The sequence below is a fragment of the Clarias gariepinus genome, chromosome 24, assembly GCF_024256425.1.
Source record: "Clarias gariepinus isolate MV-2021 ecotype Netherlands chromosome 24, CGAR_prim_01v2, whole genome shotgun sequence".
Classification (NCBI taxonomy): Eukaryota; Metazoa; Chordata; class Actinopteri; order Siluriformes; family Clariidae; genus Clarias; species Clarias gariepinus.
The window spans coordinates 18,561,364-18,633,452 of record NC_071123.1 but is presented as its reverse complement, the minus strand read 5'-3'; the positions used below and the strand labels follow the sequence as shown (position 1 = coordinate 18,633,452).

General features: G+C 38.1%; 3 protein-coding genes across 5 annotated transcripts; 1 reads left to right on the top strand and 2 right to left on the bottom strand.

Moving 5' to 3' along the window:
• Positions 1 to 27,537: 27,537 nt before the first annotated feature.
• On the bottom strand, positions 27,538 to 47,291 carry si:ch211-284e13.4 (insulin receptor substrate 1-B). Its single transcript, XM_053485711.1, has 3 exons — positions 46,927 to 47,291; positions 40,583 to 43,807; positions 27,538 to 27,598 (listed from the first exon to the last, which is right to left on the bottom strand). Exons 1-3 carry the CDS (start codon positions 47,276 to 47,278, stop codon positions 27,591 to 27,593), a joined length of 3,585 nt encoding a protein of 1,194 aa, XP_053341686.1. The 5' UTR covers positions 47,279 to 47,291; the 3' UTR covers positions 27,538 to 27,590.
• A 4,888-nt stretch (positions 47,292 to 52,179) lies between these two features.
• On the top strand, positions 52,180 to 57,858 carry si:ch211-284e13.5 (uncharacterized protein LOC793850 homolog). 2 transcript variants are annotated; one of them, XM_053485441.1, is made up of 3 exons: positions 52,180 to 52,911; positions 55,426 to 55,743; positions 56,151 to 57,858. In XM_053485441.1, exons 1-3 carry the CDS (start codon positions 52,473 to 52,475, stop codon positions 56,741 to 56,743), a joined length of 1,350 nt encoding a protein of 449 aa, XP_053341416.1. In that variant the 5' UTR covers positions 52,180 to 52,472; the 3' UTR covers positions 56,744 to 57,858. The 2 variants fall into 2 exon arrangements, with proteins under 2 accessions (XP_053341416.1, XP_053341415.1); XM_053485440.1 differs by having other exon boundaries at positions 56,148 to 57,858.
• A 420-nt stretch (positions 57,859 to 58,278) lies between these two features.
• On the bottom strand, positions 58,279 to 71,836 carry LOC128512252 (uncharacterized). 2 transcript variants are annotated; one of them, XM_053485443.1, is made up of 11 exons: positions 71,809 to 71,836; positions 71,535 to 71,587; positions 68,290 to 68,373; positions 67,636 to 67,707; positions 67,212 to 67,277; positions 63,654 to 63,713; positions 61,977 to 63,480; positions 61,480 to 61,532; positions 61,258 to 61,341; positions 60,227 to 60,292; positions 58,279 to 59,449 (listed from the first exon to the last, which is right to left on the bottom strand). In XM_053485443.1, the coding sequence occupies exons 1-7, from the start codon at positions 71,819 to 71,821 to the stop codon at positions 63,067 to 63,069; spliced, it is 762 nt and encodes a 253-aa protein (XP_053341418.1). In that variant the 5' UTR covers positions 71,822 to 71,836; the 3' UTR covers positions 58,279 to 59,449; positions 60,227 to 60,292; positions 61,258 to 61,341; positions 61,480 to 61,532; positions 61,977 to 63,066. The 2 variants fall into 2 exon arrangements, with proteins under 2 accessions (XP_053341418.1, XP_053341419.1); XM_053485444.1 differs by lacking the exons at positions 61,480 to 61,532; positions 61,977 to 63,480; positions 63,654 to 63,713; ... (2 more) ...; positions 68,290 to 68,373; positions 71,809 to 71,836 and adding exons at positions 68,512 to 68,564; positions 68,958 to 70,269; positions 70,532 to 70,591 and having other exon boundaries at positions 71,535 to 71,638.
• Between the last annotated feature and the right edge of the window lie 253 nt (positions 71,837 to 72,089).

The following is a 72,089-nucleotide window of genomic DNA, read 5'->3' as shown; positions in this document are numbered from 1 at the left end:
TAAGTTATAGGACAGAGTTCTATTAGAAGCACACCTAACAGGATTACCAAAATGTGAAAAAAAAAAAAAAAATTTTGAAAAAATATTGTTGTCATCCTGTATTCAGGGTCACGGCGGGCCTGGAGTCTATACCAGGAGACTTAGGGCACAAGGCGGGATACACACTGAACAGGGTGCCAATCCATCACAGGGCAAACACACTTATTTACACACTATGGGCAATTTTGAAACACCAGTTAGTCTAATCTGCATGTCTTTGGACTGTTGGAGGAAACTGGAGCACCAGGAGGAAACCCACCAAGTATGGAGAGAACATGAAAACTCCATGCACACAGACCTTAGGTGGGAATCAAACATGGGCCCTGGAGGTGCAAGGCGACAGTACTAACTACTACACTACCATGCTGCCATAGAATGTCTCATATACTTTAAATTAATAGATTAAAAAAAAAAAATTTTATATTCTAAAAAAATATAAAGTACCATTTTCCCTGTGTAGTGTCACTTTGTGTGTATGTATATGTATATAATCATGTTATGTATAACTTGTCACTTTGTTTATGTGCAATGTGTTAATAATGTCAGTGTTGATGTCCTGTGACAATCAATAACACATTTTAGTGAAAAAAAGTATTTCGAATATGATATGAACATAATAAAAATCTTCTAAACATATACATACATATTTTAAGAATAGCCATTATGATAAAATATTAAATATTAAACAGGCTTTAAACAGATCTTATGCAGTCTTGTTTTAGAAAAATAAATTATCTTACCTGGTTTCTTTATCTTTAATTTCTTAATCTTACTCATTATCTACAGAAAGAGACCAGGAAGGAAAATCACTTCAGTTATTGTCATCAAAGTCATTTCGACTAAAGTCAAGAAAAACGTTAGTTTACCTAAATGTAGGTAGATTCTGTAACCCACTGATCCCTCTGGTAATGTAAATCGGATGTAATTGGTAAAGATTTTTGTACATTAAAAGGGTTTCAACATAACGCGATAAAGGGCTGAGCAAAAATCACAAATCACTTTCGCTTTGATAAGCCCCGCCCTCCGGGTGACGCATCGCGTTGCTATGACGCCACTTCCGTCAACAGGATAACGTTCTGTCTCTTATTTCAACATTAAAACAGTGTGTATAAAACACATAACTACTGTGAGAGACGTGCAATTCATATTTAAATAATAAAAAAAAAACTTTCATTTAAATAATTTAAATTATTATTTACTTTAAATTAAATTATTGCAAATCTTTAAATAAAATGGGACTATAGATAATGCCTTAAAATTGCATTTATTTTAAACTAATTCCAATAATAAATGTTTCCAAATCAATTTGGTATAAAAATGCCAGTAAAAAAAAGAAAAGAAAAGGCTATTAGACTGGGTTGGCATTATGAAAAAAAAATAATAATAAATTAAGAAAATTTAATTTAATGAAAATATGATACAAATAAATAAAGGTAAAGAAATATCAGTATTTACTGCTGAATCTGCCAATTCACTTTATTCCATATCTGACATAAACCTCTAAAACAGGCACTATTACTTCTTTTTCACCTGTATCACTGATTTCTGTATTTTTTTTTTAAATGTCACTATAATTTATAACTGAAGACGTGAAGACAAAGTTTTTAAATCAGAATTTACAAAACTATAGGTTACTATCTTGTGACATGTTGACATACAGATTAACCTTTACAGCACTACAATATTTCTGACACTTTGCTATGGCATTATAAGATATTTAAAAAATTAACTATTATGTTTGTTGTTGTTGTTGTTGTTCCCTGAAGCAGCAGATAAATCATGGGAATAAAAAAAATCAAAAAGTTAAAAATGATAATTTTCAACTTTGTGAAAGGAAAAGGGGTTGTGAAGGGTGGTGATTTTTACTTGCCAACTTGTATTAATTTATTTATTATTCAGTGTTTAATAATGCTGTTGCATTTAGCTCAGTGTAGAATGACATTGGCCTGACTGGTATAAATTTGCATATATTTAATGTTTTTTTACTGTTATATACAATTGCATAAAACTAAGCTAACTAAGTTTCATTAACAAGTTGTCCCCACAGAGCTGCTTACTCCCAATACTGTTATTTCTTACTTTCACTATTAAACATAGCTCTAGTTTTTATTGTTGATTTTTTTTTACTATGCAACTTCACCAAGTGAAGATAAGTGATTTCTTTCACGATTCACGATTTATTTCCCAACTACATTACTTCCACAAAGTCCAGCACTATCCTTCTATGTTTTTGTAATGTTTTGAAGAGTAACATAAGGGTTCTTAAACCAGTTCCAGTAATTTCAAATCTCCTTATTTTTTTTTTCTTAGCTTGAAGCAGCACAATAACTAGCCCCTTCTAAAATGGTGATTTTTTTTTTCTTTTTTGCCAGACAGTCAATAATAATCTACCTTATCATAATGCAACTCAATGGTGCCATCTAGTGATTAAACTCAAGTATATAGTAAGCTTATTCTCTTTATTCTTATCATCATCCCAAGCTGGAAGCTTCATCAGCTGTGACACTGGTGTCTGTTATTGACCTTTGACCTCTGATGCATGGACACATACAGTATGTTCCAAGAAATACACAAAGTACACCCTGCTAATGTGTCTCCACATTCACACATTTTTTTATAGTGATGTATAAAAAAACAGCTCTTTACTCAGACAAAAAAAAAAAATTAAGATGTTTGATGTTTATTTATAACTTTTATTGATTTTGTTAATGAGGAATGAAATACATTTTATTCTACTGAATACACTCTACCTGCTTACGGATTACTTAAGAAAGTAAAAATCTGGTGCAATGATGTTATAATAAAACTAATCAACTTCTAGGTGGTGTACGCAATTTATTGCCTTCCTGAAACTAATCAGCATCCTATAAATGTCAAAGTGTTTTTCATCCCATGGCATTTTAACTACTGATAACTTTCTTTCTGTCTCTCTCCCTCTCTCTTCCCCCCTCTCTTTTAAAGTTAATAAGTTGATAAGATGTTTGGAAAACATAATTTGACCACACTTAAAAAATTCAACAGCACAAATGAATAAACACCAATGAAACACAACCATTTAAGTAATTCACTACTGTTAAGAATATTGTTGAAAGTAAGTAAGGCTCAATGGTTAAGTTGTTTAGTGCATCAATATTAAGAAATAAACCACATGAGAATCATTATATGTTAATGCGTCCAAAGTAAATAGAACATTGTTGAATGTCTATGCTATATGTAGAAATCAGACTATACAATATACATTTACCAACACTAATGTACATTAGATGCAGCATAAAGCTGATGGAGGAGCCACTCCTTTATTAAATAACCTTCATTTCTTTCATCCAGTCGTTTCTTCTTTATTTCAAATGTATCTCCTCTGGCCTTCTTCATTTTTCTAAGCCAAAATAAATGAATTCAATAAATTAGAAATGAACAGAATGAATATATTAAAAAATATATATTAAAAATAATTTATTAGTGTCACATGAGTGCATCAGTGCTGCATTCCAATTCAATTAAATTTTATTTGTATAGCGCTTTTAACAATTGTCATTGTCGCAAAGCAGCTTTACACAATCAAAAGAATTATATAGAATTTATTAATAATGTGCTAATTCTTTTAGACAATGACATGTAAGGCTAAGGTTAGGCAAGGACATTGGTATGAAAGTAAAATAACAGTACATTATTTATAGAAGGTTAATTTTTTTTACCTTTTTTCAAAGTGCTGAACGTCATGATATTTCTGTGGTGCAAGATATGATATATAAATTTAATATATTTAATAGCATTAAATTCATGCTGACCTTAAAAAATAATAATTTAAAGATTAATAATATGCTTAATGAATTACAAAGGCTTTTAGTCTCTAAAGAGGGACAACTAAAAGAACTAAACTTTTTCCAGTAAAAGGCTATAATATTTATATCAAAATCATAATTAAGTAATAAAGTATTGAATAAAAAGTCAAACCTGGACAAATAAGAATTAATCGAAGTCCTGGACTAAGCACAATTTTGTATGCTAACTGACATGACATGGAAATACAAAAATTCTAGTCAGTCCCATGATGAAATTATTAAATCTTTGAAACCAGTCACTATCTTTTGAACTGTTGTTTTATACATTCTATTCTTTACATTAAAATATAAATCGACAGATAACTGACTGGACTTCAGGATACATACCACATCCCTGAGCCAATCTGCAACCTTTTTTATTGCATCATCATTCCTCTGGCACTTCAGCAGTCCCTCATCCTCATGGAACAGACAATCAACAGTGATAGTCTTCTCTCTGTTCACAATTCTGCTGCTGTCTGGTACCACGCTCTCTCTGTCGAATGTGTGATGGAGCACCACCAGTGCAACGTATTTATCTGTAAGCATTTTTTTTTTACAGAATGCATAAAGAGTTTTCAAAAGAAAAACAAAAGACATGATTTCAAAACAGGATCAATTGATCTCACAAACCCTCCAAGCCGCTGAGTTTTTGCAGTGCAGCTTCAATGTCGATTCCAGGCCGTGTAACGATCGGGACATAAAACAGAATCACTTTACTCGCATCCATTGTAGTCTTCTCCATACAGCTTCTTATTTCTTTTACTTTCTCTCCAAACTGCGCACAAGGTCGTTGTACTTTTTCATGAACAAATTCAAAGTATTTAACTGTTTAAAAGAAACACAAAACAATAGATTAGAGTGCACACATACTGTCTCAATGTTAAAGCTTTATTTCTCAGTCAACATGGATGTTTAATGTCAGTAACAAGAATTCCATCACAGTGGAGACAGCAAACACTGAACTGAAAACATAATGCAGTGCAGCAACATGATTAATTTGAGCTACCTTGAATAAACTGCAGATCACTATAGAGGTGACAGTGGGATAAATACAGAGGATTAAGCTTTTGAGCTGAGTTTATTATATTATATTATATTATATTATATTATATTATATTATATTATATTATATTATAGTATAGTATAGTATAATTTGCAAACATAATATGCATTTTGAATGTTTATCAGCATTAAGTGCAATCTTCAAAATTAACTTATTATTAACTTATTATTATTAACTTCCTTATTTCACTTTATGTGTAACAAATCTGCATGTCTTTGGACTGTTGGAGGAAACTGGAGCACCAGGAGGAAACCCAACAAGCACAAACCTTTCTGAAATGCTGACTGTTTATTGTCCTGGCAGTGTGAACTAGTCTGCCTGATCATAATGCAACTCAATAGTGACATCTAGTGGTATGCTTTAGTGTAAGCCTATTTCTTTCATCCTTCATTGTTTTCATCCTATCAATATGGAAGCTTCATCAGCTGTCACACTGCTGTCTGATATTGACCTTTGACCTGTTCTGCATGCACACATACATCTGTCCAAGTACACATACATGTATTCCAAATATTTTAAATAAACCATGTTAATGTCTTCACAGTGTGATGTGTAAAGAACTGTTAACTGTTAATTATGAATAAAATACTTTTTTATATAAACTCTTTCTGCTTTACTGATTACTTAAGTAATTTTTTTGTGCAATAATGTTATAATAAAACTAATCAATTTCTAGGTGTATACAGTTTATCACCTCGCTGAAGTTAATCAGCTTCCAATAATTGTTTTTCTTTCCATTGCATTTTACATACTGATAACTCTCTCTCTCTCTCTCTCTCTTCCCTCTCTCCTAAAGTTAATACTGTATGTTGATAAGATTTATAGAAAAAAAACTAATTTGACCACGCTTAAAAAATTCAACAGCATAAATTAATAAACACCAATAAAACACAACCGTTTGAGTGCTTCACTACTACTAAGCATATTGTTAAAAGTAAGTAAAGCTCATTAGTTCAGTTGTTTAATGCATCAATTTTAAGAACTTTAAATGTCTACACTATATGTAGAAATCAGACTATACATTATACATTTCCACCATTATGGAAATAGTGTACATATTTTAAATCCATCCATCCATCTAGAATCCTCTGTAGTCTGGCTAGGGAGCGTGGAGGCCAGTTGTGATTACTATTGTACTGTATTTATTCACCTTTAACAATCATGGTGGGACATCTGCATGTCTTTGAACTGTGAGAGGAAACTGGAGTAGCAGGAGAAAATCCACCAAGCACGGGAAGAACATGCATGCAATCTCCATGTACATAGGTGGGAATCAAACCCAGACCCTGGAGGTTCAAGGTGATAGTGCTAACCATTAAGCCACTGCACCGCCATTTTTTAACAATACATGTAAAAACATAAAATACTGAAAGTGCTGATTATATAGTAAACTGTTCCATCAGGGTGGATCATATCCAGAATAATTTCCTGAACTGAATTTGAAGAATGACATCATATTTGATGCTGGTCACTTTGCATTGGGACAAATCAATTTTGAATTATAGCTCTGTTAGTAACACAATTAACAGAACTTTTGTAAACATTAATAAATTAAAGATATTTTAATTACTGAAATGTGAAAAATCAGTTTGGAAATTGTTGTTGTTATTTACATGAAAAATTTCCAGCTAAATTAAACAGATGATGCACATAATGTTTGTGTAATATTTTTAAATAAGTTAAATATATCATTTAAGAAGCTTTCTTCTAAGTAAATAATAAAAAACAAAATATGTAACATATGGTATAGAGTGACTAACTCATTCACTTACTCATCGTCTATACCGATTTATCCTGTATACAGGGGTGCGGGTCTGAAACTTCACAAGATTTATGGCACAAGGCAGGATTCACCCTGGGCAGGGTGCAAGCCACACACACACACACACACACACACACACACACATGCTCATTCACACACTACAAGCAATTTGGAAACCCCAATTAGCATTAACCTTCATGTCTTTGGATTGTGGGAGGAAACTGGAGAACCCAGAAGAAACCCATGAAGTACGGGGAGAACATGCACTCCATGCACACAGACCCAAGATGGGAATCAAACATGGACTCTGGAGGGGCAGAGCGACAGTGCTAACCACAACACCACCATGCTGCCATAGAATGTCTCGTATACTGTAAGTTTATAGATTTTTATAGTCTAAAAATCTAAAAGTACCATTTTCCCTGAAATGTTATGTCACTCTATGTGTATGTGTATGTATATAATCATGTTATGCACAACGTTATGTTACTTTATGTTTATATACACTTTGTCACTGGTGTCAGTGTCAGTGGTGATGTCCTGTGAGAATTAATACCACATTACACTGAATAAGAAGTCTTTCGAGTAGAACCTGCATATGAACATCATTCAAATCCTCTAAATACATACATATTTTAAGAATAACCATTATGATAAAATGTCAAATATTAAACAGGCTTTAAACAGATCTTATGCAGTCTTTTTTAAGAAAAGAAATTATCTTACCTCTTTTCTTTCCTATCTTAATCTTATCCATTATCTACAGAAAGAGACCAGGAAGGAAAATCACTTGATTTATTGTCATCGAAGTCACTTTGACTAAAGTCGAGAAAAACGTTAGTTTACCTGTGACCTGGTGACCCCTCAGGCAATCGAATGCAATCGGTTAAAAAAAATAGATTAAAAAGAATCCAATAACGCGATAAGGGGCTGAGCAAAAACACGTCACTTTCGCTTTGATAAGCCCCGCCCTCCGTCTGACGCATCGCGTTGCTATGACGCCACTTCCGTCAACAGGATAACGTTCTGTTTGTCTCTTATTCCAACATTAAAACAGTATGTGTTAAGCAGTATACAGTAGATGGTGACAGAGTGAGTGAGTGTCTATAAAACACACCAGTAATGTGAGAGACCTGCATTTCCACATCTTCAAAAAAAAAAAAACTTTAATAGAAATGATTTCAATTATTATTATACTTTAAATTAAATTATTGCGAGTCTTTAAATAAATTGTGACTATAGATAATGGCTTAAAATTGCATATTTTTTTTATTAATTCCAATAATAAATGTGTTTAAATCAATGTGGTATAGAAGTGCTAATAATACTTTTAAAAAAGCTAGTAGATTGGGATGGCACGGTGATAAATATTTAATATTTAAAAATTTTTTTTTTTTTTTAAAAAGAAAGAGAATCAGTGTTTACTGCTGAATCTGCCAATTCCCTTGGCTCATATCAGACATAAACTTCTAAAACACATACTATCAATTTTTTTTCATCTGAATCATTTCCCACTCATTTCTGTAAATTAAATCTTCACACAATTGAAAAATGCTTTTAAATGTTGCAATAATTTGTAACTAAGGAAATAAAGATAGTTGTTAAATCAAAAGTTGCTGTATGTTGCTCTCTGGTGATCAGGTACAAAATAGATTAGCCTTTATAGCCAGTATGATATATTTGACCTGTTGCTATGGCGATATGAGAGATGAAAAATAAACTTCCCTGTTTTTTTGTTGTTGTTGTTGTTGTTGATGTCCCTTAAAGCAATGGATAAAACTCACAAAACTAAAAAAGAAAATTTATCAAGAAAAAAAGGGCACAGCATGTGAAGGGTGGCTATTTTTACTAAGGTGAACTTTAAGCTGTGAATTCACAAGCCAGTTTTGTAATTACAGTAAAACAGTAATTATATTTCTTTGTAAGCAATATTGACCATTAATCTGTTTTATAAACATATTGTTTATCTTTGTTATTTATTGTTCAATAATGCCATAGCCCAAAAACAGATACCCATTTGATATACCAGATGGAACTTTAACACTAACTTTACACTGATCATCCATAACATTAGGACCACTTGTGTAATATTGAGGAGATCCCTTCTGTCATCTAGATATCACAATTTGGCCCATGTCAAGGTCACTCAAATCCTTCCACATGTCCGTTTTTTGTGCTTTTAACGTATCAACGTCTGGAAAAAAGGCCAATTTGCTGGTTAATATATCCCACCCCCCTTCATGTGCCATTATAACGAGATATTGCTACTGTAGCAACTGTGAGAAGAACCAAATTGTGATTGCTAGAGGACTGCGTCAGAGCAACTGCAAAACTACAGTTCGAGTTTTTCAATGTTGGTTTACTGTACATGGGAGCGAAGGCTGGCCCGTGCAATCGGATCGAATAACAGAGATAGTGTAACACATTTCTTCCACAAAGTTGACAGTTCAGCACTATCCTTCCAGGTTTTTATATTGTTTTGAAAAGTTGTTAATCCAGTTCTAGCTAAAGTCAAGTAGGCTTTTATTTTTAGTTCAAGTCAAGTCAAGTCAAGTAGGCTTTTATTGTCATTCCAACAGTATACAGTTCAGTACACAGTGAAACGAAACAACGTTCCTCCAGGACCAAGGTGCTACATACAGTACATGCAACAGCATAAATTACCACCACAACTCTACCGGAACCAGCTAGCTAACTAAGAGACCTAATTAGCTGACTAGCTCAGATTTGACAAATTTGCATTCTTTTAGTTTTAAGTTGATCTAAAATACTTTTATACAAAAAAGAGACAACAATAGACAACATACAACAAAGTGCACGTGCAAATGTGCAAACAAAGAGCTACAAAGTGACAAACACAACAACTTAACACGTTTCAGTACTTTTGAGGAGATGGCTGTTTTGCAACTAAGTTGTTTGATGCGATCCAATAATTGAACCTTTCTGAAATGCTGACTGTTTATTGTCCTGGCAGTGTGAACTAGTCTGCTTGATCATAATGCAACTCAATAGTGACATCTAGTGGTGTGCTTTAGTGTAAGCCTATTTCCTTTATTGTTCTCATCCTATCAATATGGAAGCTTCAACAGCTGTCACACTGCTGTCTGATATTGACCTTTGACCTGTGCTGCATGCACACATACATCTGTTCCAAGTACACATACATGTATTCCAAATATTCAAAATACACCATGTTAATGTCTCCACAGTGTCATGCATAAAGAAGAAAGCTCTTTACTCAGACTAAAATAAAAAATACAAAAAGATATCTGATACAGTATGTTTTTTTTTTTACTTTTATTGATTTTGTTAATGAGGAATGAAATGCATTTTATTTTACTGAATAAACCCTCTATGCATACTGATTACATAAGAAAGGAAAAATTCGTGCAATAATGTTATAATAAAACTAATCAGCTTCTAGGTGTATACAGTTTATCACCTCGCTGAAGTTAATCAGCTTCCAATAATTGTTTTTATTTCCATTGCATTTCAAATACTGATAACTCTCTTTCTCTCTCTCTCTCTCTCTCTCTCTCTTTAAAAGTTAATATGTTGATAAGATTTATAGAAAAAAAACATCATTTGACCACGGTTAAAAAATGCAACAGCATAAAAAAAAAATAAACACCAATTAAACACAACCATTTGAGTGCTTCACTACTACTAAGCATATTGTTAAAAGTAAGTAAGGCTCATCAGTTAAGTTGTTTAATGCATCAATATTAAAAAATAAACCCCATGAGAATCATTATATGTTAATGTGTCCAAAGTAAACAAAACATTGTTGACTGTTTACACTATACTGTATGTAGGAATCTAACTATACATTATACATTTCCAAACACTAATGTAAATTTGATGCGGCATGAAACTGTTGATGGAGCCACTCCTTTATTAAATAACCTTCATTTCTTTAATCCAGTTGTTTCCTCTTCATTTTCACACACGTCTCCTCTGGCGTCCTTCATCTTCCCATAAAAAAATAAGAAATGCACAGAATAATTGTTTTTTTTTTTCACATCAGCACTGCAGTCCAGCTTAAACTCTATTTCCCAGAACAAACTGCAGCCTACAAACATGGCCACAGTGGACTACATCACCCAGCACTGCACTTACAGTAAGCGTCACATTCACTGGTGCTGGAGTTCTAATCGTACACGCCTGCTCCTGATTCATTCTCAGCCTTTAAAAGGAGAAATTTGAAGTCAGACACAGTTATAAAGTATCAATCAGCGTTTCATTATCTGAGCTTAGTAAAGGCTTGCTTCTTTCACTTTGTGCATCTGATTTGATTAGAACTATTTAGCTGGTGACTCTGATATCCTGTTTGATGATCGTTGGGCCCTGTGTCTGATTCTGTTTATGCAAAACTGCATCTGCATCCTTCATTTAAAATCTACATATGCACAGTGATGCAGCTATCCATTATCATAATGCACATTTATAAAGGTGCATAATTCGTTTATACAGTACATATTAAGTGTGCTTAAAATGTTTAAGTACAGCAAAAAAAAATTACTGTCCACAAATTGTACGACTTGTCCAATGTTAGTACTGTATGATCCTACATTAAGCTGTGTTATGTTGAAAAGCTTTAGTGTTACAGAAGCAGGGTGGTGTGATGCGGTCCTACACAAGGTGAAGTTACTTTTTTGTATCTTTTTTCCCCTCAGTGGCTCTCAATCCAGATCCTGATTCCTGACTCCCACATTTTAGTGTTTTCCCCGCTGAACCACACACACACACACACACACACACACTTCACCCCAGAATAGCCTTTCAGGTGGTTCTCCAAGATCTTTGTTATTATTTTTGGTGACATGAATTACTTACTTTTTCAGACTGGCGAGCTCGTTGGTGTTTCTGTGGAGCAAAATATGACCAATTTAATACTTTTAATAGCATGCCATCTATGCTGCACTTTTTACAAATGGATTTTATAAACATTATTAATAGGCTTAATCAATCACAAAGGTTTTTTAGTCTCTCCAGAGGGACAATCAGAGAGATTTTTCATGATAATTTACCTAATAGTATGCTGTCATATTAAAATCAATAATAAAGAATTAAACTCTAAGATCAATGCTGGATACCTGAGAATCTTCATCGACACACTAAACTAAAAGTCATTTTCAGCACATTTTTGTACTAACTGATGAAATTACTAAATCTTTGAAACAAATTATTCATTGCTGTTGTTTACTATATTCTAATGTATTTACATCAACATAAGGAAAATAGACAGATAACTGACTGAAATTCAGGATACATACCACTTCATCATAAATCCATTTTGCAACCTTATTTACTGCATCATCATTCTTTTGGCACTTCAGCAGTCCCTCATCCTCATGGAACAGACAATCAACAGTGATAGTCTTCTCTCTGTTCACAATTCTGTTGCTGTCTGGTACCACGCTCTCTCTGTCGAATGTGTGATGGAGCACCACCAGTGCAACGTATTTATCTGTAAGCATTTTTTATTTTTTTTTTGCAGAATGCATAAAGATTTATAAATTTAAATAAAAAATGGACATGATTTCAAAACAGGATCAATTGATCTCACAAACCCTCCAAGCCGCTGAGTTTTTGCAGTGCAGCTTCAATGTCGATTCCAGGTCGTGTAACGATCGGGACATAAAACAGAATCACTTTACTTTTCTCCACATTTGGAGTCTTTTTCATAGTTTTTCTTGTTTTTATAAGTCCTTCTCGAAACTGCTCACAAGGTTGTTGAACTTTTTCATGAACAATTTCAAAGTATTTAACTGTTTAAAAGAAACACAGAACAATAGATTAGAGTGCACACATACTGTCTCAATATTAGAGCTTTATTTCTCAGTCAACATGGATGTTTAATGTCAGTAACAAGAATTCCATCACAGTGGAGACAGCAAACACTGAACAGCAAACATAATGCAGTGCAGCAACATGATTAATTTGAGCTACCTTGACTAAACTGCAGATCACTATAGAGGTGACAGTGGGATAAATATAGAGGATTAAACTTTGTGGGATGAAGTTTTTGAGCTGAGTTTATATATAATATATAATATTATATTATATTATAATTTGCAAACATAATATGCATTTTGAATTTTTATCAATCTTTAAAATTAACTTCATTATTTCACTCTATGTGTAACTAATCTGCATGTCTTTAGACTGTTGGAGGAAACTGGAGCACCAGGAGGAAACCCAACAAGCACAAACCATTCTGAAATGCTGACAGTTTATTGTCCTGGCAGTGTGAACTAGTCTGCCTGATCATAATGCAACTCAATAGTGACATCTAGTGGTATGCTTTAGCGTAAGCCCATTTCCTTTAGAAACCCACCAAGAACAGGGAAAACATGCATGCAATCTCCATGTACACAGGTGGGAATCAAACCCAGACCCTGGAGGTGCACGGTGATAGTGATAACCATTAAGCCACAGTGCCGCTATTGTTTTATAATACATGTAAAAGCATGAAATACAGAAACTGCTGAATATATAGTAAACTGTTCCATTAGGGTGGATCATATCCAGAATAATTTCCTGAGCTGAATTTGAAAAATGACATCATATTTGATGCTGGTCACTTTGCATTGGGACAAATAATTTTCGAGTTATAGGACAGAGCTGTTAGTAACACACTTAACAGAACTTTTGTAAACATTAATAAATTGAAGATATTTAAATGACTGAAATGTGAAAAATCAATTAGAAAATTGTTGTTGTTATTTATTATTTAGACTATTTTATTTATTTTTGTTTTACAAATTTTTGTTTTAGCAGATTTATTTATTATTTTGCAACCAAGTCGCCCTCAACTGTAAAACAGACAGAGCAAAAACTGTAAATTTGGAAATATTATGAAAAATTTCCAGCTAAATTGAACAGATGATGCACATAATGTTTGTGTAATATTTTAAAATAAGTTAAATATATATTTTAAGAAGCTTTCTTTTAAGTAAATAATAAAAAACTAAAATAAGTATGTAACATACGGTAAAGAATGACTCACACATTCACTTACTCATCTTGTATACCGCTTTATCCTCTATACAGGCGTGCGGGCCTGAAACCTATCTCACAAGACTTATGACACAAGGCAGGATACACACTGGGCAGGGTGCAAGCCATCGCAGGGCACACACACACACACACACACACACACACACTCATTCACACACTACAAGCAATTTGGAAACACCAATTAGCATTGCAAGGTGCTACATACATGCAACAGCATAAATTAAAAACACAACTCTACCAGAACCAGCTAGCTAACTATGAGACCTAAACATCTGACTGGCTCAGATATGACAAATTTACATTTTTTTTTTTGTTTTAGATTGACCTAAAATACTTTTATACAAAAAAGAGACAATAGACAATATACAACAAAGTGCACGTGCAAATGTGCAAACAAAGTGCTACAAAGTGACAAACACAACAACGTAACACGTTTCAGTACTTTTGCAGTAATGAGGTATGAGTTGAGGTAGTGGGAGGAGAAACAGTAAACATTAGACATTCCTGAGCAGCAACAATGATTTGAAAATATTTTTTGGAAAAAACAGCAAGAATATAAATGTTGTGCAATATAGTGCAAAAAAAAGAGAAGAGCGGGTACTGTAGGTCGGTATGAACAAATTGTGAGATGGTTGTTGATCAGAGAGTTTGTGCATGTGTGTGTTTATCAGTTCAGTCCTGATGTTATTTAGATCGTATGAGTAGTTTGTGTGTGTGTGAGTGTGTGTGTTTTTTATCAGTCAAGTCCCTTTATATTGAGGAGACAGAGGTTTTGCAACTAAATTGTTTGATGCAGCCCAATAATCAAACCTTCCTGAAATGCTGACTGATACATCCCTTCTTGATTGATTTGTGTTGTGGTGGTGTTTTTTTTTTCTAAATAGATAAAAACAGACAAACCAAAGTGCTGCTGTTTCTGTATGACAGGCGGGTCCTATAATAATAATAATATGTTGTTGTTGTTGTTGTTCTTGTATCTGACCCAATGTCTGGTAGGCCACTGGTAAAATGCCCAGCATGCCAATCTGCAATTGACTCATAAGGGTAAATTCTTTTCCAGTGATTAACTGAATTTCTGGATTTTTAATCCAGTACCACATTAAAATCCAGAATTTCAGTTATTCATTGAAAAAAAAAAATCTTTCAAATAAAATATGCAATACGAATAGAATTAAAGTCTATAACATTTGTGCTCAGAAAGGTCCACATTTTAAGAATGATGCTTATAATAAAACACATTTTATATAAATAATATGCAGACTTGAAAATTAAATCATCTTACCTGTTTTCCTAATCTTAGCCATTATCAGCAGAAAACGGGGGAAAATACTAGATACAGCCAAAAAATAGTAGGTAGATGCTGTGAGCTAAAAACTCTTTTAGATTAAAATGAATCCAACATTCGATTCAACGTGAAAAAATGCAAAGCAAAACACACAGCAGGTCACTTTCTCTTTGATAAGCCACGCCCCCAGGCTCGACGCACAGTGTTGCTATGGCATCTGTTCTGTTTATGTCCCTTATTCCACCAATAGCATGCTATATTTCTTAGGTAACAGTGTGCTTTGCTTTTCCCACACAGTATATGAAATTAGACCATGTAGAGGTACAAGACTACAAAATATCAACAATGTGACAACTATAATAATGTTTTCAAATCAGTGCTTTATAACAAGTAGATTGGTTTATATAATAACATTTATATTATAATAAAATATTAGATAGCAATATTCACTGCTGAATCTGCTAGTTTACTTGGATCATATTAGAAAGAACTTCTAAAACTTGTGGTCAATTCATTATCATTTGTTTCAATTACCATCAATTTCTGTCAATAAAATTTTCACACATCTAAAAATCCTTTTATATGTAGCAGTAATTCGTAAATAATGACGTAACGTTAAAAAACACACAGATTAGCCCCTATAACCAGTAAAATTTTTACCCGTTGCTATAGAGCGATATAAGAGCTAACTTTCTTATAGGCTGTTAAAAAAGAAACCCACACAAAATCTGGGGGGAAAAGTTACATGACATGTTTCCATTTTTATTCTCTTTTATAAAACAAGAAGACATTGTCTACATCACTTGCAAAAATAAAGGATTTTCTGAACTTAACAAATCTATAAACCCAATTAATTCCTCTATCAGTCATTTTTATGCAAGTTAATTTTTGTAATTGGATTCTTTATTAGTCCCAAATCTACATAAATAGGATCCTCTTAATATACAGTACACTGATAGTTATAGTGTTGTTAGGTGCTGAAGTGAGTCCTGATTTAAGATGTATCTTAGATTTTTCACTATGTGATCATGTTTTTCAAACATGAAAAATGTAATATGTGTTAAAATATGTTTTTATTTAATATGAATAAAAAATATATTATTAACATGCTGTATGAAGCAAAATATTTACATGTGAATCTTGTGTGTCGTTCTTATACAGGTCATGCTTCTAGAGGCATAACGATTCTATCTACAATCTGACCATCTTAATCACTATATCCATCAAACTGAGAGGTAGCAAAACTCCTGTGTTTTTTGTGTTAGCAAAACTTTAATAAAAGGAGATGAAACTAAAGACTAGGTAGAAACAAGGATGTCAGATATATTAGTCTAGTTCATCATAATGCAACTCCATAGTGCCATCTAGTGATTAAACTCAAGTGTAAGCCTATTTTTTTCATTCTTGATACATGTATCATACCAAGCTGGAAGCTTAATCTGCTGTGACAGTGGTGTCTGATATTGACCTTTGACCTGTGCTTTATGAACACACACATCTGTTCCAATAAATATTTAAAATACACCTGCTGATGTGCCTCCAGACTGTGGTGTGTAAAGGAGAATAGAGAGCTGATATCTGATGTGTTTTTCAGCTTTTATTTATTTCGTTAATCAGGAATGAAATACACTTTATTTTACAGAATAAACTCTGCCTGCTTACTGATTACTTAAGAAACTAAAACGTCTGGGAAAGTAATCAGCTTCCGATTATTTATTTATTTTAAATTCCCTGTATATCATGACATTTTGAGTATGGATTATAGACTAAAAAATAATTGTTGATCTATTTTATTGTTGATCTATACAGTACATATAACATTGTAAATCATCTTAGAAACATGTTCTTGTTATCACTTAAATCAGATATACAGTAAGCATTACTCTTATATTTACTTATAACTCTCTCTCTCTCTCTCTCTCTCTCTCTCTCTCTCTTTTAAAGTTAATAAGGCAAAATATTATTATAGAAAAACAGCACAAAGGTATAAACTTGCATAAAACACAGCTGTTTTAAAGTGTACATATTGTTGAAATTAAGTAAGGCTCACCGGTTAGGTTGTTCTATGCATCAATATAGAGAAATTAACCACATTGTATGCTAATGTGTCTAGTAAAAGTAAACAGAGCATCCTTTAATGTCTACACTGTACAGTATGTAGAAATCAGACTGCACACCTCTTGACCAATTCTACTGTATATTCGATGCAGCATAAAGCTGTTGGTGGAGCCACTCCTTATTATAACCATTATTTCTTTCATCCAGTTATTTCCAAAAACATCTCCTCTGCCCTTCTTTACCTTCCTATATAAAAATAAGAAATGCAGAAAATAAATATCTGGATCTTATAGTGTGCATGCATAAGAATGAATAAAAATTTAGTAATACTGAAACAATAAGATGATGATGATAATGATGATGATGATAATGATTATGATGATGATGATGATTATTATTATTATTATCAATATTATTATTATTATAATAATAATAATAATAATAATAATTATTATTATTATTATTATTACTATTATTATTATTATTATTATTATTATTATGTCAATATTGAATATTGGAATAAAGTAATGTTAATAAAAAATATTTTGTAATTAAATGAATAAATAAATGTTTTTACATTTATATAAATAAGTTATCTTACACAAAGCCAACAATTATTTTTTTTTTAACCTTTTCAGTTTTTTATGTTCATAGTCACATTATGGCAGCAGCTATAAACAGTTGTTCCCTCAGCAGCCTCTCATTTTGTTCTCTTTTGAAATTAATAAGATGAGGTCCGAAGGACTTTCCTGATGATCAATTCCACCATTAAAATGTATGTTTTTCTTTGCTAAAATATTATGGATTTCTTAGGATCCTGTATTGATAGTCATACATTATGTAGGCCTACATCATCTGCCATACAAGCTCCTACGAAATAACAGTTTTCTATAGAAACAAAAAAAGTATTACAACAAGTGTTTTAAATCTGTGAAGAGCTCCTATAATAGAAAATTCATAAATGCCAACTAAGCAATCAGAATAAAGTGTTCAACAGTATAATTTATTTATGTAGTATATATTTACTTTTCAGCTTAATTTCCCTTTATGTTTTTTTTTTTTTTTTTGTGGAAGTAAATATAATGCATATTAATATATTATGTTCCATCACATAAAAAGTACATTTACAGCAGCACAATAACAACGTGGTATAGTGATTATTAGTGGTATGTAAGGAATGAAAAAAAAAATCAGCAATGTGACAATTCCACATTGTAGCTACAAGTAAAAAAAAGGAAAGTCAAATAAGTACTGTTGGGATTTAGAAAACGCCATATTTAGTTTAAAAAAACTTCTGAACGTTCAACTTAACTGAATTATTGAGAGCTAAATCTGTTAGACAGTGACAGGTGGGCTAGGCAAAGACACTAGCATGGCAAAAATATCGTTATTGTGACTTACTTTTCCTTTTTTTTGCTGCTGTTTTGAACTGTTGTTTCATAGATTCTAATGTATTTACATAAACACAGAAAAAACAGACAGATAACTGACTGGACTTCAGGATACATACCACATCCCTGAGCCAATCTGCAACCTTTTTTACTGCATCATTATTCCTCTGGCACTTGAGCAGTCCCTCATCCTCATGGAACAGACAATCAACAGTGATAGTCTTCTCTCTGTTCACAATTCTGCTGCTGTCCGGTACCACACTCTCTCTGTCGAATGTGTGATGGAGCACCACCAGTGCAACGTATTTATCTGTAAGCAATTTTTTTAAAGAATGCATAAAGATGAAAAAAAAAAACACATAATTTTAAAACAAGGACGAATGATATTACAAACCCTACAAGCCTTTGAGTTTTTGCAGTGCAGCTTCAATGACGCTTTCAGGTCGTGAAACAATCAGGACATAAAACAGAATCACTTTACTTTCCTCCACCTTTTTAGCTTTCTTCATACATGCTCTTATTTTTTTTAGTTTTTCTCCAAACTCTCCACAAGGTGCTTGAACATTTTCAGGAACAATTTCATAGTATTTAACTGTTTTAGAGAAACATAACCCAATAGATCAAATAGAGTACATATATTGTATATTGTAGCATGTTGTTTCAATAAATAAGCATTAAAGAAAACTCACTCTAAAATGCACTTACGTTTAAATGTTTCTAACATGTTTACTTATAGTCAACTTATTTATTGGTTTGTGTTGCATTTTCCATAGAGTATGCTGAATTGATGATAATTAAATTCAGGAGGATTTTGGAACTGGATACTTAAATATGCAACACACAATCATTGTTTGAGCTGTAGATTAATAATTATGATGTGCTGATACATTTTGGAGAACTCACAAACAGTAGTAATAGACTGTTTTTTCATCAACATTTTATACCATATGATTCAAGACAATAACATTTCAACTGAAAATGATACGTGAATCGACGATATTGAACATGCTAGAAATACAATGCAAATTTCCTTATAATACTAGTGGCTACATGTGAAACATGACATTTTTAAGTTTTTATGTAATTAAAGAAAGGGACACATTCATTTGATGTTGAGTTTTTATAAAAACCTTGATAGAATAATTGCTGTGCAAAACATAGTTACTGTATGTTTTGTAATGTAACAGTATGTGTAATGAGCTGTGCTGTACCTGTGCAAAAAATTATAAAAAAATTATAAATACTAATAAATAGTATAAGTTATTTATTAGCGCAAATAAAGAATGATTAAAATGAATGAGTACAACAAACTAATTTTATTTATTTTTTATTTTGCCAACTTATTCGGGTTTACAGTGAAAAAGTCAAACAAAATTGTGTTTACCAAAATAAAATTAAAGTGTAAAATTATTTCTTAGCCATTCTCCATTAATTTTGACAAACATCTCCTGTTGCGTCTTTAAACCCAAACTTTAACAGAATCCAGAAGAGAGAAAACGTATCATCCTCATATAAGTACAGTGGATTTTCCTCGGGTTAAAATATTGGTTTAAATAAATCAAGGTTCCTAAGGCATATGTTTTGATTGCTTAATATTGTGTACATTTTCTTTTCATTTTCTCAGAAACTGCAAAATTAACAAAATGTTCTAAAACCAGTTTTACTGCTTTAAATGCTTCTGAAAGCATTTATACCATGTACCTTATTTATTTTAAAGCCTTTGCCTAAACAAACACAAGATAAAATCAGTTTTACATGTTACATTATGTCAGAGGTACAGTATTACTGATTTTTTCACATTTAAAAATAATTAAAAGTGAATTAGTTCTTCAAGGGTCCAATTTTAGAAGAACATGCAGCCATTTCCACCAGCACCAGTAATTTTCCATGTGGATTTTTTTTTTCTAATGAATGATTTGAATTAGTCATTGAAGTTCGACTATGTGGTCATCCCCAAGTTTCTTGCACTGGAATAGGAAATACTACAGATTTTGTAACAATATAAGGTGCTTTGGGATGGTGCGTAAAAAACATTTAATTAAAATTTAAAAAATACAACTTATTAAATAAATGCTCTTTAAATAACATAAAATGTTAAACGCATTTAACACATTAAACATGTTGTGTGCTATTTAAAAACGTTTCAGTGCAAAATAAACAAACAAATAAACAAACAAATTAATTAATTAATTAATTATTAAATTCATCTTACATGTTCTTCTCTTAAACATTGTCTGTAAAAGAGACCAGGGGAAAAATTATTAAATAAGAAAAATCATTTCAACTAAACTGGAGAAAAATATTAGCTTACCTTATTAGAAGTAGATTCTGTAGCCTTTTTGTCCTTCTGAACAAAAATATGTCCTTTTGATTTAGATATGTTTTAGACTAAAAGGAATTTACTGGAACAAAAAGCAAATGCTTTCACTTTAATAAGCCACATGATTCATGACATGGTGTTTTTGTTTTGTTAATTGTCACTTCTCCGAGAGTTTCACTTTACTTCTTCCTTGTCTTTAAATAATAATAATAATAATAATAATAATAATAATAATAGTAGTAGTAGTAGTAATAATGATAATTACGAAATACAATTCCTGCATCTCCTCTCCTGCACAAGAAACTCACAATCCCCTGTGCTATTTTTACTTATATCAGACGAACCGTACTGTATGTGCTAGAGCTTTGGTTCTTGTGTTGTTAGAGCATGGAGGTTTTTAAGCTTCAGGTGTGTATTTTAAAAATTGAGCACAGGATGGAAGATTTCCAAATTGCTCCAAAAGCTGTTTTTCAGTGTTTTCCTACTCTGCAAATTCTATGCAGTAACTCCATGGCCATTTTTAAAAATTGCATTTTACAAGAAGACTAAAATCATATAGCATTAATAAAAGTTTATATATATATATTGTATATAGTTTATATACAGTATATACATTTTTGATCATAATTATATACTCTAGTGTTTTATATATCTGGGAAAATTTCATCTTACCTTTATTCTTGCAATGTACTTGTAAATATTATTCCAACCTCAATCATTTTAAAACACTACATTAATTATAATTTATGTCCATATTTTGATTATTTTTATGTTGTATACAATGTATTATTATTATTATTATTATTATTATTATTATTAATATTATTATTACTATTATTATCATCATTATTGTCGTTGTTATTATTGTTTTTGTTGTTCATATGTTGTTTGCAGATGTACGTCATGTGTCATCATGTGTAAAAATGCTACACAAAAAGGTTACACAGAAACTACAAGTCTTGGAGAAATGTATTTATTTCTATTTATAAAGAAATTTATTGTATCTTATTTATTATTAGAATTATCATTATTATTTATATTTTATACAAATTGTTTTAAGTTAATCAATATTTCATTCATTGATTTAGGATCAATACCTCTGGAATGTACAGAACTGTAGCCTATATGTTTAGTGCTGTGGTAGACTAAAAGCAGGTGCAGTACTTGTTTTGAACACCAGGTGGAACTCTAACACTGGATATAACACACTACATGATGTTGCTCTGATTGGTATATATAGTTGGCATGCCTTTTTGTTTATATTGTTATTTGCATAATTTTTATACTAAGTTATTTATTGTAGTTTTTATTTATTTAAATGAATATAAATGTGATTAGACTGAAAACTATCTATGCAGTGTGAGATTCCTGGCTGTGGTCATTTTCTACTTGTGCACATGTGGACCACCATGGCTTGAATATGTCAAATCCAGGTTATTTAGAGAAATGCACTGAAGCTGCATTGCCTGGATGTCCTGCACACTCATTAGTGCTGTGCCTGTTTGTTTTCTTAGCAATTAGGGTTTGGCTGTTTTTTTCTGGCTGAGCCACATGGTGTCCCCAGGAGCCAACATTGAAGTGTCTGTGTTCTGTTTAAAGACCAGCATGTAGGATACACACACACACACACACACACACATAGCCTGTCCCTCACTTTCATGAAGCCTGGCAGGTGACTTATCTCTAGACATCAGTCTGGAAGGGAGTCTCTGTCTACAGTCTAGACAGACACAAACACACACATGCACACTGCAAATGTTAGAACCTTCCATTCCCATCATTATCAATGCAGCTAGTTGATGCTCTGATGCACTTAAATCTAACACTGTTAATTAAAGAAGAAAAAGAAAAAACATGTGCATACACACTAACATACACTCACACACTTTTGTTATGAGCCATTACAATAGAGGTGACATAAATAATTTTAAAAAAGAATAAAAAAAGACAAGACACATTGCCATTTTTTTGCTTTTGCTTTCTTTTTTTCATAAAACAAAAAGACATTGTCTACATCACGGGCAATAATCATGAAGGAATTTCTGAACCGAACAGAAATTTCTATCATAGTCGTGCCATAGAAGCCCCAGACCCACCCAAGCCCCCTCCCCCCCCATACACCCTTATACACACAAGTACACACCCCAGACCCTATTAATACTTTCTTTAGTCTTCTTTATACATCATTGTCATTGGATTCTTCATTAGTACCAGATATACATGAATAGGATAAATCTCAAATAAACAGGACCCTGATTGTACATATCAAACCCTTTTATCCCAACAAATGGCAGGTGCTTAGAGAAAGTCACAGCTTTCTTTCTTTTGCTTTTTAAATCTTTTTTTTTTTTTATTATCATGATGTCCTTTTTTTTATGGATTATACATCGGCCTTGGCCATATTTCTACATCACACTCGACCTTTATTTATTTATGTATTTTTGCTTCACAGACCGAAGGCCAGAGACACGCAAATTTCTACATACAACCAGACTAAAGGATCTTCAGACCCCAAACAAAATCTCAGCTGTTCTAGAGTGAAGACTCGGCCGGAATTTGGAAGAAAGTAAGAAAGAAACAAAAAATTATAATAATAATAATAATAATAATAATAATCATTCTAAAATACAGAACTGAATTCCAACTGTTCTAGGATGCAAAGCTTGTTTCTTTTTTCAATATATATATATTTTTTTTCTACAGCTGCCATGGTTTGTGTAAGAGCTAATACAGACAATAAGGCAATAAAAGAGAGCTTAAGGAAATCAGACACTGGTCACACACATATCAGCGCAAGAGCAAAGAGAACAAGAAGGACAGACGTGGTCTCAGACGCACAACACAGCACTGTCTCAGACGTACACACTCGTTTACACCGGAGATGCTCGAGATGTATCACCGACCAGCTCATGTGCTGGATTTAAGCAGGCTTATGTATAGAAGAAAAAAAAACAGGGTCAAATGAGGTCTTAAAGACATGACCCCATCTGTATGTGAAGCAGCACCACCTGGCCCTGTTGTTAATCTGCGGCAGAAGGAAGAAGGTATTTTATATTTCAGATATGTTGAATAAATTGTACGGCAGAGCGAGTCTTTCAGGTTAAAAACAAAAAAGAGGAAAAAAAAGTATAACCATCTGAATATATCGAGCGTCATTTATATTTGGCATTTTAATCAACATCACCTTGTATCAAGAGTCGTTACAGTACATGTAGTATTCATTTGGCAAACTATTTTATTGTATATATCCTAAAAACAGAGGTTGAAGAGAGAGTTCCCTCAGTTCCCTTACAGAAAAATCATTAGTATTTTGCCTGTATTAAAAAAAAAAAAATTATTACATTTATGAATTTCATATTTTCTTTTTTTCAGGGGGAAATTGCATGAAGTTTGCCAAATAATTATTCACATATAAATAAATCTTAAAAAAAAAAGAAATTATAAATCATGTGCAAAAAACATGCATTACTTAAAAAAAAAAACGTTTTATTTCACACGTGACAGTTATACACGTGACTTGATTTTTCCGTAAGGGTTAACATGAGATCCGAACTCACCACCTTCCGGTTAGTTACTTGTGTAAACCTCTTTGTGTGGCTCCACTTTCAGCTCTAAATGCTTCAATATATATTTTACAATAATTGCTGCATGTTTTCTTGAACAATTTTATCACGTCCTGGCAGAAATTCTAAAAAAAACAAATATTTGGCATGTTTGATGCATAAATACTACAAAGAAGAATCTTGGCACTGATTTTACAGCAAGCGTTTCACCAAACTGATTAGAAAAGTGTCAAGGCAGTCGAAAAATGTAGTAGCGGTCTGGTTTAAATATCTAATCTAAAATAAAAAAAACACAAACAACAACAACAACAACAAAAAATCAAGAAATGCGAGATGTGATCATGATAGAAAAAATCTTCCAGGAAAAGTGGAGCTAGTGGTGTTTTAGAGAGACACCGCTACATCTTCGTCATAAAAAGACCCTGTACGGATATTTAAAGCGCTCGGACGGAAACCCCTCGCCCCTTAGATTTTTCAACTAACATCAAAAGACGGCTAGAATGGAAACGTGCAGAGTGTGTAGAAACAGTGGTGTATAAAATCGAACATGTGTAAGACTACAGTCCGGCTGTTGCGTACTGCTGAGTGTAAAAAAGACCGTCTTCAGACGTCCTATAGCTTGTAGTTCTCTCTGGTGTAGCTTGTGTTGGTCAGACTGGTGTCATCGTAAAGGAAGTCTCCACCCTGAACGACTTGCATATTGATCTTTAGAATAAACGCGCAAGCTTCGGCGGCAGCCCAGACTGATTTGGGGGATAATGTTCTGATTTGAGTGGCGGTTCTGCGATTTCACTTCGCCTCCCAGTGGTGAAGTGGTGGTAGTGCGGCCTTCTTTTCATCTCTGCCTGAAGAGAGAGCCATGCGGCGCGGCTTTTGTCGCCGTCCGTTTTTCTCACCTTCTCATCTCATCAAACATTTTTAGCTTCCAAAGTTTCAGTTTCATCCCCTTATAGTACAATAACTAGCTAAACTGTGTCCTGCATTCTGGGACTTTGGGTCTAACGTTTGCACCAACGTCTCCACTCCTTCTGTGCTGGAAAGGATTTCACATTAAATTACCTGGAAAACAGTTCGATTTTAGAAGGTAAAAGCAAAAGCTGCACATTATCTCCTAATTTTGGATTCTTTTTATTATTATTATTATTATTATTATTTTTACTATTATATGTATTTGAGGCATTAAAGGCTTGGTGGTAAGTTTCTCGCCTACTATGCAGAAGCCCAAAGTTTTGGTTCCCAAACCCCAGGTACTGGATGCAGTGCCGGTCCCAAGCCTGGATAAAATGGAAAGGTTGCATCAGAAAGCGCATCCGGCGGTGGCAACCTCTCGATAGGAGCAGCCGAAAGACCACAACATGCTGAGTTCTAACTGAGCGGGACTATTTCCAAAATTTAGAAGGGAATCAAAGTTTATTGGTTCTGAACCAGTTTATATTGGATAAATAGTGAATTGAAATGGAATGATGCTGAAACATATCATATTTAAGCTCTAAGGAATGATGTTTGGATGCACTGGTGGCTCAGTGGTAGGTTTCTCACCTGGGTTCAATTCCCATCCAGTGTCCACTGATTGCAGTGGCGATCCCAAGCCCAGATAAAATGGGAGGGTTGCATCATAAAGGGCATCCGGCGTAAAAACCTGTGCCAAGTCGATGTCCGGATTCGGCTGGCCATCAACATGAGCAACCAAAAGACTAACAACAGCGATTATTAATTGGCCTTGTAACTGTCCTAGCAATACTGGTTAACAATAATGAAGCCTACACTCGCTGATGTCTCGCAGAAATAATGAAAAACCAACACCAACCCACAAATCACCACCAGAATCGTTAAGCACGTCACGACCGTTTGAATATATAACCGTATTTAATGTGGTTCAGGGTGGAGAGTCCCTGGAATTGTAGCTGAATTAAGGAGGCACTTGAATGTGTCAGTTGAGAACTGTGTGAAGGTGCGGGGACTCGCAAAAGTGTCTGTGTGTGTGTGTGTGTGTGTGTGTGTGTGTGTGTGTGTGTGAGGTGTAAAAGCGATAAAATCGAAGCAGTCGCAGTTTAATACAACGTAATTACCCTGGCTATAAAACTATAAATAAATATTAATGGAGACTGATATTGTACACACATACAGTACACACAGTCTCACTCTCTTACACACATATATGCACGCATACACACTCTCTCTCCTTCTCTATAATCTCTTTTTCAGTCACTCAGCATATCTGAGCCGGTCAGCTGATGTCTCTATGCTCAGAGTAGCAGAAGAGCAGCTATTGAGGATAAAAGTGTGTGTGTGTTTTAGCAGTGCTTCTGAATGATACTGCAGTTTAAGACAGTTTGAGGTCTTGGTATATGGTTGTGTGTGTGTGTGTGTGTGTGTGTGTGTGTGTGTCGGTTCATGTATGGTTCACCATTGTCGGGTTGAGTATAGAGGCACAGCATGGCACAGTATAGATGATGCACACACACACACACACACACACACACATATATACATACACAGTAAGGCAATCAGATAATGCAAACTATATCGTAATTCTATCTCATGCTCTTGCTCTCTTAATCTCTCTCTCTCTCTCTATTAATATTTCAGGAAAAAGGGAACGAAGACTGACAGACGATAAGCGCGACAATAAACGAAGGAAAAAAAAAAGCTCTTTCCTCTCACAGAGAACGTCAGGACCTGTGTAAAAATGGCTACAATCAAAAATGAGGCACTTTTCTTTTTCTTTTTTTTAAAGAAGGTCATATATACTTCTCTTGGTAATACTATGTCGAGTACGCTATACTGTATATGTTCCTCATCTATCGTTAGACTACGTAGCATCTGTATTACAATTGTTTTTTTTTTTTGTTTGTTTGTATTTTTTTTTCAAATTTCATAATGAAAAAAAAAGAAAAGAAAGAAGAAGAAGAAGATAAAGAAGAAGGGATATCATTGGCTCCTGGTTGGCAGTCAGAGTCGCTTTAATCCTCCCCGATTGGCTGAAGGACGTGTCCGTCTTAGTGTCCGTGGTTGGTTATGACCAATAGTCTTTTGGCAAATTTTGTTACGATTGTAACCGATGGAAACGAAGGAAAAAAATCTTACAGGGTGAACGTCCACACCTGCAGGACACACACACACACACACACACACACACAGACATACAATACCACACACCTGAACGCTCACTCTCTCTGTCTTGCCATACACAAGCACACACATTCTCTCACACACACACACACACACACACACATCTGTTCCTCTTCAGCAAGCAGGATGATCAGCACTCTGAGAAAGAGAAAGAAAGACAAACAGAATGAGGGTTATTGCATCAGACGGGTAGTGCAGCAAACAGCATCAACAAATCCCCCACATCCTCCTGCAACATGCTCCAGCCGTGTGGATTCTGTACGTACAGTAGGAACGTGTGATGCAATACACCTTACTATACACATCTCTGTCTGAGTGGGCGGGGCTTGTACTTATGCATTCCTTATTTAAAAAATAATAATTAACCTTGAGTCGTATCCGTATTTAAATCCATTTAAAGCGGACTGAACTGCAGTATCGCGGCTCGAACATCCTCGTGTGTTTCTCGTCGAGCTTCGCACTGCACTGAAGCGCTGACCTTACCTTTCACCTTGCACCTCATGCACTCCTGTGCATGCTGATTTATCTTCCCTGTGTACAGGTGTACGTGGATGAGATCATAAAACAAACAGACTTTGACTCAAATTTATCACTTAGACAGCTAGGACATGTCTACTAAACGCTTTTATAAGCTAGAGGCCAGGCTCGATCGGGTATAAATCAAACGTTTTTGCTTGTATAACTGAAGACTGTAGTAATATAAGGAAGATTTAGGTTGATTTATTTTCTCAAAGTGTTTTATTCCTCTTATACAGCAATAATTTAACCCTAGCCCCTGTTATAGCAGCGGTATACCAGCCTCTATCATTTGCAATTGTGCCACAAATGCACAGTTGAAAAAAGCAGCCACATCCCTGACTGACCCAGATTACAGACGGATTCACTGGAGGTTGTTAAATCTACTTGCACAAGTCTATAATCACCTCCTGACAGAAGACTTCAACACAGACACCCCAACACTCCCGCAAGTTCCAGGAGTCTCCCGCATATCAATAGCAGCTCCCTGACACACGCTAATCATATATAATCATATACAAAAAAAAGTTTTTTTTAAAGTTACCAAAAATGTATGGCTTTGTAATATGATGTTTTCTTATTTTTCTATATTTTTTCAGATAATTTTCTTATATTGTATATTTTGTATTGTACAGTTATTTTATTTTATATTTTATTTTATTTATCTTTGTTAAAAGTACCTTCTATTTTCTTTTTTATATTATTTCCTATTCATAGTCTTTCATTTTTAGGTCACGTTTAAGCCTTTACTGAATATCGTACTATGTATGACTGTGTATGTGACAAATCAAATTGAATTTTGAATTTGAAATATAAGGGTCCCCTTATTGTACTTATGGTAGCACTATCTATAGCCCATGTTCAGACAAATAAACTGTACATTCGAAACGTTCGTTTGTGCACGAACCGATCTGTCTAACCGAAAAATGCTAATGTGTTTCCTCTGGTCGCTCTGTCTGTCCGTCCGTCTGTCTGTCTGTCCGTCTGTCTGTCTGTCTCCGGGTCTCTCTCTGACTTATATGCTAAGAGCTTGTTCTTTTGATGTACAGAACATATGTGATATACAGTAAGACACCTGGCCGAAAGCTTAAAGATGATCACTTTGCTGATGTTAAACAGAGAACTTCTGACACATCACACGTGCCTGTGTGTTTGTTCCTCTCTTTCAATTGGTTCTGTCTGGTTAGCATGTTGAGGTTCAGCAGACACATCAAGCCATAATTGTTCGCCTTTTAAACCTTAACAATTTGTGCATTTAGCACTTAGAATAAATAATCTCAGGTTTGTTTACTGTTTGCAAGAGCGAAGTTTCTGTTCCACATTGGGTTTAATGCTTGTAAAAGGCATATTAAGGTAATTTTAACAGCGTCTAACGCTCATTAATATCTCATAGCTAGCATTATTAGAAATAATTGGCTAGATTTTAGTCTAATACATTGAATTAGTAGGTGTGTCCAAACTGATATATCATATCATATCATATCATATCATATCAGCGGCACAATGGCTTAGTGGTTAGCACTGTCGGCTAGGACCTCCAGGGTCCGGGTTTGATCCCCCCCCCCGGGTCTGTGTGCATGGAGTTTGCATGTTCTTTCCGTGCTCGATAGGTTTCCTTTTACAGTCCAAAGACATGGCGTCCCCAAATTGTGCATGAGTAGGTGTGTGTGCCCTGTGATAGATTGGCACCCCGCCAAGGTTATGTACCCTGTTTTATTATATTATATGATATCAAGGTGGTCTATACAGAAATTTCTCACCACCTTCTGACCAATCAGATCTGAGCATTCAGATTGTATAGTAATACATGAAATATCGAGGACACTCATGAGACAATAATGCTAGAATGTCAATCCATTAACGCCGTGTTAAGCAAGTACAGCACATCGTCTTGCTCTGAGACACCCGGACCCGCCAGATCTCCTTAAAATTCTGCTCATTTCACATCATCAGGCCAACGCAATGATTAACTAGTGTTGCTCAGTGGCCAGGACAGAGCAAAAGAAAAAAAAAGAAAAGAAAAAAAAAGCTCCTTTCTTTCCACACCACTTGGACAGCGATGCAATTTATACTCACTTAATCTCGTGAACTCCTAACGATAGGGTGAACACTCAGACTGTTGCATCACTTGGGAGCCCTAAAGCAAACGTTTGTTGTGCAATTCAGCGTCTTTCTTCAATAGAAGTCTGGTTTTAGAAACCGATGGCGATGTTCAGTGGCGCAGAAGGAAAAAGGAAATTCGGGTTTTTAGCCTTTTGTAGCTTTTTCACATATTAACAGTATTATGATAGATGAAGTCTACGATGTGCTTAATTCTATTAATTCGATGTTTGACCCAGTGCTTGGTGTTATAGCCGATAACAGAGACACTAAGACGCTATGCTAAAGCAGACACACACACACACACACACACACCCTCACGAAAAAGTAATCATGCATATTCAGACAGGCTTCTACAAAAACAACCCACGCTTCTCCACCCACGCACAGCTCACACTCACACACACACACACACACCTGGGTAATAACAATAGAAAGCTATGACACAATTCTTAATAATGTCAACGAGCCGAGGCAGAAGTGACTGTTCAGTGTTTGAGGAGTTCATTAACTTCCTCCGGTGCAATCCATCCTCTCAGTTTCGGTGCCTTTCGCCTGTGTCTTCCTCAGTCTGGTCGTCTCTACACACACATAACCGTTTATTGAACAGCTCCCCTGGGATCTCGACAGGCCTGTCTGGCACTCAGCGTCTCTCTCTCTCACACTGTTTGTGTCGCTTCCTCAGCTCCCCCGGTTTGTCTCTCTCTCTCTCCGCTCTTTTCTCACTCTCTGTCACTCCTTCTCATTTTCTTCTTCAGTATAATATATTGCTGTGACTGTGTGTGTGTGTGTGTGTGTGTGTGTGTGTGCTTGGACAAGTCTGCACATACAGACATGTCTGGCAACACAGCAGTGACCAGACGAGGTCACAGTCAGAGAGGGGAAAAAAAAACATGCAAGCCAGACACATTACAAAACACTTATAACACAGTGATACGTTGAACTCTCAAATCAATCGTCTATAACGGCAATATGATGTATTCGTTTTACGTAAGGATGCTACGGATTAAGATTCGTCTATAATTGTTTATAAATCATTTATTAATGATTTTTATCAATTAGAATTTAATTACAAGAGGCGTTCGAGTCAAACCAGGACTGAACCAGGATGAAAGTTCTAGTGAATTTTAAAGGAGAGATGCGAGAAGAGATGTGTGAACAATCATTTACCAACACCACTTGCACGTTACAGGAAGTTATTGCTAAGTTTAACATGCACAAAGTGGTGCTGCCCACTGTGAAGCGGAAATTGGAGAAGAAGATGTTTTTCTCTGACAATTAGTGATGGGTCGTTCATGAATGATTTGTTCTTTTTGAACGAGTCTTTAACGTGCCTCAGAAGAACGAGTAGTCCCAGAGAGTGATTCGTTTCTTTTTTTTTACTGGGCGTGCATGAGCAAGGCATCGCAAAACCCCTGCTGGTTATGTAAAGGAAACAGAACTGAGTAGTTAGCTTTGAGTCTTCTAGTCCAAATAGTTTGTTCTTTTGTCACGTGAATCCCATAGACACTATGCAGTGCAGTAGATTCAAAGGAACGAACGACTCGAACTAGAAGATTCAAGAGCAGAACCGCTCAGTTCTGTTTCCTGTGTAATGACTGCATAGCGTCTATGATTCAGACCAGAAGATATGAGAGGTGAGCTGCTCGTTCTGTTTATTATAATATGTCCTTAGCTGCATTGTAATATTTCCATTACTGGAACTATAGCCAAAAATTGTGTATGTAGACGTGTTGGGGGTCTGTTTATTGAAAATGTAAAATTTTATTTCATTTCTGAAGCATCACGTCTGTTCCAGTAAATATCACTAACTGCGTTATGATTGGTTTTGAGAATTCAGCCTTATCTGTGATTGGTTAGATGCTTTATCACATGTGTAATGGAGCCAATCAATGCTCTTGCCCCAGTCAGAGACCCAGAGGGTGAAAGTAAAGACAAGTGGGAGAGAGTAGTTCACTCATTACGAATGGAAGCAAAATCTCCCTCCTGGAAATAAAGGATCAACATATTTATTTCAACAACAGAGAAACGATCGAATCAAGTGTTTACATGGCCAGTACGAGTTAGAAATCATCCGCACTCTGGCTGTAGAATGTATTTTCATACTTCAATTTTTGGAAAAGGTCAAATTCAATACTCTTTGTTCATGTTTCCATCAATAAGCTTTCGTATTCCCTCATTTAAAAAAAGCTGTAGGCTAACTGTAAGCCATGAATGCACCGCTGTCTTCACTTCTTCATCAGAAGTGAATCTTCATTTTCTTATGACTGCTTTCAGGGGACCAAACAGGTGAATGTCTAATTAAGTGAGATCAGGACTATATGAAAAAACACCTCGGTGTGTCGACAGTGTGGGCAGAAGTCTGGGGACATCCATCCTCATGTGAGATCACGACGTTTAATCCAGAGTTTAGGCTTTAGCTCTTCAATAAGCGTCTTACTAGACTGTTGATTGTTGAACCTTTTTCCTGATGATGTTCCAATACTTCTGGCCCTTGAGAATCCCAGAAAACTGTGAGCATCAATTTTCCAGCTGATGGTTCGCAGTGGTTTGTAGTGATCAACCCATGTCTCTTCAGCAGTATTAATTCGTTTTAAGAAACTTTCTTCTTCCTTAGAGCATCAGTCCAAATTTTGCCCCATGTACACCCTCAGACCAGAAAAAACAAATCTCGCTTCTCTTCCTTTGTTCAAATCACAAGCGCAGCATCCATTTTTATAATGTAAAATTGCTACTAATGAACTGATGTAGCCTGTTCACACCTGCACAGCCGTGACTGGGGAGACGGTAGCCTTGAGCAGAAAGCGCTGATACAGTAAGTCAGTGCGGCCAAGAGAAATTTTAATATAACCTGAAAATTAGTGCTGAAAATTTCTGACTCCCCCTTGTATTTATCTGTTGGATAGATTATTAAAGGTTCGCACCACTCATCTCTTTCCAACTTAAAATTCATTTGGTTCAGGCCGAGCTGTTATCCTTCTTCTTATTATTATTATTATTGGAAAATGAATGTCCATGTAAACCAAGTGAGGAAGTGGTGAGAAATCACATCAGAGGAGGTTGTACTTCGAGATGTTTTCATCTGATTAATTAAAAAGAGATGTGAGGAAATGACTGTTAACGGCAAAGTAAGCGATAGCTTGTAGTAAATAGATTTCATCCCTAGCACATCGCATCCATGCACGGCGAGCCTTCTGCCCAGAAATACAGTGTGCAAGAGAACAGTAACTCACGCACAAATACACACACACACATACACACACACACTCTTAGGCACAGCGTCTGATCTGACTAAGCTCCACTGAGATAAGTTGAAAAACATCCCTCTTCATGCCTCCCCCTCCTTCCTCCTCCTGGATCCCTTGCTCTCGCTACCTACATGACAGGAAGCTCTCACAAAAGAAAAGGATGAATTAACCACTGTTTTGGAGTGGCTTTTCACATCTCGCTGTCTCCAAGTCCTTCCTTTTTTTTTTTTCTTTGCCGTCTCTCCTTCTTTACATCGTACATTTTGAGGGCCTCTGACTTGCCTTTTTTTTTTTTTTTTACTTCCAATAGCAAAGAGTGAAAAAAGATGGAGTGAGAAGAAGAAACGGAGAAGCAGAACATGAATGGAGACAATCATCTGGTGTGCTTCAGGAGTGCATGCGTGTGCTATGATTTTAAATGTGTAAAAAGGGGGTGTGTTGGACACGCAGCAGGGAGAGTAGATCTAAAACAGGATGAAGTAAGTCCGTAATTTATCTATTCACACCATCATGGGGAAAGACGACAACGCATCACTATGACCTATAGCTTCCCGGCAGGGGACGTTACTTTATTGAGCACCCCAATCACCGACTCATACACCCCCTCACACACTCAACCAATTTGTACATGTCAATCAGCCTCAAAAACATCTGTCTTTGGACTGTCGGCGAAACCAAAGCACCTGAAAGAAACCCACCAAGCTGAAGGATGACATGCAAATCAGGAGCACGCACACCAACTGGAGGCAACATTCAAACCCTCAACCCTGGAGGTGGATTATAGACTCACCACCAGGTCTGGAATCAGGTAACATCATAAAAACAGTGACATAGATGTTTAAAGTTGCCACCAATTAGATGATACGTAAAGCGTAACAAATCCCAAATTCATTTCATTTGCTGAAACATTTACACTCTTGTCATTTATGCACATACACCGGTGAGCTATATAAATTAAAGAAAGGTTTTGTGGATACATTGGGTCAGAACTCGCTCTTTTAATGATATCTTTACATTTCATACGTAGAAGGACCAGAAATCAGCCTCAGGAAAAATTCTGTCTGTATATCTGTATGTCTGTCCAGCCAATTTTGTCACATCTTCACGCAAAACTGCCTCAACAGAATTTAATGAAACTTTGCCAGTGCTTCAGTATTTGCCTGAAGTTAAATCTGTGCCATAAATGAAATCAAAATGTTGAGTAGGCGAGACAATTTGAGCAGTTTTGTGCCAGATTTCGTCACAACGGTCATCGCTTTTTCTGACGAATATAGCGCTTTTACCCTCGAGGCGGGCGTGGCTATATGGGTCACTCAACAGAGCCAATCAGCGTAATAGTTTACCATAAATACACAGAGTATGCAGAGGACACATAAACAACCCTGATGCCCAAAATCCCCACGAAACACAAGCAAAGGCGCAGCATAGCATGGGTTACTCCAAACACCAGGTATGTAACTTATAAAAACTGAATCTTTAAAGATGTCTAGACTGATCATTGTATGTTTATTCTTCCTGCTTGAGTTTAAAATCAGTTTGTCTCATATGTTACGAAACCTAATGTGCTAATAACAAGCAGTGATGTGAAGATAGTCACTATGAGATAAAACACGGGTCAATAGAGGGAGTGTATTTGGCTGACGGTGAAACAAGTACAAAATTTTATCTCTTTGTATTAATAAGTTAGACAGAGAGTAAGACAGGCAGACATGTACGTGGGCTTCAACCTAAAATAATAATATCTCTGATTACATTAAAGCTGATCAACGTATTTTAGCTTTAACCTTTAAACTATTTCTAAGAACTCTTTACCCGCCACAGTAGTACCACTACGTGTCCTAATGCTAGTTTTCCTACAGTAGGACACATCAGTGACTCTATGACAAGGCCGTGCCATTCTAAATGTCTATGCTCAGCAAATGGCCAATAACTCATAGATTTTTTGTTGTTGTTATTGTTTCGTACTTCAGTGAGTTATTTCTAGGGGTTGCACGACTAACTTTTACTAGATGACCAATAATTTAAAAGAAAACTTACCTGACTCTCTTTATCTGACATCACTATTTTCGTTTATTGTATTGGCAATAAATAAAGAGCTACAATAAATGCTAATTAAAAAATAATAATAAATGAAACAAATGTCTAACAAATTAAAAACAAAAAAAAACTACAGTCTATCATATTACACTATTTAAAGATCTACCTAATAATAAAATGCACTTTCAGACAACCTGGTGCCTACAAATCACTGACTAGGAAACGGAGACTGTACAACATACAAGCTCATGTCCATCAACAGAGCCTTCTGTATATCTCACTTACCCGAGCTCGCTAGGTTGCTTTGTCTATATCACCGTCTGGCCGATTTCTTTTAACTGGCAAACAAGTCTGGATCAAGCGTTTTCAGCTTACAAGCTCTGCTCGTGGTTTAAACTAGCTGAGTGGGATTGGAGTTGGGACTTGGCCACCCAATGTGGTACAATAGTATTCCCTATGCTAAAGCTCATGAAAAAAACAAAAGAAAATCAAACATGTCTAGCTTTCAGATTAGCTAGATTTATTTACTGGCTGCCCCACTACATACATCTACGCATTTGGCAGACGCCCTTATCCAGAGCGACTTACATTTTTTTTTTTTTATCTCATTGTACATCTGAGCAATTAACGGTTAAGGGCCTTGCTCAAGGGCCCAAGAGTGGTAACTTGGTGGTTGTGGGGTTTGAACCTGGGATCTTCTGAACTGTAGTCCAATGCCTTAACCACTGAGCTACCCCTGGGTGAGACATCCCCACTGTGCAGACTAATTGATGTACAGTACTGTAAGTCACCAACATACAAAGAGCTTGTTCGTAAGTCCAATTTCTTCGTAAGTCCAACAAACATTGTTTAGGTACTAGGATACTATCACAATTGGCTATACACAGTACTGTATATAAAACTATCCATTATCCATAGAGAATCGGCTGATGCTTGAACAATTCATGTAAAAGGAACACAGCCATCTTTTCACCTTGCTCCATTCTCTCAACTATTATCACTTTTGTCTCCATCGTTATTGCAATGGTGCTTCATAGCAGTACCAGCTCCATCTCCGCTGTTTTTACACATCCTTCCAGACATCCTGGGATGGACGCTGCATGCACATGACAATGAACACGATTGAGCATGCGTGACCGCATGCTTGTATCTTTAAAAGTTCATAACTCAAGGTTTGTATGTAGGGGACTTACTGTATTATTCCTTACCTTAGACTGTCCATGGTGTTATATGAACTTTTGTTCTAAAGAATCAATAAGCTTTTGTACAGAAGTTCAAATTCACACTCATGCTTTTATGGCCAGAAGATACTGTTAATATCTTTTACTGTTTAAATGTAAATGTAATGTCCTCACAAATGCAACATATGATGTCCCTCACAAGTGTGACCTTGTGAGGGACATGTAGACATACTGCATCTTTCTGTCATAGTGATACACAAACTATATAAAGACTTCAGAAAGGGAATAAAAATATGTGTGTGTGTTTGTAGTGTGTATGTGTGGAAAAAATGGGTCAGTAGACAGATAAGTCAACAATCCAATCACATCCAATTTAAACACAGACACGCATATGGATTATGAACAGCGTACGAATATAGCACATACATAAACAACAAGACGTCCGTATTGCAATCCGGGTAAAATGCCGGTAACTGCACAGCAGCAAAAAAGAAAATGAAATAAACAGGCAATCTCACAGGCATGACAAAGAAAATCAAAGTCCCTTTGACATATGATGAAACAAAAAAGTGCAACAATATGCCTCAAGCTTTTTCAGGCGTGCAAGTCCCTGATTCTAGAGGCTTTCACATCAGAGCTCGCAGACAGACTATGAGGCCAAGCGCTCAGAATGTTATGTGCTGAAGGTCATGGTCGGGTCTGACTTTGACGACACCGACACGAAGACAAAGAGAAAAATATATATATTGTTTCTAAAGCATATTCTGGAAATGTTACACTATCTTACAGGACTCGAGCAGTCTTAACACTGTTGAAATGCAACAATAGGAATTTCTGCATGTCATGACCTAACGATTTATCTTTGTTTTTCTGTAATCGTGCACCAGGAATGTGTCCTCCATGAATACTGTTCCCTATATCATTAAAGTAACGTGCAGATTTGGACATGAGTATTCATCGTGATGTCTGGAGCATCCGTATTCAATGTTAATTTATCATTTATGGAAGGAGTCTCCACTGTGAGCAGTCAAAGGAAAATAACACCAAGTGCACAACCGCCTTCTGCATAAAAACTTCCCACGGTACATAAAGACCAATCAATTGATCAACACTGAATTGCACAGCGCATTTACTTCAAAACTGCTCTAAGCAATCATCATATGGGAAGCCACGAGACATAATAATGGTAAACCACTAATGGTAGCTTGGACACGTTTCAATGGGTTTAGACCGATATTTCACAACTCCACATTACAGATGAGTGCTTTCTGTAAAGATAAAAAAAAATACTGATGATATTTATGAGCTTCATTGGTTGCAGCCAGAAGAGGTCCTTGACTACCCCTGTTACTGCCAAGCTATTCGCTCTTCCACAGGAAATATTCTGTTTTATCAGTATCACTAAGGTCCTTGGTTTGCGGAAAGACAAGAAAAACGTCCTTCTATTGTGGCTAAACATTCACGTAAAAGTGATAAACTGAGAAATATTCACAGATGAAAAAGTGACGAAAGAGACCATAAAAGAACAGCACCCAACAATATATATAGTGGGATTAGTGGAATCAGTGGGACTGCATAGATTTTTTTTTTTTTTACAGTTTAAGAGCAATCAAAGCGATAGGACGAAGAAAGAAAAAAAGTTAAAGACCTTGGACCCGATCGACCTGATCTTCTAATTAAGCAGCAGTCAAGTGATCACGGCCGAGCTTACACTCTGTGCTTCTCCAGCACTTCTAATGCAAGCCGAGCTGCTGACTGGATGCGATGTGAGTCATGCCTTTATTTTATACTAGTAGTAATGATGCTTAATCACCTGATAAATGGCTTTTAACAGGCGATTATGTCAAGTATAATTTGAATTTTGTTTGCGCCCCCCCAAAAAAACTTTTGCACCAGCCGCCACTGATACCAAGTATGCAAAATGAAACTCATTAGTGATCACGTTTAATGGACTGGAGTGATCTTTGGACCACTGATGGTCTGGCTTGATTATGGCTTCTCGGGCTCCAAGCAAGCCGGCTGTCTAGACGGTTCTGAATCGAGCCAGCCGCCCACTTATGAGCCTGTGTCTTCTTTTTTCTCACAGAGCGATCATGACTTCAGGTCAAAACAAACGAAGGATCTGCTTTCAGGTTACTGTTTTCTGTATACACACGATCTTAAATAACGTGCGTACTAAATTCGGGTCAGCCATGACTCGATCATCTTTAATACCCACACCACAGGGTAATCATTTAAGACCTGTGCAAAATTGGGACACATTTTGGGCCCGGCATTACCAGCTCTATCCCACTCCTTTCTTTGCCATCCTACCCATGCCTCTTTTACCTCATCTCACCTTGGCTCTTGGCGTTCATTGCACTTTTGCGATGCCTCATTCACAACAACACCTTACACTTTGCACTTTCTCCTTCTCTACACTTCATGTCCCTGCTTGTCCTTCTGCATTCAGACTGTAGAAGAAAAATTCTACATGTTTTTTTTTCTCTCAGTATTGTCTTTCAATACATACAGTATATTCCCACCCCTCATAATATCAGATATTGCATTTGTTCCATATTTTCACAGCTTTTTACAGAGGACCACAGCCTTTCTCTGTGAGACTAGGGACGCACGTACAGACCTGAAGAGCACTGATTAAGAGCACTACTCAGTGCTCTTAACCCCTGATTAAGAGCACTACTTAGTGTGTATAACAAAGGATTGTACACCCTAAATAGAGGACTAGATTTGCATTCAATGCTATTAGGGATTCCATCCTGGAAACCCGGACAGTAGCTGGTATTCTAAAGTAGAGTAAGTGGAAATTGGTAAATAGACCTCCAAATCATAATCGGTTGATAATAATCCAGTATTAGCTCTATTTAACTGTCATATATAAAGCTGTAACTTTCAGGGTAACATCACCGCCTTTATGCCAGAGGTCATAGTCAGAGGTTGTAGTTTTTTGGTAATAAGCAGCATATTTATTACTAACTTCAAGACAAAATAAGAAAATAATTGTTAAATAAATTAATGTAAGTTTTGGTTTAAAAAGTTTAATTATAAAATTATGGACATGCTGCTATAAGAAGAAAGAAACTAAGCAGATGAGAAGCAGGACCCAGTCTGTTGATGGCTCTTATGGCCAGTGCTAACTGTGATTGCTGTATTCACACCTATTTAAATGCCAAGAAGCTAAACATATCAAGATTCAAATCAAGTGGACTTAATACTGCATCTCACCACCCAGAGAGAGCCAGAGAGCCAGAGAGAGGAAGAGAGAGAGAGCGAGAGTAAGGCACTAAAACGACTAAGTAATAATCAGGGCCGTTTTCAGCTGGAGTGAGCTTAAACGGTCGTAATTATCCACAATCACCATGTGCATTAAACATATGCATTCAGCTATATGGCTGCACAATGCAATCCCTCAGCAGCACCTGAAATATCTAGCCTAAACACGCTATGGCTGCACAATTTCAGCTTCACAGCTTCAGATATGTTTGCATTCTCACAAGCATTATATTCCACACAAACTCACACATGCTTTTACACTTTCTTAATTGTCTCTAATGACAGAGTATGTGTTAAATGACATAGTATATGGCTATACTAAGGAAACCATTACAGACACACGCCCATGCTTACTACTTTCACCCAGCACTCCCTCATAAGATTTAACACTCTCTCAAACGCACACACTCTTTAGCTGGCGCTACTATAGGAGCCATCATGTTTGCGCTTTTCCTAAACCACCTCTCCAGATAATAATAAACTGAAACACACAACATATAAGCACAAAAATATTTAAGTTGTAAACAGCATGTAATTAAAATACAAATGTCTATATTTAAAAGTCAATAACACATTTTTTTCATTAGCATATACCATAAAATTGAAATGTAAAATCCATATCCTTTGGTTTTTACAACTTAACATTCTAGGTCATTATATGAGAATTCAGTCATCACTGGAATCACTCCCGTTGGATAATCATCTTTAAATTTAAATAATAATCAACAACTGTGTGATGCGGTGTTTAGTTACAATTAAATACAAACCTTTGCTGTCTTTCCTGGTATGCTGGTGGACTCTTAGTTCCTCTGACTTAAAAAAGTCAATGCTGGCATATGTGTTTATGCTGGAGTTGCTGCTGCCCCCAGCTGCTGTTCCACCTAATCCCAGTGTTAACGTTTCACCCAAGACGGTGAAATGTGGCCCAGAAGATCCATCCAGGCTCATTTGAGGGTTGTCCTTACCAGCCAAGTCAAGGTCAATGTAGTTTAGACCATGCTCCAGTGACAAAGATGAAGCCTGGGCTGCAGTTAGAGCTGTCAGCCCAGGAGCAGCGCATGGTGCAGCAGATGGCTGTCCAGTAGCCCAGAGGGAACCCTCTAGCCCATGGCATCGAGTTGTAGTGGTTTGGGAAGCTTCCGTAAAAATGGAAGAGGAGGAAGAGGGGGAAAGAGGGATTCCTGGAGGCGCCTTGAAGGTATCTGAGCGATGCCTCCGTCTTGCTGTTGATTCCACTCTGACCAGTCTGGCACCTTGGTCTAACTTAGGGAATGCCTTGGGTGAGTGGAAATCCATGCTTTGTTCCTGCTCAAGAGAGGAACACTCAGCTGTTTGCTCTGGTTTGGGACCATGTAAAGGGCTTTCTGCTCTAGCCAGACCAAATGCCATTTCTGTGTAGTCTGTAAAAGGGGCACTACTTATGTCCCCAGAGGGCAAGGTGGGCATACCACTATTTCTATTTCCCTTTTCGGCTTCCTGTGCTACTTGTGGAGCTCTTGAGGGAACCTCTCTAGCTCTTGGCGCTATTGCTGGAGTGGGATTAAAAGAAGAGAGTGATGTGCAGGACAGGGGAGATGAAGAATGGCCCAAATCCATGTTGACATACTCCGAGGATACAGAGATTGAAGTGGAGAGGGGTGCTGAAAAACTGCGGGGCAAATTGGTACCACCACTAACTTGGCATGAAGACTGTTGGTATGAGGCTCTTGATTGACCTTGAACTACAGAGCTCCCCTGATTTTCACTTGTTACTCCTCTGTTGCACATCCTCTGATCACCCTGATAAACAATGCTGACATATTCACCAGAGCTTTGGGATACTAATGGCTGTACAGTCTCTTTGACTCTAGGTAGGGTGTTGGCTTTGGACATGTCCACAAAGAGACTAAAGGGCCTTCCTTTTCTTTGCTGTGGATAACCCTGTTTCTGGACACATGGCCCTCGTCTCTGCTGGTGTAAATAATGGGCTGAATCTTTGGGGTGAACACCCCCTACCCTGTGTCCTGTGCTGGACCTCCCAATTCCCCCAGCAGGGAGGGATAAAGGTTTGTCCTCTAAGCTTTCAGTGCTTGCTGAACTGGAAGAGAATGAAGAGGAGGACAGGGAAAGGTTTCCGCCTCCATTGGGGCCAGCAGAAGAGTCAGCTCTATTGGTATAACCACCACGTCCAGTCCTCCTTCCAGGAACACCTTCACCCCTAGAAACCACCTCTGACCGCCTTCCATCTCCCAAATTATCCTCAAAGCGTGTAGAAAGGGTGGTATGTTTGTAAGACCGTGGCAAGGAAAAGTAGGAGTACACTGTTTTGGGCTGTAAAGGATGTTGTTCTGGGTGTGAAGGGGGTGTGCTGCAGGCTGACCTGGCACTAATGGGTGACATGTTCATGTAGTCACTACCTGCTCGACTCTCCATGCTACTCCTGCTACCCCACAAGCACCCACTCATGCCGTGTAGATCTGGGGAACAGCTGCTGTGTGGAGACATCATCATGTAGCCCTCGGAGACAGGAAGCCGGATGTTTTGTGGGGGTGAAACACTGCTGTTAGGGGTCATAGTCATGTACTCGTCCCCTCCTTTTGGTTCTGTTTCAGACACTGAAAGAGACAAACTTGCAGGAGCTGTAACACCTGGCAGCATAGACATGTAGCCACTGTCAATCAAGGTGTTTTCCAGACCCTCTTTTGTATTTACACCTTTATTGGCTGAGGTCTCCACCTGTCCACTTGGAGTTACTAAGCTTCCTGAGCCCCGACGAGAGGTGAATGATTCTCTGCTGGTGCTGCGAGACATCACTGCATATTCTTCATCCTCTTCATCTTCTTCTTCCCTGCAGTGAGGCACTATGCGCTCCTGAGCAGTGGAAGGTGGAAGAGAAGTACGCTTGCTAAGTAACCTGCGCTCAGCTTCATACTCTCTACTGGAGGAGCGTCGAAGGATTCTGCGACCATGCACTCTCTTATGAGTACTGTCTCTGTGCCCGACTAATATGCAGCTAGTAGAGCCATCTACTAATGCAGTAGAGAGACCTCCAGACAGAAGAGAGTGCTCACCAGGGCTAGATCCATACTCGTCAGAGGAGCCATAGTCACTAGGGGAACCTGACATGGACACTCTCTGTGGGATTCGAGCATAGGTGCAGATGGGCACTGTCCCTAATGGAGCTCCGGTCAGTCCACACTCTGACCCATGGCCAGAGCTTGAGGAGAGACTAGGGGCTGGGGAAGGTGCTGGATTCTTCGGGGTGTATGGTGCCAAACTAAGTGTGATCTTGGCCGGGGTAGGTGCTCTCGTGGGTTTAGGTCGTAGGGTAGGGGTGGTGGAGCAAGACGAGCCGTTGAGGCTTGGACTGGTGCTAAGAGCAGTCATTCTGCCACTGCTATCCTCTGTCCTTGCACCAATACTGGCTGTGCGTGACCTGGAGAAGCCGTGTCGAGACGTTGGAGATGTGTTGGTGCTGTGAGGCACACCGGGAGTCTCAGTCCTAGCCCGTCTGGAGAAGCCTACCTGGGAAGGTGGCAGATTTGGATGGTGGCGTCGTGATGGCACACTAATAGGATTAGAGGCTGTGCCGCCTCCACAGGAAGTCCCCACTGCCTGGGTTTTGCTCCGTTGACGGAATTCTTCACTCAAGGCTTTCATAGCCTCAAGAAGAGTCTCATGCATGTTTTGTGCAACTACAGAATCCTCCACCTGCATCCAAAACTCTCCAGGTCCTGTCACGGCTGAACGGCCGACTTCAATGAAGAAAAAGTTCTCAGAATGGCCACAGCGCCGTACGTTCATCAGTTGCAGCACTACAGAAGGTACATCCGAATTCAGCTTAACAAAGTTTACTGTATTATCAGTAAGACAAAGTCTGTAGATGCCAATCAGGTTTCTTGCTTGCCCTAGGCCTTTGGGCCATAGCTTAACTTGCCATACTTCCTTAAATGTAGGGCCAGGGGATAGCGCTCCGCAATCTCCCCCACTGCCATAGTCATCTGGGGTCTTACCTAGAATGACAAGAAATACAAAAAAACAACTAAAATTACATAACAGCAGACAAATACCAAGTTTTAGGAAATTAATTTTGGAATTACTACACATTTTGAATATGAAGTCATCAGTATTTCATATTGTGTGTCAGAGAACACTAAGCTCATGTTTATGTGCACGTTCTTGCTGTGTTTGTTTTATTTCCCATAGGGTTCTTCATTTTCCTTCCACCTCCCAAAACAATGGCTACCCTAAAATGCTCAGTAGGTTCAAATAACTGTATGAATGTATGTGTGTGTGAATGTGTGTATTTGCGTGCCCTGTGATAAATTAGCATCCCATTTGGGTTACATTTCTGGCTTGTTTTTCCAAGGTAAGGTGTTTTACGGTGGCGTAGTGGTTAGCCCTGTCGCCTTGCACCTTCAGGGTGCGGGTTTCCAGTCCAAAGACATGCAGATTAGGCTAATTGGCGTTCCCAAATTGCCCGGTGTATTTGTGTGCCCTGCAAAGGATTTGCACCCCACCTCATGCCCTAAGTCTCCTGGGATAGCTTTAGGCCCCTGTATACAGGATAAAGCAGTATAGATGATAAATGAGTCTACAGTGCTCATATAGTGTGTCAGAAAACACTGAAATCATGTTTTTGTGCATGTTCTTGCTATGTTTGTTTTATTTCCCTTAGGTTTCTCCAGTTTCCTCCTACCTCTCAAAAACATTGGCTATTCTAAAATGCTCAGTAGGTGCAAACGACTGTGTAAATGTGTGTGTGTGTGTGTGTGTGTGCACGTATGCCTGCATGGTGCCCTGTGATGGACTAGCATCCCATTTGATGTGCATTTCCGGCTAGTTTTTCCAAAGAAAGGATCGATATCCACAATGATCCTGATTAGGATAAAACCGTTATTGATGAATGAATGAATGAATGAATAAATGACCTGGAATAGGTCTGGAATGTATTTTTCTGACCCCTTCATGGAAAAGGCATATAAACAAATTAACTAAATGGAAATAAAGAGTGGTGGCACGGTGGCTTAGTGTTTAGCACTGTCGCCTTGCACCTCCAGGGTCAATGGATTGGCAGCCCATCCAAAGGTGTACTCTGCCTCGTGCCCTAAGCAGTCTCCTAGAATAGGCTGCAGGCCCCCCATGACCCTGTATACAGGATAACCAGTAAAGAGAGTGAGTAAGTAAATAAATAGTTGTATAATGATGCATAAGAAACACTGAAATCAGTATCATTTTTATGCATTCAGCCAAAACACAGTATTGGTGCTGATTTTAATTTTTTTTTTATGTTACACATATAATACAGAAAATGTGTGTGTCAAAGAAGCTACTTCTGAAGTTTATGCAACATGGAAGTAACCAATCTTTCCCAAAAATTTTAAGTTGCTACTTTCAGCCATTTTGGAGAGATTATTTTATATGTGCCCCAAAAAAGCCATTTTTCAGCATTATATTATCTCGCTTCAAACAATAATAATTTAAAATACTAATTATATTTATATTTCTTTATGAGTGTTGATACTAAAATTAGTATAAGCTTCCAGAAGCGTATCTCACTAACTCACTTACTCATTATCTATACCAGGTCGTGGGGGCCCTGGAGCCTATCCTGGGAGACTTAGGGCACGAGCCAGGGTACACCCTGCAGGGCACACAAACATACACAGACTCACACTGTGGGCAATATGGGAGGGCCGAATTGCCTAATCTGTATGTCTTTGGACTGTGGTGGGAAACCAACGTTCCTGGAGGAAACCCACCAATACACGGGGAGAACATGCAAACTCCATGCACACAGAGGTGGAAATCGAACCCAGACCCTGGAGGTGCAAGGCGACAGTGCTAACTACTAAACCACCTTGCCGCCCTAGAAGCACAAATTAAAGCATTTGGTAATTGAAGCAAAAAAAACTGTAGTGTCTGTAACCATGTCACATTCATGCTGCAATATCTTAACAATTTAGCATGTTAAAATAATATATTTTTTTAGAGTGAGATATGTCTTTTTATGTGAAATCTAAATTGGCCAAGTTTCTGAATGACAATTGAGATCATTGAAAGATTTGAATAAAAAAAAAAAAGTTACACCACATAAAGGAGCATGACATTGGATTTGGCAAACGTGTTTCAATCTGATAAAAATATAAAGGTGTATGCATATTTACAAAAAACGAAGCATTGGAAGAATTATAAAAATGATGATATGTGATCCTATTATAAAACTCACTTCTCCACCTGGGTGAGACACTTTGGAGCACCAAATACCATGTTTTGGGCCGATGGTCTATTTACCCTGGTTTTTTACCGTGCATTCGGTTGTACTACTACTACTACTACTACACATTGGTTGTAAATATGATGCGCTGGAAATAAAAACACACAGCCGGTGCTTGGTAAACGTGCTTGTAGAGGAGCGGGCTACAGTACGAGTCGGCAATGGAGAGAAGGGCGTTTGCATACAGTACGAGGTTTCTAACGGGCCAAATCCAGCATACAGTACAAGGACACGGTGAAGCAAATCTCTTAATCACGTCCCACCGATCCGGTGCCCTCGTTCAACCCGGCGCTGCGCTGCGCTCACGCAAAGATGGGGTGGGAGACCACGGCAAACCAAAACACCAGAGACGTGCAAAGGAAACCCCGTTTCCTAATGCAAACACGTCGTTCCTGCGGACGCGCAGAGCTGTGCCACGGAAATGTAGGTTACGCGCACCAAAAAACGTGCTGAAAAACCAAAAAATCAGACGACTGTGTGCGCTGCAGCACAATGCGACACCATCTCTCACACACACACTCGCACACACACACCGTAGTGATTCCCGACTGCACCAAGACACTACACATATTAAAATAATAATAATAATAATAATAAAAAAATAATGATACAATACATTATACACTGTGCGCTTGGCATGAGTGCGCGCCGCGCGTGTCAGTGTTGGTGTATATTCCATGAAAACACGATCAGGGTGGGAACGGGTCTGACTGACATGATGCTGATGCGGAATGAAGGAGCAGGGATGATGTGCGTTAGAATAACCCATGGGCGGATCTATGGCGAATTTTACACAGGGTGCGTTTGTTTATGTACGTCGTTTTACATATGTGCATATTTGTATCCCTCGCTTACTTCTGCACTGCAGGTCCAGCATGGCCTGGTACCACTCGTTCTGCAGCTCCTCGGTGTCCGCGGCCACGGCGAAGCTCTCCCCGCGGGTGTGCAGGACGATCATGTGCTTGTTTTTGGAGTCGGCGCGCTTGTTGATGTTAAAGCACGAATCCAGCTCGACGACCTTCTTGGGCACCGGGGACTTGCTCCGGAATTTCTTCTCGCTCTCGTAGTACTCCAGACGGGCAGGGCCGCTCTCGGAAGGCGCGCGCAGCACGAAGAAGCGCCGGTGCGCGGATTTCGGCTTGCGCAGGTAACCGCTCTTGCGGACGTCCTCGTAGCATCGCGGCTCCGTCGCCGCTTGGGTCTCCATTGCTGAACGTTTGTCTCACCAAAAAGGGAAAATAAGAGAGAGAGAAAAAAAAAAAGGATCCCTACTCTGCACGGTCGCTCATCGTTATGCTCTCTGTGGTCCTCCTCCTCCGCCTCCTCCTCCTCTTCATTCTGTCTCTCCCATCGCGCCCTCGAAAGAACAGAGCAGGTGTGTTTCCCCGTCAGGTCTCGGTGTGCACCCAAACACGGACCCAAAACCGACGAGCGCGCACATGCGGCACGCGCGACGTCTGCACTGAAGGCCGTGCCGCGCCAAAGCGCACCACAACTGTTTACTGTACGCTGTGTTGCCAGATTGTCGGATTTTCTGCTCTCCGTATTGTTCCTTATTCCATCTAGGAACCTCCGTAGTCCAACTAGGAACTGTGGAAGCCAATTTGTATTCATTCAGGTGATTTAGGAACGCCAGCTAGTTCTAATCTGCATGTCTTTGGACTGTTGGAGGAAACCGGTGTACCCGGAGGGAACCCACCAAAGCACACGCAAACTCCATGCACACAGACCCTGAGATGGGGAATCGAATACAGATCCTGAAGGTGCAATTCGACAGTGCTAACCACTGAGCCACATTTCATTATATTGAGCACTCATAATAAAAAAAAAACACAATATATGAACATCCATCTATTCATCCATCTAGGTGTCCTCTATAGTCCAACTAGGGGTCATGGAGGACTCTGGTGATTAACATTGTATTTATTCCCATTTTTTAAAACATGCACACACATTCACACACTACAGGCAAATTGGGAACATATATTAACATGCACAGTAGCCTATATCCATATACTGCAACAGAAGAAATCACCATAAGTGAAGTGGACATCAAGTTTTAAAATTTATTATTTAATTCATAGCAAAGTAATAAATAGGATAAAATAGCTCATTCTATATACCAGAACATAAATTAATTCCACCCAGTCCCAAAAGTTTAGTCGTATTTTCATTTTGCTTTCATTTTTTTAGGACTTTTTTTTCTACATTTATTCTATGGACCATGGAGGTCAATGATGACCAGTGTATTTATTCCCATTTTACTGTCCACATTCACACCCTATGGGAAATTTGGTAAAGTAATTTAGCCTAGTCTACATGTTTTTGGACTGTGGGATAAAACCAAAGTACCCAGCGGAAAACAAGAACCCAAGGTGGGAATTGAACCCTGAAGGTGCAAAACAGAACAAATTACCATAGTTGAAGCAGACATCAGCCCTATTTACTTCTTAATATTTCAATTACCTAGGATTATAGCTGAATGGCTATAATAGGCAAACAAGAGCTCATAGCTCTTGAATGTTCAGAATTTCTATTTAGCTTTTACCAATTTTCCATTTGAGGAAACCCACCAAGCACATGCAAACTCCATGCCTATAGACTCTGAGGCGGGACTCAAACACGGACCCTTAAGGTGCAAGGCGACAGTGCTAACCACTAAGCCGCAGTGTCATCTTTAATCGTATTGAGCTCTCAAAATAAACCCACAGTGCATATATGCACATGAACTGTAGCCTATATTCTTATACGTAAAACATATTTAATTATAACAGGTGGAGTACACGTCAAGCCATATATTTTTTTACTTCTTAATAATTTATTTACTTAGGAGTAAACAGGAAATAAATAATAAATAGGATAGCCTGGGTCATTCATTATACCAGTAAATAAACACATTTATTCCACCCAGTCACGCAAGTTTATTAATGTATTTTTATTTTATTTAGATTTTTAGGGGAAACTAATTGTCTACACACAGAAGCACTTTTTAGTCCAACCAAATGGAGGGCTTTTGAGGGAACAATCTGGCAACCTCGAGTCTATAGTAGGCTAATGATAATAATAATATGGTCTTCTCTGTTTTAATCCATTTCTTCCTCTGTACTTTGGTGCATCTCTCAGCCTATTATATATGTTATATGTCTATATTATAGACTGATATGCAACCTATTTTTCAGAAGAAAAAAAACAGTACATTTTGCAGTATTTTTGTAGATTTTTATTATTAAATGCGGGATCACCCCGTCCGTGCTCACTGCCAAGTCTGCGCGTTTCTTTCTCAGACAGGGTTGCCAGATTGTGTTGCATAAATCCCAATAAACCGGTGTTAAATAAACTAGCATTTAAAAACATTTTTAAAACATACAAAAAAAATGAAAGCAACATTTTTACAAATCTCATATAATTATTACTGATATTATTGTCTATTCTTTGGTTTACACCAACCCACCGTGAATGTCATTTCACATACTTTAATTAGGGAAAAACGCACGATCTGGCAACACAAGACTAGTCACTGCTCTGAGCAGCTGCGACATCTGCTGGTTGACCTTTTGTTAAAATTTGCCTTGATTTAAACCAATGACAGACAGCAACGTGCTTTCAATTATTCAAAATCACAATGTTTAAACCATATTAAAATATGACACAATACTGCTATTTATATAAAACATTTGTCTTCCAAATGCAAGTTAGGGTTTGTCATACCTGGTCCATGTGTTCCATCACTTTGTGCATGTTTTTTGTATTCTCTCAGTTCCACAAACTCGTCTACACCACCTTATCCTGTGTACAGGGTTACGAGGGGCCTGGAGACTATCTCAGGAAACTTAGGGCACGAGGTGGTGTACACCCTGGACAGTGTGACAATCCATCATACAGCGCGCACACACACACACACGCTACATGTAATTTGGGGACACCAATTAGCCTAATCTGCATGTTTTTGGATTGTGGAAAAAAAACGAAGCACCCGGAGAAAACCCACCAAGCATGGAGAGAACATGCCAACTCCATGCACACAGACCTGAGGTGGGAATCGAACTCCGACTTTGGAGGTGTGAAGTGCTAAACACTAAGCCACCGTGCCACCACATGTCAAACTTCTCATCAACTAATTTAAAAACTTAAACTTAAACCTGAAACTTGAGTGAGTGTAAGAAGGGAAAACAAAATGGTAGTAAACAATGGGACTACTGATAAAGTTGAATATAGACTGAATTGTAGTGTACATGTACAGAGCCAAATAAATGCAGTTAACATCTAACCAGAAGTGCATAAATGGCCTATTTACAATTTATAACAATGTGTTATAACAAACAGAGATGCAGAAGAGAATAAAGTACAGTATATATAAATATGCAGTATAACTGTGCAACATTGTGCAGTGAATTTGACAGACGTGTCTGTCATGATATACAGTACATATGTACATACAGTATACTGTACTGTATGAGTTCTGAGCAATACGGTATATACAGATTAAATATGGTGGACTATACTGTATATCCATATGACCTTTTCTTAAAGTGTCACATCAATTGTAAACTTTGTCTGAAAGCAGATGTAAACAGTGTGCAGTGCTGATTTGTTTAGCCATTTGCACACACTTTAGTATTTGCATGAACTGACATTACCTGACAGTTTAAGCAATCTTTTGCCATTTTACCTGTACAACAAGGCAGCTTTGCTAAGTTTATTTTAAATACATCACTGCTGACTTATTAATATATTATAAATCTGCTCCATTGCAACCAGAGTCGGGACAAACATAAGATTTACATATGAGATTTCCATTCATTTAATAAACACACAAAACCTTTTTTCTCCATACAATGCATTATATAAAATTGCTAAATTTCTGGGTAACTGTTTATCACACATTTGCTTTTTAAAAATTCCATCTCACTTTACATGATTCCTTTACCTCACTAGATTTTAGAATGTTGCTGTTGGTATTTGTTCATTCAGCCACAAGAGCATTAGTGAGGTCAGGGGTGAGAAGGTCTGGGGTGCAGTCAGTGTTTTAGTTCAAAGAAAGTGTTTTCAATTGGGATTAGGTCAGGTCTCTGTGCTGTACTGCAGTACACTCTACCACAAGTTCTTTCATTCCAACTTTGGAAATCCTTGTCCTTAATGAGATATACACTTTAATGTGTTATTGAGGCTGCAGCTACTGTGAGAAGGGCCAAATTGTGATGGATAGACAACTGGGTCAGAGCAACTCCAAAACTGCAGCTTTTGTGGGATGTTCTGGTCTGCAATGGTCAGGACATACCAAAAGTGATCCAAGGAAGAAAACATTTACAACAGTATAACAGTCTATATACTGTATATAGACTGTTATAATGTTGTAAATATGCTTTACACATATTACACAAGATGCACAAATTACACTTTACACATTTTACACAAATAATGCAAAAAAAAGGTTATGCCTATTTCACTAAAATTCAGGCATATTGCACATAAAATAACATTTGAATGCTCAAGATTTATGCATATTGCAGAAAATAATTATACTGAAAATTTCACTAGTATTTAATGCCTGTATTGCTCTTAGGTAAAAACAGTTTTCAATCTATTTTTTGGTTTTTATTTTTCCGTTCCATCTTGATATAGCTATATGAAAATATTATGATAATATTATAAATATTATACTAATATAATTTAATTCAAATTCAATTAAAAAAAATTCATTCCTTACATCTACATACACATTTTAATTTGCAGTGAAATTCTTACATGACTGTTTGTGACCTAAAAATGAAATAAGAGAAGCAAATGTCAATAAAAAAAAAAGGAAAATATAAAATCTACAATATGTAGTAATTATTTTAGTTACAGTAAAAGAAAGTATAAAATAGAAATATATGAAAATATAAAAAATTATGAATATATATATATATATATATATATATATTGTACATTACAGTGTATATATATACATAGAGAGAGAGAGAGAGAGAGAGAGAGAGAGAGATAGAAAGTGTGTTGTTATACAGTTAGTAAAGCTGATTGGTTGACACTACGTTATAGGCGTGAATTGGCCAATCACGGAGCAGGAGGCGGGATCTGCCCTGAAAGCAGGAAGTGATGTGCCAGACGCGTCACATAATGTAAATGTGAATTAACGAGACGCGACTTTTGTGCTTTAAAAGGCAAATATTCTGTTTACTTATGAGTGTTTTTCGAGTTTCAGGGTTTAAGTATGATAGTATGCTTTTACTGTGTAATGAGGAAGTGTGTGTGTGTATACAGGCTGTGTTGTTAGCAGGTGAGGTAAACTTTAAGCTTCAGAGCTACACATGCTAGTCTGTGCTGGGAAATAAGAAGCAGGCTGAGAGGTAAAGAAGTGTCGCCGAGAAGCAAGGAAGAGGAGACCGCTCGGTGTGGAGGTTATGGCGCACAACCCCGAAACTCTTCCGTCAGACGCGGGTCTGGTCGCGGAGCTGTCCGTTTCCTTCCACGAGGAGCTCAGCGCGAGCATCCAGAGCGCCTTCGGTGTCGCCGGAGAGCTGGCGGTGGCCGAGGTCTCCAAACTGGTCGGGAAAGCGTTCCGCGATGTGCGCGATCAGCTGCACAAAACCCTGCTGGCGAACCGGAACCTCCAGGCGAGACTCAGCCTGACGCAGACGGAGCTTCGCGCTGCGCGGAGACGCGCGCCGGACACGCGCGATATCGCCGTCGGCACGAGCGAGTGTTTTAAACGGACGCACAGGGACGCGGTGTGTCAGATCGGACAGGACGTTAAACCTGATCTAACACGAGGACAGGATTTACTCCAGATCCGGGAGGGTGCAGGCCTGAGCTTTAACACTCCTGATCTTATAGTAACAGGTACAAGTCAAAACAAAACAACTTGCATGATCATTAAGAACATTAATAAATTATTAGCATCATAATAGTAGCTTCTAGTCAGAAGCCAACATGTACAGTAATACAAAAAATGTGTGAAGTTTATGCAACATGTTAGTGACCAATCTTGCTTCTCTAAAAATTTAAAGTTGCTAACCGTTTTGGAGAGATGATTTTATATGTTCCACAAAAATTGTCATTTTTTTATGAGGCGCCGTATAGGGCTTAAATCAAACTTCACTCACACATATATGAAACACTCACACATACATATATACAGTACTACTGACTGCTCAAACAACTACATATGACAAAGCGAACTGTAGCGGTGTAGGGAACAAGTGAACAACGAATCTTCAGTTTAGCGGGAAAAGGAATGAATAATTTCCTATAAGTCATTACATATCGCTGGAGTGTGAAAAAATGTAACTCGAAAAATAATTTATATTTTGTTATAATTATTATCGAGGACGACATCATATAAATAGGCCACAAAAATTTACATTTTAATTTAATTAAGAAACCATTCGTATTATATAGGCTATATATTATAGGCTAGTTATCTGTAAAATAAATACATAAATACACCTCCCTACATCATGTAACTGAATCGAATAATTTATTCGTAAGTTATAAACGTTTCAATACGTTATATATATTTTTAATGGTATCAGTTTTTGTTTCAATAATTATTCTATATTTAATGTCCGTAGTGTGAAATTTCCACAGCAGCAGCGACAGGTATCCGAGGTGCTTGTGTTACCATGGTAACGCAAGGAGGAAGTGACGTTGCATGGTGTTCTGAATGGTGGAATTTTGTAGAGTGAAGTTCCCTTAAAAGACATTTCCTGCGTAGGGTGTAGGGAGTAGGGAGTAGTAATTTAATGTATATGAACTTCATTCTCCCTGATTAGTAGCGTTCCTTAAATAGACCGTTAATGGACAGTTTAGAAGACAACGAGTGATTGATTTATCACTACAAAAGTGGGTGATATGGAGAGTCGGAACAATGTTTAAATTTCCGATTTAGAGTCCTGTGGGATTCCAGTGAGTTAGTTATTGTTCCGACATATTAGCCACAGATTTCGTGCTTCAATTCTCTTTTTGCAAATCATCACCTGCGTATTATATGCAGAAATATTCAGACATTATGTGGACAGTTCTGAATACGCCATGTGATTGAGCAGTGATGATCATTATACTGTCCTACTCTGTCTTCTAAACTGTCCAACAGCAGGCTGTTTACAAACCAGTACTACCATTCAGGGAGAATGAAGCGAAAAGTCCATCTACACTGAAATGACTTCCTTTTAAACTGAAATGCCTTCTGGTTACACTGAGAATCTCATAGGTGTGTGTGCGCGAAGAGTTTGTATGTATGTATGTGTGCGCGGAAAGTATGTATGTGTGTGTGCGCGGAAAGTATGTATGTGTGTGTGCGCGGAAAGTATGTATTTGTGTGTGTGTGTGTGAGAGAGTATGTATGCATGTGTGTGTGCGCGGAAAGTATGTATGTATGTGTGTGTGCGCGCGCGCGCGTATCTTATAGGTGTGTGTGCACATTTCATATGTAGTTGTTTGAGCAGTTAGTAGTATATATGTATGTGTGAGTGTTTCATGTGTGTGTGCATGAGTGAAGTTTGATTTAAGCCCTATACGGCGCCTCATAATTTTTCAGTGTTATACTCTCTCGCTTTAAAAAATAATCATTGAAAATGCAAATTATTTATATTTCTTAATAAATATTGATACTAAACTTGGTGTAAGCATTCAGGAGCCTGTAAAACTGCTTAGTTGACTAATTTTTTTTTTTTTTGTGAAAAGCTTAAAAAGCAGAATATATGTAGTGTCCGTAACCATGTCAGATTCATGTTGCAGTATCTTAACAATGTTGCATTTTAGAATGAAACACTCTTTCTGGTTTATGTCTTTTAATGCAAAATCTAAACTGGCCAAGTTTAATCTGAATGACAGTTAAGATCATTAAAAGTTGTGAATTCAACAAAGTTCCAGACACTACAGACATAAAAGAGCATGAAATTGTATTCAGCAAACATGTTACTTTTTATCCGTTATAAATATGTATTTACTGTATGTATGTATGTATGTATGTATATATATTTACAAAAAACTGAAGCATGGATCGGGAGATAAGAGGCATTAAATATTATGTAAAAAATTTATGATTTTATCTGAAAATTCACTTTTTCACCTACAGTTCGTGACACAAAATTTAATACCAATGTACATATTTTTTAATATTTAGTCAAAACTGACGCATAATCATATTAAAAAATATGAAAATTTAGCTTTCTATTAACTTTTCATGCGCATTTATCTTTGAATACGAATCCATATTCGTAAACATCTGAACATTTTAAGTTAAAAATCAAGTAGAAGCCCAAGACTAATCGATCTGTCACCTTTTAAGTAATTTCCTTAGCAAAAAGTGGAAATGACTGATTTATTGCCTCTTGATATTTTATCTTTAAACAGACATAAAAGAGGATCATCATGCTGTACAGGAAGACGCTTCACGTGCTGAGCGGGCGTGCATTGGGACGGCATTGGTACCCGAAGCGTCAGCGGCCCACATAAAGGGCTGTATGTCCTTCGAGTCTGGTCTTACAGCAAAGTTGGAGGAGGCTGATGAGTGTGCTCATCCGGACACCAAGTCCAACACCGAGCAGGAGATTATCTTAGACTCCCTCTCAGTGGCTCAGTCCAAGTTATTGGAGGTGTGGAGACCTGAACCACTGCCTCTTCAGAGCTGTCAATCAAACTCCTATGGTTCCTCTGGCAGCTCCGCTCTGGGTAAGTTTTGGTTTAAAGCACAGACGCGTTGCTTGACCTGTGTTTGCTATGTTAAAGGGGGGTTGGTTCCATCATGTGGACTTTAAAATAGTAAAAAAGGGTTTCAGCATACATAGTGTTTTTACAATATTAGTCAATTTATTATAACACAGGTTTAACATCCTGTGTTATAATTATAAAATCATAAATTATATTTCAACAAGTGCTCAAGTCGGCTTTGTCCATAAAAAGTTGATGAGATGATATGCTGTGAAATTAATCAGGTTTTTATAAAAAATCCTGTTCATATTTTTGGGTCGTAAATGTTTCCTAATAAGACAAATAATATAATAAATAAGTAATAAAATTGTAATATAATATATAATCTAAAAGAAACCCTTTTCTTTTGTCTCTGACTACCCCAGCAGCCAACACCTCTCTCTTCCAAGAAGATCTACCAGGCATGGACTTCCTGTCTTCAGCGTCCTCCGGCCAGCCAGACACCTGCCATATACAGCTTTCCCAGAGAGATGCTTCCTCCCTAACTAACCCCGCCCCTAATTCACTTTTCCTCAGTCACACCTCTGGACAAGGGCACGCCTCAGACCAGCCCTTTCCTACGCCGGAGGACGTGCACAGGTATCGCGGCCTCCTGCAGCCCAAACCAGCCAGCCATCAGCAGAGGAGTACCAGACGCAGCCTGTACCCGCCCGGACGAAGTCCGTTCCGCTGTTCTCAGTGCGGCCGAGACTTTAACCGCTTGGAGCACCTGAAGATCCATCAGAGGATCCATACTGGCGAGAAGCCGTACGCTTGCAGCGAGTGCACTGCACGGTTCAGACACTCATGGGCGCTCACACGCCACTTGCGCATCCACACGGGCGAGAAGCCGTATTTGTGCACGCAATGTGGGAAAAGCTTCCGGAACTGCGGCGGGCTGCGCTTCCATCAGAGGACACACGCGCGGCAAAGCGGCCTGACAAACAACAGACCCAATTTAGAGGATTACGGGAGGACGTGAGGGAGAGCTTTAAACATTTTTAGATTCTTTTTTGTTTCTAAGTTTGTTTGCATAAACAGGACTTTTCCATATTAGAGCATGGAGCATACTGTTGATATATAATCACCAAAATGTTATGACTCGACCATATTGGAAAGAAGGAAAAAATTTTGAAGAAAATTATTTTTTAAAAATTTCCGAGCATGAATTATGGCTATAATTCTGGTCATGATGAAAGCGGAAGAGATAAAGGTCATCAGTTGAATTTTACAATTGTTTTTTATATTATTTATAAAATTGTAAAATGATCCAAATTCAAACGCAGTAGATTTATCTAACCAAACGTACTGTGCGTGTATGTGGTATCCATAATGTGGTTCTCTCCTAAAATGTGGAAATGTGAGCAGCCTGTGTGGACCAACACTGATCAGCCATAACTTTAAAACCGTCAACATTAACACCACCTACCACAGGTTGTAGGTTTCTCTTGTGCCATGGTGCCTGGCATCGGGACATCAGCCTCAGGGTGCTGCGGGTTGAGGCATCAGAGGTCGGGGGGGATTTTATAGGCCAAGTCAACAACTTTGAACTGTTTGCTATGCTAAACCCCATACTGTACTATACATGACCGGCTGTGGTGCACTGGATATCTTTCTGTCACAGACAACGTTGAGTGTTCCAGGATACTTTAATCAGTTCACTAGTTTGTAATTGATATTCAGTGTTGCTCAAGTCAGGTTAATATTATGGCTGATCGGTGCCTTTCTTTTTTTTTTCTTTTTTTTTTTGACTTGTGTGGTGTGCGTGTGCAGTAAATTTTCGGTATGATAAAAAAAAAAAATTATGTGGATATCTTTAGTCATATTTTTCAGAGCCCCAGTGAACAGGTACCTAGCAGTAGTCAACTGTTGCATCTAGATGCTTTCAGGATGTCCGGTTTCTTCACGGTCAAAGAAGTGGACCAGCTCATCATCACAACTGACCAACAGGATGACACTCAACGGTTTTCAGAAGCTCTGTGACTGATTTGAAAGGCCACCATGAGTGCCAGAAAAGTGTTATAGAAACTATACAAATGATTGTATTTACTGTATTTTTTATGCATGTGTGAATTAAACTTTGAATCTCACTTTTTACTGGGACTCTTAGAAATGAAGTGTAGCAAAGTCTCAGAACATAAGTGTAGCAAATTGGGATTAAAGGCAGCTTTTATTCTTGGCCACCTGAATATATCACCCCTTTCGAATCTGAACTTTGATCTATAGATTCAGTAATTTGGGCAACATTTTCAGATATTTCTACGATCCGTGCTGAGCATTTTCACATTGGTCTACCAGGATCGATTCCAAAAACACTTGAAACAAAAGTCGGGAACCATGCCCATGTCCACTGAAAAAGGTGGTCCTGAGAACGATAAAGTGTACTCAGGCATGGATTTAATCAGATCTGAAACCAGTTGTACCTAAGAAAGGAAGTAGATCGCTGTTTAGATGTGATCTAAGGAAGGCTCATGAGAGCAACTATCTTGACATTTATTTTCCAAAATAGAAATATTAGGCAAAGCACGGAGGTTAACTGCCTTGTTCTTGTGTTTAATCATGGCTCTCAAACCAAGTAGATGCATACTGCCACCTGCTGTATGAGAAGATAATGTAAATACGCAAGTGTGCCCGAGAATGGAAGGTCAACATAATGTGAACGCTGGCTAGTGGGGGAGGAAGGAGGGAGGAGCAATCGTTCCTGGGTCTTGGACCAAATTAATCGTGGCTAATGTAAAAACGCACTTAGTCTATTATTATAGAAGTTGTATTTATGTGTGAACAAAAGGAGTAGGTAGACATTTGACATTTTCTTTTTGACTTTTTAAAGCTCCTTTTTTTAAGTGCCTGAGGCAATATTTCCCCTAAGTCCAATGTGAATTTGTCTTGTTTCAGATATCAGAAAAGGGAATTAAAGAGTTTCTGACTACTGATCTCTAAAACGGTTTCCACGTGCAAGTCTAAGCAAAATAATATTTCAGGATTACCTTAAACTTTACAAACATTTTTATTATTACAAAAGTCAAGATATATACATTGATAAAACTTCTGTTAAAAGAAAGAAGAATAAAAATTTGAATGTTTTGAGTGAGAATATCTAGGAATTCCTAGGAAATGTCTAGGAACGCAGAATAAATTAGATCTGAGCTTACAAAAATATATGTTTTTAATATGTGTGAATAAAATTGATCTTAAATATACTTATCTGTTTACATTTTTAGATTGTCCCCTTAATATATATTTATACACAGTGGTATTAAACTCAAGCTCATCAGGTTTGAAATCTCTGCCGCGCTGCTCTGGGTGCGGAGCAGGTTAGGGACCAGTACATGTCTTTGTCCTTTTTGCACTCCTCTGTCATCCTTAGACAGATAAAACAGTATCTATGCCTGCACTGTGCACAACTCACATACTTACACCCCTTCTCGTGCATCATTACGTTGTGACATTTGGGGCAGGCTCGGAAAACAGGACAACCGTACACTTTGCTGGTGGATTTCGTGACTCTGTCACAAGTCAGCAACAGTGAGACGACCTGGCACGACTGGTTGGTGCAGGTGCCGTCAGGACAAGGGTGGAGACAGAGCTCACACAGTGGTGTGGTAGAGCAGCGTGGGCACTGCAGTAATGAAGTGGGACGTCCTGCTGGAACCACTGCAGACTTCAGGGGGGAGGAACATGTTGGACACTGTAGAGCAGAGACAGCAATCATTACAGCAGGAACACATGAACTCTTACACCCGAAGGTAATTATAGGTAACTATTTTTCTCTAATAGTGGGCAGTTCCGCTGCATTAGTTTGGCATTACTTTTTATATAATAATTCAGATAATTTGTTGAGTTGTTGAGAGGATTATCCCATCTTCATACAACTTGGCACAGGTTTTACACCAAACCCGCTTCCTGATATTTCCCTTTAAATGCTATTCAGGCTTGGGACTGGCACTAAGGATTCCCTGCATCCATTGGCAGGGTCCAGGCATTGGTGGGGAATTAAACTTTTCCGCATAGTAGACGAGATGCCTACCACTAAGCTACCAATGCCTTTTAATTCAGACCATTTGTAATATGATTTGTCAGTGTTCTATAATATACTGTTATAAATAAAATCACCAAAGCCATTAACACCCCTTTCCCTTTGAGACCTTAATGAGTGTTCCACTATCAGGATAAATTACATTTCGATAACTGAATACCTACAACCACACAATGAATCCATCATATTTTCATTCATTTACCTATACCGCTTATCCTGTGAAAAAAGCTCTAAAGGGTCGTGAGGAACTTGTGGCCTAACCCAGGAGACTAAAAGGTCAAGGCGTGGTACACCCTGGACATGTACGCACACTAGGGCTAATTTGGGAACTGAACATGAGTGCCAAAAGCAGAGATCAGCATTCTTCCATATTGTGGTACATAAAGGATAATGAAATTGTGGGTATGAAAGCATTTATGTCTGGCTCACCATTCTGCTGTAATCTGGTTCCTTGGGCAGTGGCATCGGTGGTGGAGGTGTAGACTTCATTATCGCCTGTGCATAAAACATGAACCTTATTTAAGAGCTGTGATTAAGTTTCAATGGTTAAAAGTACTGTATACAGTTAGTCTAATTGGCCTGTCTTTCTGTTGTGGGAGGAAACCCACCAAGCACAGGTTATAACACACAAACCCCATACACACAGACCCCAGGCAGGAATCAAACCCTCGACTCTGGAGGTATGAGGTCTCAGTGCTAACCACGACACCGCTGTGCCGCTTAGATCCTTTTTAAGTGGAATAAAATGAAGCACCATGAGTGCCAACAGGCCAAAAGCAGGGATCAGCATCTCTATTGTGGAACATACTGTAGTGGAATGTGAAATTATTTGTGCATGGCCTACCATTCTGCTGTAATCTGCTTCATTAGGCAAGGGCAACTGTATACTTGGCGTAATCTGCATGCCTTTGAAGTGTTGGAGAAAACCTACCAAATATGAGGAGAACATGCAAACTCTATGCACACCGAGCTAACGCAAGGATCAAACCCCTGACCCTGGAGGTGCGAGGCCAGAGTCCTAACCACTACGCCATCATGCCACCTTAAATGAGATAAGATGAAGCTTTCACCTTTCCATCTAGGAACCTCTTTAGTCCAACTAGGGACTGTGGACGCCAATGGTGACTATTGTATTGATTCCCATTTGTATAACCATGGTAGGACATTCACACACTATGGGCAATTTGGAAACACCAATTTGCCTAATCTGCATGTCTTTAGACTGTGGGTGGAAACCCACCAAGCATGGGGAGAACATGCAAACTCTATGCACACAGACCGGATACGGGAATCGAACACAGGACCTGGACATGCAAGGCAACGATGCTAACCACTAAGCCGCCAAAATGGAGCGTATGCAGCAAAATAAACTGAACACGAGTGCCAAGAGCCTAAAAAGCAGAGATCAGCATCTCTATTGTGGTACATAGTGGAAATTTTAATTGTGAATATTTGCTCACCATTCTGCTGTAATCTGGATCCTTAGGCAGTGTCATTGACAATGGTAGCGTCAGCCTCTGTGTAGACATGTCCTTCACCGTCGTCTGCATAAAATATAAATCTTTCTAAAGGCTTGTTTCAAGTTTCAAGAGATACAGGTATACACTACACTGAACTTAACATCTTGCTCTGTACTATGGCTAAAAGCTAAACCTTGGTGTAGCCATGAAGTAGACTCTTACCTGCAGTGATGTGGGATTGTCTTGCTTGGGCGGATCATCTGCTCGTGATGAAGCTGGAAAATGTAGGGGTATTCGTTTGCGTTTATTAAAAAAATAGATACTGGTATTCATTTTCACTTTAACTCAGATCAAATCAGAGTGGCGCAGTTGTTCTAAAGCAAAAGTGAAACCTGGAGACGCAGGACTGTTCGTATTATTATTATTGACTTTAGAAGAGATGACTTTAGGAAAGCCCCAAATGGCATAATGTGGGTAAACATATGTATTGTGTTTATTGCATAGTGGCTTTAAGTATTCAAGATTCACTAATACATCATTTCCATATACAGAATTTGGAAATGAATTTCCATATACAAATGCATATACTGTAAATACACATGATGATCCTGTTAGTGGTCTTAAACATCCAGAACTAGACACAACCTCCTGTAAATATTGCTTGTCCTCACTCACCCACTATGTCTTTAAGAAAGAAAGCACATTTGAGAAACACATACCTGCTCCTCCCATCCCAGTGCTTTCTATGTCTTTTCCCCAGAGCTCCGTTTGGTTCCTCTCGAGCGCCTCGTCCTCAGACTGACACTCGCTGTCTTCACCTTTCTCGCTCGCGGCATGTCAGAGAATGAAAACAGGAGGTTCTGTCATTGCTATGAGTCGCCCCAGTGTCGGAGTTTCCTGATACATCAGCATAAACAACCCTAATGTACTGTAGATAAGTGGAAAGTCCCAGAATTTCACACAAACAGCACACGAGTGCCAGAAGAGGGTAGTAAAGTCATACACTTCACTAAAGTGGAGACCTTATAACATCTTTTAGTTATAGAAGGGGATATTTGTTGAGCTTTCTGATCCAATCCATTTCTGAAATCCCTAATTAATGTGATGGGGAAATACCGTGTATGGCCAAAATACAGGTGCTGATTTTAGTATATTATCTTTCAGAAGCTACTTCTGAAGTTTATGCGACATGGAAGTGACTGATCTTGCTTTCCTAAAAATTTCAAGTTGTTAACTTCAGCTGTTTTGGAGAGATGAGTTATACTGTCTCGCTTCAAACAATAATCATTTAAAATGCTAATTACTCATATTGATTCATAAGTATTAATAATAAAATTGGTGTAAGATTCCAGAAGCATGTGACCTGTAAAAATTATTATTTTTTTAATTAAAGCATTGCGTGCAAATTTTCATTTTAATCTATATCGGCCAGGTTTCATCTAAATGACAATTAAAACGATTCAGAAAAGTGACATACACATCATAAAAAGGCATGAAATTGGATTGAGCAAATGTGTTTATTTTATCTGATTAAAATATAAATGTATGAATATTTACAAAAAACAAAGAATGGATCGGGAAATAAGAAGCATAAAATATTTTTAAAAAATGGTTAGACGATTCTATCTGAAAGTTCACTTTTTCACCTGTGTGAGAGACTTTACTTAAGTCACAATATACAAAGTTTATGAATAGAAAATAATTTAAATCTGAGATTTAAAACTGTTTGCTTTTAATGATTGTAAAAATAATTGAATAGAATCTTAAACAGCTTGATTATATTTTAATTTCCTTTATGTGTCCAGTTCGTCAGGTTCGAAATCTCTGCCGTGCGGCTCTGGGTGCAGAACAAAACAGGGAATAGAAGTTTCCATCCTTTTTGCACTCTTCTGTCATTCTTAGGCAGATAAAACAGTAGCGATACCTGCACCGTTCACAATATACATATTTACACCCCCCCTGGTGCATTATTACATTGTAGCATTTGGGGCAGGATCGGAAAACAGGACAGCCGTACACGTTGCTGTCTCGTTTGGTGACTCTGTCACAAGTCAGCAACAGTGAGACGACCTGGCACGACTGGTTGGTACAGGTGGCGTCAGGACAAGGGTAGAGACAGAGCTCACACAGTGGTGTGGTAGAGCAGCGTGGGCACTGCAGTAATGAAGTGGGATGTCCTGCTGGAACCACTGCAGGCTTCAGGGGGGAGGAACATGTTGGACACTGTAGAGCAGAGACATGATACATTTTTATAGACCAGGGTCCTTAATACCTGTTCCTTACATCTTAGAACTACACATATGGCAACTCAAACAATATTTATCGACCAGCCAAAACATAGTGGTACATAGTGGAATATGAAATTGTGAATACAAAAGTATTTGTTTCTAGCTGACCTTTTTGCTGCAATCTGTCTCCTTGGGCAGTGGTCTTGGCAGTGGTGGTGCAGACATCACCTTTATTGTTGTCATAAAACACAAAAATAACATGAACCTTATTTAAGAGTTGCATTAAAGTTCCAAAAGTTAAAACCTCCTCCAGTTAGTCTAATCTGCATGTCTTTGGACTGTGGGAGGAAACCCACCAAGCAAGTGATGCACACAGACCCGAGGCAGGAATCAAACCCTCGACCCTGGAGGTGTGCGGTCCTGGTGCTAACCACTGTGCCGCTTATGGTTGTAACAATAGGAACTATTGTTGAGATGTTTTGTTGCAACCAGGACTGTTGTGCGTGTACGAAGAGTGAAAATAGAGCAGAGTGTTTGTTATACTTTAAGCAATACTACAAATAATGAAGTGCCTCCCACAGTTCGGCACAAAGATTAAGATATTCTGTGTCTTCATTTAAGAAAAGACCGAGAATATAACATATTGGCAGCGGATGAAAGCTGGTAGAAGCTACAGGCTAACAGGGTAAGGAATCGTACCGAGCTAACGTAAACAGACCCACCGCCGTTCGACATAGAGGGATTAAAACCACCTTCACCATCGTGCCTGGACTCTAGCAACCTCTCAAAGTCATGGAAACGTGGAGGGAAGAGTTTGTGCTTTATGTGGACTTAACTAATAAACGCAGAGGAAGACAGAAGTTCAGACTTTTCTGTTACTTAGTCGGTGAAAACGGCAGAGAACTGCTAGATACGCTAATGGGCGACACCGCTAAAGAAACGTCGAAGCTGGATGACGTCATTAATAAGTTCAATTCGCACTGCAACCCCAGCGTTAACGCGACTGTGGAACACTAACGTTTTTTCTTGAGAAACAATGGCACTAGCGAAACTATGGATGGTTATGTCACAGTGCTAAAACTGTGGGTAAAACATGCAAAAACATGCATACAGCTTTGCAGGGCGGCAGAATTGTCTTGAGAAAATAGCAAAACAACGTACTGTGATACCAATTAATCTCCTCAACCCCGATACAAGACTCAAAGACACAAAGACAGTATTGGTAATGTGTAATAAAACCAAACTGAGGCCACTGGGTAAAGGCAAACTTAGGTTACGAAATCCCAGAAACAAAAAACTATACCAATTAGAGTTCCAAGTGGTGGACCAAGGCTATACAGCACTGCTGTTAGGCAAAAAAGCCAGCGAGGCCATGAAACTCATAAAGGTGCAGTATGAGAATATTATGGCCGTAGATAGCATTGTTACCACAGAGAAGCCCATAATAGGAAAATGGACAATGGAACAAATCAAAGCAGATTATGCCGATGTGTTCACTAGCGATTTTTGCCTTGAGGGGGAATACGAAATCAAAGTTGACGACACTGTAAAGGCAGTGCAGCTACCAAAAAGACGTGTTAAAGTCGCTATGATGAAGCCGCTCAAGGAGGAACTGCAGGATCTACAACGTAGAGGCATTATCACGCCCGTAGAATGCGGCACTGATTGGATCAGCGGAATGGTTGTCATACAGAAACGAAGCACTTAAACGCAACCACTTCCAATTGCCAACTATTGAAGACATACTGCCGGATCTGTCCAAAGCCAAAGTTTTCACTGTTTGTGATGTTAAAAATGGCTTCTGGCATGTCAATCTAGAAGAAGAGTCTATAGTTATCTCTAGGACACCTTCTAACGGCAGATGGACTTAAAATTGACCCAGAGAAAGTTTGTGCCATTAAACAGATGCCTGAACCAACAGATGTGAAGGCAGTTCAAAGACTACTGGGTATGGTAAATTACCTAGCAAAGTTTTGCCCCCACCTCTTGGACCAGTACCAGGTGTTGGACAACTTAACATGAGGAAGCATTTCAGAAACTGAAAGAAACTATTTCTAATGCACCAGTGCTAAAATATTACAACCCTGACGACGAATTGACTGTACAGTGTGATGCCTCAGACACAGGTTTGGGTGCAGCACTTCTACAGAGTGGTAAGCCAGTCGCATTTGCAAGTAGAGCACTAGCACAAACCGAGCGCGGTTATGCGCAAATGGAGTTTCTAGCTGTAGTGTTTAGAATGGAAAAATTTCACCAATACACTTATGGTCGCAAAGTTACTGTACAAAGTGATCACAAGCCATTAGAAAACATAGTGAGAAAACCACTACTGAGTGTGCCCAAGAGACTGCAAAGTATGATGTTGCGTATTCAGAAGTACGACTTGGATGTAGTATATGTACCAGGAAAAAACATTCTAGCGCAGACACTTAGCAGAGCATATCTTCCTCAGTGTTCATCTTACGGCTCAGCTGAAGCTGAGATAGAGACTGTTAATATGGTGAACTGGGTACCAATTTCGAAAGATAGACTTCATGCAATCCGATCTACAACAGCTGATGATAAAACGCTACAGATCCTCATCAAAACAATATGCCAAGGTTGGCCAAAGGATAAAAACAAGACACCAATTGAAATCAGGCCTTGTTTCTCCCTACAAGAGGAGCTGGCATATCAGGATGGAATAGTGTTCAGGGGCGAACGTGTCATTGTTCCTAATGCACTACAGAAAGAGATCACTGGCCGTTTACATGCATCACACTTGGGGGTAGAGGAGTGCCTGCGGAGGGCCAGAGAATGTGTTTACTGGCAGGGCACGAATGAGCAGATCAAAACGTATATGGGCAAGTGTGACATTTGTAGGTCAGTAGACAACCAACAGCCAAAAGAAACTCTAATCACACACGATATGCCAAGAAAACCTTGGGCAAAGGTGGGCACAGATTTGTTTTCCTTTGACAACAGAGACTATCTCCTTACAATAGATTATTACTAAAATTTTTGGGAAATAGACGACTTGCCTGATACAAAGTCTACTACAGTTATAAAGAAACTGAAAGCCCAGTTTGCTTGCCAAGGCATTCCTGACGTTGTCAGGATAACGGACCTTAATACACATCACAAGAGTTCCATAAGTTCGGCCAGTTATGGGAGTTTCAACATAAAACGTCATCACCAGGTTAGCCTCAGAGTAATGGCAAAGCAGAGTCAGCTGTCAAGACTGCAAAAAGACTTTTGTGCAAAGCCAAAGCTGCTAGACAAGACCCATATCTTGCACTTCTGGACCATTGGAACACGCCGTCACAGGGCATAGATACAGTACCAGTCCAATTCAGAGGCTATTTAGCCGACGCACCAGGACACTCATGCCTACCAAAGCAAGCCTCCTGAAGGTTAAAGCGGAAGGAGCGTATCACACCCTGATAGACAGACAAAAATGTCAGCGTGCGTACTACAATCGATCTGACAAAGACCTAAACATCTTGAAACCAGGTGATTGTGTGAGAATACAGCCAATGGAACCACACACTGCCTGGAGGAAAGACAGAGTTCTGAAAGCAGTTGATGCTAGACCCCATGAAGTGCAACTAGAGGCTGGTGGTGTTATTAGAAAAAATGGGAAACACCTCAGACAAAGACAAAGCCAAAAGCAGAGATCAGCATTCCTATTGTGGTACATAAAGGACTATGAAATTGTGGGTATGAAAGCATTTATGTCTGGCTCACCATTCTGCTGTAATCTGGTTCCTTGGGCAGTGGCATTGGAGGTGGAGGTGTAGACATCATTATTGCCTGTGCATAAAACATGAACCTTATTTAAGAGCTGTGATTAAGTTTCAATGGTTAAAAGTACTGTATACAGTTAGCCTAATAGGCCTGTCTTTCTGTTGTGGGAGGAAACCCACCAAGCACAGGTTATAACACACAAACCCCATACACACAGACCCCAGGCAGGAATCAAACCCTCAACCCTGGAGGTGTGAGGTCACAGTGTTAACCACTACACCGCTGTACCACTTAGATCCTTTTTAAACGGAATAAAATGAAGCACCACGAGGGCCAACAGGCCAAAAGCAGAGATCAGCATCTCTATTGTGGAACATAATGGAATGTGAAATTATGAATATGAAATGATTTGTGCATGGCTTACCATTCTGCTGTAATCTGCTTCATTAGTCAGGGGTAGTGGCAGGGGCAAGAAATAGGAAGACATCACCCTTATCTGTGCATAAAACATGAACCTTATTTAAGACTTGTGTTTAAGTTGTTCGAGTATACAGTTGGCGTAATCTGCATGCCTTTGGAGTGTTGGAAAAAACCTACTAAACATGAGGAGAACATGCAAACAGACCTAATGCAAGGATCAAACCCCTGACCCTGGTGGTGCGAGGCCATACTAACCACTATGCCATCATGCCACTCAAATTAAATAAAATGAAGTTTACACCCATCCATCTAGGAACCTTTGTAGTCCAACTAGGGACTGTGGACGCCAATGGTGACCATTGTATTGATTCCCATTTGTAAAACCATGGTAGGACATTCACACACTATGGGCAATTTGGAAACACCAACTAGCCTAATCTGCATGTCTTTGGACTGTGGGAGGAAACCGGAGAACCCGGAGGAAACCCACCAAGCATGGGGAGAACATGCAAACTCTATGCACACAGACCGGATACGGGAATCAAACACAGGACCTGGACATGCAAGGCGACATTGCTAACCACTAAGCCACCGTGCCGCCATAATGGAGCGTATGCAGCAAAATAAACTGAACACGAGTACAAAAGTATTTGCTCACCATTCTGCTGTAATCTTGTTCCATAGGCAGTGTCATTGACAATGGTAGTGTCAGCCTCTGTGTAGACATGTCCTTCACCATCGTCTGCATAAAATATGAATCTTTTTAAAGGGTTGTTTCAAGTTTCAAGAGATACGGGTATACACTACAGTGCACTTGAAATCTTGCTCTGTACTATGGCTAAAAGCTAAACCTTGGTGTAGCCATGAAGTAGACTCTTACCTGCAGTGATGTGGAATTGTCTTGCTTGGGTGGATCATCTGCTCGTGATGAAGCTGGAAAATGTAGGGGTATTCTTTGCGTTCATTTAAAAATATAACGGTATTAATTTTCACTTTAACTTATTAGAGTGGCGCAGTTGTTATACTGTAAAGCAAAAGTGAAACCTGGAGACGCAGGACTGTTCGTATTATTATTATTGACTTTAGAAGAGATGACTTTAGGAAAGCCCCAGATGGCATAATGTTTCTTTGAGTGTTCAACATTCACTAATACTGTACATCATTTCCATATAAAAAATTTGGAAATGAATTTGTACTGTAAATACGCATGATGATCCTGTTAGTGGTCTTAATCATCCAGAACTAGACACAACCTCCTGTAAATATACTTGGCCTCACTCACACACTATGTCTTTAAGAAAGAAAGCACATTTGAGAAACACATACCTGCTCCTCCTATCCCAGTGCTCTCTATGTCTTTTCCCTCAGAGCTCCGTTTTGTTCCTCTCGAGCGCCTCGTCCTCAGACTGACACTCGCTGTCTTCACCTTTCTCGCTCGCGGCATGTCAGAGAATGAAAACAGGAGGTTCTGTCATTGCTATGAGTCGCCTGATGTAGATAAGTGGAAAGTCCCAGAATTTCACACAAACAGCACACGAGTGCCAGAAGAGGGTAGTAAAGTCATACACTTCACTAAAGTGGAGACCTTATAACATCTTTTAGTTATAGAAGGGGATATTTGTTGAGCTTTCTGATCCAATACATTTCTGAAATCCCTAATTAATGTGATGGGGAAATACCGTGTATGGCCAAAATACAGGTGCTGATTTAAACTATAATCATTTAAAATGCTAATTACTCATATTTATTTATGAGTATTGATAATAAAATTGGTGTAAGAAGCATATGACCTGTAAAAATTGTTTCTTAAATTAAAGCATTGCGTGCAAATTTTCATATTAATCTAAATTGGCCAGGTTTCATCTAAATGACAATTAAAATCAGAAAAAGATTTTAAAAAGTGACAGACACTACATAAAAGGGCATGAAACTGGATTGAGCAAATGTGTTCCTTTTATCTGATACAAATATAAATGTGTATGATGTTTACAGAAAACGAAGCATGGATCCAGACATAAGAAGCGTAAAATATTTTGAAAAATGGTTATATGATCTATCTGAAAGTTCACCTGTGTGAGAGACTTTACTTAAGTCACAATATACGGAGTTTATAATAATTTGAATCTAAGATTTAAAAATGTTTGCTTTTAATGATTGTGAAAATAATTGAATAGAATCTCAAACAGCTTGATTATATTTTAATTTCCTTTATGTGTCCAGTTTGTCGGGTTCGAAATCTCTGCCGTGCGGCTCTGGGTGAAGAACAAACCAGGGAATAGAAGTTTCCATCCTTTTTGCACTCTTCTGTCATTCTTAGGCAGATAAAACAGTAGCGATACCTGCACCGTTCACAATATACATATTTACACCCCCCCTGGTGCATTATTACATTGTAGCATTTGGGGCAGGATCGGAAAACAGGACAGCCGTACACGTTGCTTTTTGGATCGGTGACTCTGTCACAAGTCAGCAACAGTGAGACGACCTGGCACGACTGGTTGGTACAGGTGGCATTAGGGCAAGGGTAGAGACAGAGCTCACACAGTGGTGTGGTAGAGCAGCGTGGGCACTGCAGTAATGAAGTGGGACGTCCTGCTGGAACCACTGCAGGCTTCAGGGGGGAGGAACATGTTGGACACTGTAGAGCAGAGACATGATACATTTTTATAGACCAGGGTCCTTAATACCTGTTCCTTACATCTTAGAACTACACATCAGCTCTGTCACACCAGAGGCCATTTAAAACACTTTCATTTTGTTTGAAGTGAAGTAATGCATTTTGTTTTTTTATTATTTATAGAAATATGGCAACTCAAACAATATTTATTGACCGGTCAAAACATAGTGGTACATAGTGGAATATAAAATTGTGAATACAAAAGTATTCGTTTCTGGCTGACCTTTTTGCTGCAATCTGTCTCCTTGGGCAGTGGCCTTGGCAGTGTTGGTGCAGACATCACCTACATTGTTGTCATGAAACACAAAAATAACATGAACCTTATTTAAGAGTTGCATTTAAGTTCCAAGAGTTAAAACCTTCTTCATTTAATAATCTGCATGTTTTTGGACTGTGGGAGGAAACCCACCAAGCACTGGTTATAACATACAAACCCCACATACACGAGGCAGGAATCAAACCCTCGACCCTGGAGGTGTGAGGTCACAGTGCTAACCACTAGACCACTGCACCGCTTAGATCCTTTTTAAGTGAAACAAAACGAGTGCCAACAGGCCAAACGCGGAGCTCGGCATCTTGATTGCGGTCCATGAATATGAAAGAATTTGTGCATGGCTTCCTATTCTGCTGTAATCTGCTTCATTAGGCAGCGGCAGTTTAAGTGTAGACGTCGCAGTTGTTTTTATCTGTGCATAAAACATGAACCTTACGTAAGAGTTTAAAGCACAGAGTTAGCCTAATCTGCATGTCTTTGGACTGTGGAAGGAAACCGGAGAACTCGGAGGAAACCCACCAAGCAAACCGGGAGAACATGCAAACTTTTTGCACACAGACTGGATACAGGAATCGAACACAGGACATGGACGTGCAAGGCGACAATGCTAACCACTAAGCCACCAAAATTAAGCGTATGCAGCTAAATAAACTGAACACGAGTGCCAAGAGCCTAAAAAGAAGAGATCAGCATCTCTATTGTGGTACATAGTGGGATGTGAAATTGTTAAGATGAAAGTAACTGGCTCTTTAAGCAGTGTCATTAACAATGTGGTAGTGTCAGTGTCTGTGTAGACATGTCCTTCACCGCCGTCTGCATAAAATATGAGTCTTTTTAAAAAAGGTGTTTCAAGTTTCAAAAGATACGGGTATACACTACACTGCACTTAACATCTTGCTCTGTACTATGGCTAAAAGCTAAACCTTGGTGTAGCCATGAAGTAGACTCTTACCTGCAGTGATGTGGGATTGTCTTGCTTGGGCGGATCATCTGCTCGTGATGAAGCTGGAAAATGTAGGGGTATTCATTTGCGTTTATTAAACAAAAAAATACTGGTATTCATTTTCACTTTAACTCAGATCAAATCAGAGTGGCGCAGTTGTTTTAAAGCAAAAGTGAAACCTGGAGACGCAGGACTGTTCGTTATGATACTCATGATAACCTGGTTAGTGGTGTTACAGTATACATCCACAACTAAGAAGAAAGCACGTTTGAGAAACACATACCTGCTCCTCCCATCCCTATGCTCTCTATAACTTTATCCCTGAATGGTCCGTTTGGTTCCTCTCAAGCGCCTCGTCCTCACCCTGGCGCTCGCTGTCTTCTCCTTTTTTTCTCGCGGAATGAAAACAAGAGGTTGATTCCCGGTCAGGGAATGAAAACAAGAGGTTCTGTCATTGGTCTGTACAGCACACGAGTGCAAGGAGAGGGTAGTACATTCATACACTTTATTAAAGTAGATACCTTCAGATCTTTTAATTATAGAGAAAGATATTTGTTGAGGTTT

Bases quoted from the DNA above. Each gene is read 5' to 3' on its own strand.
- si:ch211-284e13.4 (XM_053485711.1), bottom strand. From the start codon at position 47,278: ATGGAGACCCAAGCGGCGACGGAGCCGCGATGCTACGAGGACGTCCGC. The intron at 43,808-46,926 runs GTAAGCGAGGGA...TTGTCATTCTAG, and splicing joins GCTGGACCTGCAGTGCAGAA to GTAAGACCCCAGATGACTAT.
- si:ch211-284e13.5 (XM_053485440.1), top strand. From the start codon at position 52,473: ATGGCGCACAACCCCGAAACTCTTCCGTCAGACGCGGGTCTGGTCGCG. The intron at 52,912-55,425 runs GTACAAGTCAAA...ATCTTTAAACAG, and splicing joins TCCTGATCTTATAGTAACAG to ACATAAAAGAGGATCATCAT. The intron at 55,744-56,147 runs GTAAGTTTTGGT...TGACTACCCCAG, and splicing joins CTCTGGCAGCTCCGCTCTGG to CAGCCAACACCTCTCTCTTC.
- LOC128512252 (XM_053485443.1), bottom strand. The intron at 67,278-67,635 runs GTAAGCCATGCA...TTTTATGCACAG, and splicing joins AAGCAGATTACAGCAGAATG to GCAATAATGATGTCTACACC. The intron at 63,481-63,653 runs GTCAGCTAGAAA...TCTGCTCTACAG, and splicing joins AGACAGATTGCAGCAAAAAG to TGTCCAACATGTTCCTCCCC.